General features: G+C 34.5%; 5 protein-coding genes and 1 non-coding gene across 9 annotated transcripts; 4 read left to right on the top strand and 2 right to left on the bottom strand.

Moving 5' to 3' along the window:
• Positions 1–16,261: 16,261 nt before the first annotated feature.
• On the top strand, positions 16,262–22,525 carry LOC18095665 (diacylglycerol kinase 1). 3 transcript variants are annotated; one of them, XM_024594243.2, is made up of 13 exons: positions 16,268–16,582; positions 16,674–16,905; positions 16,989–17,111; positions 17,214–17,342; positions 17,601–17,686; positions 18,331–18,454; positions 18,756–18,804; positions 19,072–19,154; positions 19,723–19,790; positions 20,215–20,292; positions 21,435–21,522; positions 21,758–21,874; positions 22,022–22,525. In XM_024594243.2, exons 1-13 carry the CDS (start codon positions 16,491–16,493, stop codon positions 22,352–22,354), a joined length of 1,602 nt encoding a protein of 533 aa, XP_024450011.1. In that variant the 5' UTR covers positions 16,268–16,490; the 3' UTR covers positions 22,355–22,525. The 3 variants fall into 3 exon arrangements, with proteins under 3 accessions (XP_024450025.1, XP_024450011.1, XP_024450022.1); XM_024594254.2 differs by having other exon boundaries at positions 16,277–16,582; positions 22,040–22,525; XM_024594257.2 differs by lacking the exons at positions 18,331–18,454; positions 19,072–19,154 and having other exon boundaries at positions 16,262–16,582.
• Positions 22,526–38,881: 16,356 nt separating this feature from the next.
• On the top strand, positions 38,882–42,053 carry LOC18095662 (vesicle-associated protein 4-1). 2 transcript variants are annotated; one of them, XM_006370289.3, is made up of 7 exons: positions 38,882–39,246; positions 39,359–39,429; positions 39,863–39,944; positions 40,070–40,188; positions 41,189–41,266; positions 41,339–41,473; positions 41,568–42,053. In XM_006370289.3, the coding sequence occupies exons 1-7, from the start codon at positions 38,976–38,978 to the stop codon at positions 41,619–41,621; spliced, it is 810 nt and encodes a 269-aa protein (XP_006370351.2). In that variant the 5' UTR covers positions 38,882–38,975; the 3' UTR covers positions 41,622–42,053. The 2 variants fall into 2 exon arrangements, with proteins under 2 accessions (XP_006370351.2, XP_006370348.1); XM_006370286.3 differs by having other exon boundaries at positions 38,884–39,246; positions 41,354–41,473.
• Positions 42,054–44,221: 2,168 nt separating this feature from the next.
• Positions 44,222–44,294, top strand: TRNAE-CUC (transfer RNA glutamic acid (anticodon CUC)). Its single transcript has one exon. It is a non-coding gene; the product is annotated as a tRNA-Glu (tRNA).
• Positions 44,295–48,862: 4,568 nt separating this feature from the next.
• LOC18095660 (uncharacterized) lies at positions 48,863–55,950 on the bottom strand. The gene is given in 2 exon segments (XM_024594275.2): positions 48,863–49,423; positions 55,079–55,950. Coding segments are annotated over 2 exon segments (813 nt in total). The 5' UTR covers positions 55,532–55,950; the 3' UTR covers positions 48,863–49,063.
• A 6,954-nt stretch (positions 55,951–62,904) lies between these two features.
• LOC18095659 (uncharacterized) lies at positions 62,905–63,843 on the top strand. Its single transcript, XM_006370282.3, has 2 exons — positions 62,905–63,369; positions 63,490–63,843. The coding sequence occupies exons 1-2, from the start codon at positions 63,232–63,234 to the stop codon at positions 63,700–63,702; spliced, it is 351 nt and encodes a 116-aa protein (XP_006370344.2). The 5' UTR covers positions 62,905–63,231; the 3' UTR covers positions 63,703–63,843.
• A 3,619-nt stretch (positions 63,844–67,462) lies between these two features.
• LOC127904431 (uncharacterized) lies at positions 67,463–71,338 on the bottom strand. The gene is made up of 8 exons (XM_052447975.1): positions 71,226–71,338; positions 71,050–71,141; positions 69,979–70,950; positions 69,708–69,769; positions 69,313–69,633; positions 68,090–69,220; positions 67,903–68,005; positions 67,463–67,773 (listed from the first exon to the last, which is right to left on the bottom strand). Exons 1-8 carry the CDS (start codon positions 71,336–71,338, stop codon positions 67,463–67,465), a joined length of 3,105 nt encoding a protein of 1,034 aa, XP_052303935.1.
• Between the last annotated feature and the right edge of the window lie 413 nt (positions 71,339–71,751).

The following is a 71,751-nucleotide window of genomic DNA, read 5'->3' as shown; positions in this document are numbered from 1 at the left end:
TTAAGATCGGTAAGCCTTGCTTTCATGCAAATATGCAAAGTGATTTCTCATTATTCATTCAAATAAAACTCAGCTTTAGAGTCACTTCATGGTGTTTTTGTTTTTGTTTTTGTTTTTCAGGTTTTCTCTAAGTATGGTTACCTTTCTAAGGAATCACTTGAATTTCCAGAACTTGTTTGTTTAAACAAACACCAATATGATTTCTGTCTCATACCCAAAACTTTGAATTCCCAAAAAATCTTTGTGAACATGTGAGATCATGCATAGTTTTGGAAGAAAAAGGAAACACACCAAAAGATTTTTGGCACAATGGTTTCATGCTTAAAGGTTATGCTCAATGTGTTATTTGCATGAAACAGCAACAAAATGAAGGTATGTCAAGAACACAGGAAAACACATGACTTTATTAACAAAAAAAGCTCATTTGACTGAGAAAGTCTTGTGGAATTTTAAGCCAAATTACCAACAAAAACTGGAACAGGTTGAAACAAAATATCACGAAGTTTTGCAGGCATGATCAAACAGAGGTAGTTATTTTGTGACAGAATAAGAACAGGCTCCATTCTGCAAATGTGGTGCAATTCCCCTTCAGTCGGCCTTCCCACAAAAGCTTTTGCAGAAATGTTGGATTGTGTTAAGGCTCTTGACCATGTTTGCCCCCAATTTCTTCAGGTTGAGTCGTTGTTGGAGTTTGAACAAAGATGATAGGTCGATTGGAAAGAACATTCCCCAAAGTTATTTTTCAGTATTTTCTCGAGTAAGCTAGAGGCAAGTCACACTTGTCTTCAGAAACTCCAACACTTCTTGAAAATGGGCGTCACAGTGAGCGCGCTCTTCATCTTCCATGTTTCTCGCTCGAAGTCGGGTGTTGTAGACTCTTTGGGGACCTATATTTCAACCTGGTGAATGTATGTATGTTATTTACAATGAATGGATGTATGTGTATGGTGCAAATGTATGTACATGCGTATGAGGGAGTTCATACTCTAAGGATAGGTTTGGGCCATTACATGATGGGTGGCTTTCTACCTGGTCTCAAAAGTGTCTCTTGTTGTCCCAGTGATCACCCTCGTGAAGGCAATATAGGGGCTCAGTAGATAATAGGATGGTATATACACCAATCATTACCAGTCTAAGCACTCAGCGAAGAGTTGGGGTTTACACAAACTTAAACCTTGACTAAAAGTCGTAAGGTAAGTTGCTAGTCCCCCACTTAACCTAAAACTTTTCATTATAAATTCTCTAAAAAATGTGAATGAGGCATGAATCAATTTTATACAGTGCATGAACAAATGTGTACAAAATTAAAGCGTATGAGCAAATGAGAACTACATATTAACAATGACAAACAAACCCAACAATAACACAAAAATCAGACAAAACAAATGCTTAGTCCACAGGGTCCCTAATGGAGTCGCCATTTTGTCGCACGTGTGCGGCGTTGCGGCGATTGTCCTCCACACTCAATGGTGTGTATCTGGAAAATATGGGGAGACAAGGAATTCTTGTCTTTTATTAGTGGAAAAAAATAGAATGGGAGTCGCCACCTAGTATTATGGTTACTAGGAACCCTAACTGGTCTCAGAGATCGGGTACAGAGACTGGTTGCGTAAATGGAAGGTATTAACACCTCAAATACGCCCTACCTAAGGTAAGCTGCGTTGTTTTATTTGTCTGATCAAAATCTAAGGTTTGGTCGTGTTTTCTAATTATTGGTCCTATCTATCTAAGATTCAAGAAAAGCCCTCCTCAATAAGGAGGTTCTAATCTTATGAGGCAAAGTCTAACCGTTCTAATGTCTATAAAAAAAACTATATTTTTAATATCGGGAGTACGTTTTACGTATAAATTCATAATCCCTTATATTAAGAAAACAAAATAAATTTTTTTTGGAATTTTTGAAATATTGGCCAAGTTCTCGTCACTTTAATAAACTGGTTATTAAAGCCAAAATGGATGCTAAAACATTTTTTTTGAAGTTTTATTTGTTGTATAAAAATATGATGTAATTTTTTCTTTGAGGGACTTGGCCGTATACATGAAAACAAAAATATATTTTTTTAAAGTTTTGACGAAAACTGGATATTTTAAGACCAGATTTGTATTTTTACGATGTAAAAATACAAACCAATATTAAGCAAAATTTAGTAAAAAAATACGGGGGGAAATCACAAATATACAAACCAATATTAAGCAAAATTTAGTAAAAAAATACGCGGGGAAATCACAAATTTTCTTAAAATATTTTTTTGGACCGGGCTGGACCCAGCCCACTCATTTTGGGCTGGTCCGGCCCAGTGAACAGTGGAGCACTCTCCACTGTTCACGCAGAACAGTGGAGAGCGACCGGAGAAGAAGCAAGAGAAGGAACTGACCGGGCAGCGCTGGTGGCTCGCGGTGCTGGTCGTGGTGGCGTTGTCGTCGCGGTGGATGGTTGTGGTGGCAGACGGTGGTTCTTCTTCTTCTCTCCTCTGCTTCGCTGCTTCTTTTTCCTCTGTTTTTCGTTCGTTCTGTCAATAATATTCTTCCCTCTCTGCGGTGGTCTCGGGCGGTGCCGCTGGTGACGGCCAAGAGGAAGAATGGCGCGGCGGCCGGTGGGTTCAGATGGTGGTTCTCCTTCTTTCTTTGTTTCTGCGTGACTTCCTCTGTCTGTCTCTGTTTTTGCTTCTTCTTCTGTTTCTCACGGTGCAGGGGTTGTTATCGATGACGGGGAGGGTGGTGGCAGCTGGCGGTGATGATGATGGTGGTGGTGCTGCGGCTGCTGCTTCCAATAGCGGAGAGAGTGATGCACAGGTTGCTGCAGTTTCTCCTTTCTATACAGATGCACAGGCTTCTCCCTTTTTTCTTCATGAGTGTTGCAGCGAAACTAGCAGGGGAAGAAGATGGGAGGAGGCTGAGGAAGAATGACGGTGGCGTTGGCAATGCTGGGGATGGTGGTGGCGCTGATGTTGCTCCTGCGGTGGACGCTATTTCAAAGCTGAGGGAGCAGAAATGGTGGCTGGTGGGGAAGGTAGTTTTCTTCTCTGTGCAGAGGCGGAAGCCTCTTTTTTTTTATCGCTCTTCCCTTTTCCAAAAATGCCCACCCTAAAAGCTGTCGTTGGTTTCCACCTCCCTCCTAAAGCTGTTCTTCCCCGCCTGTATTTATAGGCAGCTGGGGGAGAGGTTCACCATACCCTGTTCAAGTGCAGGGCATGGGTCTCCGTCTCATTTTTCTTCCATAATGCTTGCAGGGTATGGTTGTGTGGGTATGAGTCATACGGGTTTTTTAGGCAAGTGGGGTGGAGAGATAGAGAAGGAGAATAGCGGGAAACAAAGATTTAAAATCTTCTTCTTCCCTGCCTCTGCATGCGCAGGGAAGAAGGAGAACAGTGCTAAAACAACACTGTTTCGGGTTGTTTTCTTTCTTTCTTTCTTTCTTTTTTGTTTTTGAAGAGAATGAAAACAAATTTGGGAGTGACCCAAAAATGGGTTATGACAATTATTATTATCATTAATAACTTTTTTAAAAAAATACTATTATTACTATTGAAGAAAAACCAAATTGAAAAAAAAAATTGAAAAATATAAGAATTTAGACAGATAAATTAAATATTATTATTTATATTATAAATATTATTATTGGGTCTGGTGTTACAACCAAAACTCGAAACTCTTGGATCCGGTATTGTAATCAGACCCAATACTTTTAGTCTTATATTTTTTAATATTTTTTATAAAAATAAAAAATTGACCCACAACATAGCGCGTGCCACTAACTAGTAAATAATATAACTTTAATACCTTAACACTAAATAACAAATAAAAACAATTACAGAATTACAAACCACAACCCTGTGAGACAGAAATAGAGCACCTAAAGATAAGATTTGTTAAAAGAACACTTTCTTTCTTTCTTTTTATCTTTATATTATATACTAGAGGATTTGACCAATTATGTTTATTTATTTAAATGTTTTCGACCTAAAGTCTTTGTAGTGGGTTAGGCTACCAATTGTCTATTAGAATTTGTTTTTAAGTTAAAAGAGTTTATTTTTTTTGAATGGGCTAATTAAAAAATCTTTGTTCCATAAAAGTTAGGGGTGATCATTTTCGGTTCGGTTCGTTTTTATCAAAAAAATAACCAAACCGAATTTAAAAAAAAAAAAAACCGAAACCGGTTCAAACCGACCGATTTTGGTTCGGTTCGGTTTTTTAGGACAAAAACAGGTTCAAACCGGTTTGGCTCAATTTTGGCTTGATTTTTCTGGTTTGGCTCGGTTTTTTTCGGTTTGGGTTCGGTTCGGTTTGTTTTTTTGCTTATAAAACGGAACCGAACCAGCCAGTTTTTTCAAAATTTTAATCGGTTTTTTCGGTTATTTTTTTTCTGGTTTTCTCGGTTTAATTGGTTTTTTGATTTTTTTACTCACCCCAATAAAAGTTTAAAAATTAAACTAAACACTGTATTAAACTTAAATGTGTTAATGCGATTACCGTTTCTGATAAACATAAGAGTTAAAGATGCTAACAAACATGCCTCAAACTCTAAATATTTGTACTATGTGATTTATGTTGCTTGGTTTCGAAAATTCCTATCTAATTTCGTGTGTACTTGTGTCTCATTTTACAATCTTTAAAGATATTCTTCAAAAATTTCACATTAAAATATCAATATATATATATATATAAGAGAGGGTTGAAAAATATATTATAGAATTAAAAGTAATCATTACTCTTGATAATACAACAATAAAATTTTAAATTTCATATTGGGTTATGAATGGTGAATTTGAGAGGAATAAGAAAATTGTAATTTCTAGCAAATAAATTAATTTAAATAATCATCTAGGTGATGGTTACTGGAAGTTTATATAATCATTAACTTTAAGGTTCGTGGGATCAGTCGAGATGTGTGTAAATTAGTCCGAATACCTATTTTAATAAAAAAATTAATTTAAATGTATGTCAGGAAGAAAAATGAATATTATTGAAACAAAATCATATTGCAAAACGAATATAAACGGGCTAAATAATGGCTTCTTGGTATGGTTTTCTTCATTGACCACCCGTTAGATGTCATGCTAAATTTCTAACCATGTCGAATTTCTAAGAAAAACGAAAATTACAAATCTAGTGGGGGGTAAAAATGTCATGTCATATATAATAATTAGTTATTTTTAGCCCACACAAAACCCACTTAGCCCACAGCGCAAGAAATCATTCTCCTTGACTCTTGACTTAATTTAATCCTATAGCATGGGCTCAAGGTCTAAATTAATGGTAATCCTCCAGATTCTGAAGACCAAATTAGTTTGGTGCTAATCTGACTTAACCATTTATAAATTGATTTTTTTTTAATATAGTTAGGCTTAATGCTTAATTGTTTGTTTTTTTAAGTTTTAGGGATGTTTGAGAGTGTACTGGTAATTATTTTTTAAAATATTTTTTTATTTGAAAATATATTAAAATAATATTTTTTTTATTTTTAAAAAATTATTTTTAATATCATCACATTAAAATAATATAAAATTATTAAAAGTATAATTTAAATTAATAAAATAAATTCTTTTAAAATAAAAAGTTATTTAATTATCTTTTCTACCAATTAATTTACCAACTCAAAGCATAAAAAAATTATTTATTCGTATGTGATGATCACGTATGATTCAGGAAATCGATCAACGGAAAAAAGTTTCTTTTGGAAGAATAATATAGAAGCTTACTGAGGGGGTATTAAATTAAGGATAAATAGGAAGCTTCCACGTCATTTCCCTTGTTAAAATCATCACATCCCCGATCATCAACTACCCCTACAGTCAAAAAGTACAGCCGACGCACTTGAGGTTATGGCCAGAGGTCTCTATATCAGGATTCAAGCTTTACTATATTATTTTCGCGATGAGTTACATGTTTATTAGATTGGTAAGATATTCAGTGAGCTTGAAGATTAGTTATGGTATGTGTAAGCTGGCCTGAACATTCCGTGTTAATAAAAAAAAAAGATACAGCTGACGTTTCTTATTGACAAGAAACCTGTGTATTGAAAAGAAAGAAACGTGAATAAAATAACTTATCGGTTCATAAATAACCTATGGTTCATAAATAACCTATGGCACTATATATTTTTGTATTTTAAAAATAATTAAAATAATTTATTTATTTATTTTAAATTAATATTTTTTATATTTTTAAATTACTTTGATGCGCTGATATCAAAATTAATTTTTAAAAAATAAAAAATTTATTATTTTAATATATTTTCAAATAAAAAATATTTTAAAAAACAACAACAACTAAATTTCCAAACATATTTTTAGATAACTCATACAGATCTGAAAGTAACTCCTATTTAACAGTTTTAAAAACGTGGTTTATGACTAAATAATATGTTAAACAAAACAGAACGTTCCTTATCAATAGAGATTACAAACAAATCAATAACAAAAATAATATGTTAAATAATTTTATTTTATTTTTTGCTTCTAACTAATATATTTTATGTGTTTTTTGTGTTTTCAGATCATTTTGATGCGCTGATATCAAAAATAATTTTTTAAAAATAAAAAAATATTATTTTGATGCATTTCCAAGTAAAAAACACTTTGAAAAGCAACCGCAACAACACTTCTACCAAACATTTTATAGATTTTTTTTGCTACACATAAACTTCAACTATAATTTTTACCAAACATGTATTTAAATCTAACTTACCACAACTAACTGTATTTTTTTAAATTTTACTTTTTTAAAATCATAACCACAAAAGTTATTTAAAAAACAAACATATATTACTGAAAAAGAAGACTACAAGTTGTTTCTTCTTTGAACCAAGACACTGCTCTTGAGTTCAATATAAAAAAATGTTTTTCTTATTTTCTATATCCTCATTATAATCACTATTTGTATAAGCAACTAATTCTTCATTCCTTCCTTCCTGTAGAATAAATCAAAATCAATTGTGGCTTTAAATTATTTTATTATCCTCTTTGCTGCTTGCAAACGAAGTTCAACAAGGCAGTTTATGAATTTTTTTAATGAGACTCACCAAAAATATAATATTCAATTGAGTGGCAGTTAAATGCATAAGTTGATTTTACTTACTTGAAACTCAATCAAAGCTACAGATCACCCGAGTTTTAAGTCAATCCGCTGGACAAGCTAGGTTTCATGACTATATATTTTTTAATATGAATGTCCAGGTTAGTTTGCGCGCACCTCGATTAATCTTATAGACCCGGAAGTTAACGATCATGCAAGTCTTTAGTAGCTCTAATGTTTGTGGAACTCAAATTGATAACCTCTAAATAATAAATTTAAAACCTGACTAGTTAAGTTATACCCCTCCGAATTTTCATGAATATTTTTATATAGGCGAGGGAGGCTTAATGTTGAAGGTAATGATGTCTTGTGCTGAACTTTGATGACCATGGTCTCATCTTTTTGGATCCGTCACGAAATCCACCCATGGAACTTCTTACGCCACCAAATGGCTTAGGTTCTAGTAGTTTTGGCTTGGACGTGCCATCACCCGTGGGGACAGTCGTTACTGCCCTTTTTAACACCGCGATCTTTTCCTCAAGAACCTGTATTTTGCGACTTACCTCTGCCGCAAGATCAACATACTGCCCAGCAGCCCTCTCTGCCAATGCAACAGCATACACAAATCTGTCATTCACAGACTGATTTTTGTTTTCGACAACAGGACCTAGAACATTTTCGAGATGAGTAAGTCTCTCACGAATCGTCTCCATGCCAAATGGCATTAGATGTCAAACAGTAATTTCCCAAAGAGAACGAGCCAACGATCTGATACCACTTGTCATGGGGACAAAATTTTCACCGCAATCTTGATCCCAGCACGGTAGTCTAGTCCCGTTACTAGACTCAGCTTTTTTCCCAAGTCACTCGTGTTTGCCTAAGGTCTAAATGTTTCACACACCCAGAGGTTTTCCCTAGAAACTCTTACCAATTTCAGCAACCAAGAACACAAGCAATTGATCAAACACAGCACAAGAACAACACAAGCATTTTACGGGAATAAACCCAACCTTTTATTAATCTGTCAACAAATAAATACACAACAACAATGTGTGTGTGCTATACACAATCTGATCTGCATGTTACCCACGTTTAGGCCCTACGTAATACATCAATATACAATGGAAGTTATAAAAAAAACTGCCCTTAGACAGATCCACTAAAACTGAACAGCACATTCCAAAGACAGTCAACTGCCTCGTGACTACCTAGAAGCAACTTCCTTGGTCTACCACCCAACAAATCAACTGCCCAAACTGATTTACCATGTTTTGAGCCCTCACGGTCAACCCAAGATATCTTAGACGATTCATCGTCTAACCCAAGAGTGATGAGAAGCATGAACACGCTGCTTGCACGCACCCGTTATGTTCGCTGTCAAAATCTACAATACCTTAGACGGTTCATCGTCAAAGCCAAGAGTGATGAGAAGCATGAACACACTGCTTGCACGCACCCGTTATGTTCGCTGTCAAAATCTACACTGCCCACGCATGTTGCACCTGCGTGCTGCCACTGCCCAGCAGCGACTTGTTGGCGCGCCCTTGCGCCTAAAGGTGTGACAAATAGGGAGAAAACGGTCGATTCCGGTTTTGGTGGGGCATGGTTGGGTTACAGACCCCAAGCTGCATACATCTGGCACTAGGGCTGTCATGCCCTAGGCGCTAGGGTCATATAGGCGCACCTAACTGCAAACCCAAGTGAGCGGGTCTATAGCCTGCGCACCTGGGGGCGTTGCCTTTTCTATCAAAAACTGCTAGTTCTGGCTTGGTATTGGTCCTGCTTGGCAGCAGGACTCAATAGTATTGGGTGTAGCTGGTCAGCCAGATCCAAAACACTTCAAAAAGGTATTGGGTCTGGCTGCCCATCCAGGCCCATCGATCTTGGGTCCGGCTGTGCAGCCATGCCCAATGATATTGGGTCGAGCTCCGCAACCAGACCTAAGGATATTGGGTCTGGGATTTTTTGCTATTTTCTCTGATTTAAATTTATTTTTCATACAATAAAGAGAAAATAAATTAATGGGCTTTTTTTATTTTTTACAAAAATTAGGTGATGATAAGTGTTTTTTTTTTCAGGTTGGGTTGAATTTTCTTATTAAAGCATTTTTGTTTTTTATTTTCAAAAATTCTTTGAAAACAATTTGATTATTTTTTATTTTTTCTTTACTATAAATTAATATTTTTTCCTTAATTCATATTAATATGTTTTTGTATTATTTTGATGTGATTATATAAAAAATATATTTTAAAAAAATTATCTCAATATAGTTTTTAAAAAATATTTTAAGATATTTCCAATTTTATTTTTTTCCTCTTGAAATTTTTTATCTTTTCTCTTATTGATTTTTTTTCATACTGTAAATAGAAAATAAATTAATGTGACTTTTTTTGATATTATACAAAAGTTGGGTGATGATAAGTTTTTGTTCATTTCAGGTTGGGTTGAATTTCTTTATTATAGCATGTTTGTTTTTGCGTTTCAAGAATGCTTTGAAAAAAAATTCAAATTTTTTATTGTTTTCTTTACTTCAAATTAATATTTTTGATGTTTTTGTATTTTTTTAATTTTGTTTTTAAATATATTGAGATTGGGTCTGGCTGCGCAGCCAGACTCAAGGAGAATATATTAAGTTGGGTTATGTCCAGCAAGACCCATTTAAGTTGGGTCCTCCCCCATAAGGATCCAAAATAGCTTTGGGTAGCCTTGGCTCCTGTTGCGAGCAGGACCCATCATCGTTAGGTCCTATCCCTAGCAAAACCCAATACTTTCAATTTTTTTTCTTTTCTCTCATGTAATTTTTGTCCATACAATAAAGAGAAAATAAATTGATGGGAGTTTTTTTTATTTTGTTTAAAAGTTGGGTGATCATAATTTTTTTTCATTTAAGGTTGTATTGAATTTCCTTATTAAAACATGTTTGTTTTTGCGTTTTAAAAATTCTTTGAAAAACATTTTAAATTTTTTAGTTTTTTTCTCTAATATTATCATATTAAAGTTGATGGAGCTCTCAATAAATTTTTAATTCACATCATATACTTTATATATTTGTATTATATAAGAGAATTGTTAAACAATAAAATCCATTAAAAAATAATTTATAAATATTATAATACAATATTATTTTGGGTAATAGAAGATATTTTAATTTTATAACATTAGTGTATGAGATTCAAAATTTTATCAATGTTTTATTGTCTTTAGATTTTTTATTCAGTAGTTTTGAATTATATATATTATTAAATATATAAATAAATTATGTGTTGGGGGCAGGACCCAAAATAGCTTTGGGTCTGGCTGCACAACAAGACCCAATAAGTTTGGAGACCCAAAAGCACCTAGTGCGGACCCATTTTTCTTGGGTCATGCGTCAGGATCCAAGGCTAATGGGTCCTACGTCAGGACTTAACTCGCTTGGATCCTGCGTCAGGATCCAATTCTCTTGGGTCCAGCGTCAGGACCCAAGATTCTTGGGTCTTAGGTTTCTAATATTATTATTTGTGTTATAAATATTGTTATTTTTATTATAATTAAAAGTACTAATATAAAAAATATTATTATTTTTATTTATAATTAAAAGTATTATTATAAAAAATATTATTATTTTTATTATAATTAATATTATTTATAAAATAATTAATAAATTTGAAAAAAAAATATTATCAATATTGAAAAACAACCTTAGATTTGATTTGAATAGTAAAATTAAAAATTATTGTTATTATTATTATTATCATCATTAATAACAAAAATTAAAATACAATTATTACTATTGAAGAAAAACCAAATTTAAAAAAAAAGATTAAAAAATATAAGAATTTGGGTAGACAAGTTAAATATTATTGTTTGGTCTCCTGTTGCAGCTAGACTCGAAGCTCTTGGATTCGGTGTTACAATCAGACCTAACACTTTTGATTTTATATATTTTTTATGAAAATAAAAAATTAATCCATAAGGTAATGCATGCCACTAAATATTATAACTTCCCTCCCTTGACACGAAAGAACAAATAAAAACAATTACAGAATTACAAACCACAACCCTCTGAGAGAGAAATAGAGCACCTAGAGATAAGATTTGTTAAAAGAACACTTTCTTTCTTTCTTTTTATCTTTATATTATATACTAGAGGATTTGACCAATTATGTTTATTTATTTAAAATGTTTTCGACCTCAAGTCTTTGTAGTGGGTTAGGCTACCAATTGTCTATTAGAATTTGTTTTTAAGTTAAAAGAGTTTATTTTTTTGAATGGGCTAATTAAAAAATCTTTGTGCCATAAAAGTTAGGGGGATTATTTTTGGTTCGGTTTTTATAAAAAAAATAATCAAACCGAATTTTTTTTTAAACCGAAACCGGTTCAAACCGACCGATTTCGGTTCGGTTTGGTTTTTTAAGACAAAAACCGGTTCAAACCAGTTTGGATCGGTTTTTCCGGTTTTGCTCGGTTTTTTCGGTTTGGGTTCGGTTCGGTTTGTTTTTTTGCTTATAAAACCGAACCGGACGGTTTTTTCAAAATTTTAATCGGTTTTTTTTACGGTTTGATTTTTTCGGTTATTTTTTTCTGGTTTTCTCGGTTTAATTGGTTTTTTGATTTTTTGACTCACCCCTAATAAAATTTAAAAATTAAACTAAACACTGTATTAAACTTAAATGTGTTGATACAATTACCGTTTCTGATAAACATAAGAGTTAAAGATGTTAACAAACATGCCTCAAATTCTAAATATTTGTACTATGTGATTTATGTTGCTTGGTTTCGAAAATTCCTATCTAATTTCGTGTGTACTTGTGTCTCATTTTACAATCTTTAAAGATATTCTTCAAAAAATTTGCATTAAAATATATATATATATATATATATATATATATATATATATATATATATATATATTAAAGAGAGGGTTAAAAAATATTTTATAGAATTAAAAGTAATCATCACTCTTGATAATACAACAATAAAATTTTAATTTTCTTCTTGGGTTATGAATAGGTGAATTTAAGAGGAATAAGAAAATTGCAATTTCTGTTAATGGTATTCGTGGGATTAGTCGAGATGCGTACATGTTGGTCCGAACATCCATATTAATAAAAAAAATTAATTTAAATGTATCTCTTTATGTGTCAGGAAGAAAAATAAATATTATTGAAACAAAATCATATTGCAAAACGAATATAAACGGGCTAAATAATGGCTTCTTGGTATAGTTTTCTTCATTGACCACCCGTTAGATGTCATGCTAAATTTCTAACCATGTCGAATTTCTAAGAAAAACGAAAATTACAAATCTAGTGGGGGTTAAAAATGTCATGTCATATATAATAATTAGTTATTTTTAGCCCACACAAAACCCACTTAGCCCACAGCGCAAGAAATCATTCTCCTTGACTCTTGACTTAATTTAATCCTATAGCATGGGCTCAAGGTCTAAATTAATGGTAATCCTCCAGATTCTGAAGACCAAATTAGTTTGGTGCCAATCTGACCTAACCATTTATAAAAAAAAAAAAATTAATATAGTTAGGCTTAATGCTTAGTTGTTTGTTTTTTAAGTTAAGGGGTGTTTAAGAGTGTAGTAATAACTATTTTTTAAAATATTTTTTTTTAAAATACATTAAAATATTTTTTTTATTTTAAAAAAATTATTTTTAACATCAGCACATTAAAATAATATAAAAATATTAAAAAAATAATTTAAATCAATAAAAAAAATAAAAAAATACTTTTAAAATAAAAAGTTATTTAATTATCTTTTCTACCAATTAGGAAATTTACCAACTCAAAGCATAAAAAAAAATATTTATTCGTCTGTGATGATCACGTATGATTCAGGAAATCGATCAACGGAAAAAAGTTTCTTTTGGAAGAATAATATAGAAGCTTACTGAGGGGGTATTAAATTAAGGACAAATAGGAAGCTTCCACGTCATTTCCCTTGTTAAAATCATCACGTCCCCGATCATCACCTACCCCTACAGTAAAAAAGTACAGCTGACAACCATCTAGGTGGTGGGCCAATGATAAAAATTTGGGACCAAGAGGTTTGCTCCCTCTGTAGTCTCAGGTTCGAACCCTGGAGTTGCTCATATGATGGCCACTGGAGGCTTACATGGTCGTTAACTTCAGGCTCATGGGATTAGTCGAGGTGCGCGCAAGCTGGCCCGGACACCCACGTTAAACTAAAAAAAAAAAAGTACAGCTGACGCACTTGAGGTTATGGTCCAGGGATAAAAAAAACTTGTTCCCTTTCTCTATATCAGGGTTCAAGTCTTATTGTACATACTTGTCATTCCCGCAGTGTTTTATATGTTCACTAGGCTTGTAGGATGTTCAGTGGATCCGGAGATTAGTTGTGGTGCGCGTAAGCTGGCCCGGACACCCCGGGTTACCAAAAAAAAAAAAAGTACAGCTGACGTTTCTTATTGACAAGAAACCTGTGTATTGAAAAGAAAGAAACGTGAATAAAATAATGTATCAGTTCATAAAAATAACCTATGGTTGATAAATAACCTATGGCACTGTATATTTTTGTATTTTAAAAATAATTAAAATTATTTGTTTATTTTACTTTAAACTAATATTTTTAAATTATTTTGATGCACTAATATCAAAAATAATTTTTTAAAAATAAAAAATATTATTTTAATACATTTCTAAATAAAAAATACTTTAAAAAACAACCCCAACTAAATTTTCAAATATATTTTTAGATAACTTATACAGAACCGAAAGTAATTCCTATTTAACAGTTTTAAAAACGAGGATTATGACTAAATAATATGTTAAACAAAACATAACGTTATTTATCAATAGAGATTACAAACAAATCAATAACAAAAATAATATGTTAAATAATATTTTTTTTCTTCTAATTAATATATTTTTTATGTTTTCAAATCATTTTGATGCGCTGATATCAAAAATAATTTTTTTAAAAATAAAAAAAATATTATTTTGATACATTTCCAAATAAAAAGCACTTTGAAAAGCAACCGCAACAACATTTCCACCAAATATTTTATACATGTTTTTTGCTACATATAAATTTTAATTACAATTTTTACCAAACATGTATTTAAATCCAACTAACCACAGCTAACCGTATTTTTTTAAAACTTATTTTTTTAAAATCACAACTACAAAAACTACCTTAAAAATAAACACATATTACTATATTACTGGAAAAAAAGACTACACTACAAGTTGTTTCTTCTTTGAACCAAGACACTGCTCTTGAGTTCAATATAAAGAAATGTTTTTCTTATTTTCTATATCCTCATTATAATCACTATTTATATAAGCAACTAATCTTATCAAAATCAATTGTGGCTTTAAATTATTTTATTATCCTCTTTGCTGCTTGCAAACGAAGTTCAACAAGGCAGTTTATGAATTTTTTTATTGAGACTCACCAAAAATATAATATTCAATTGAGTGGCAGTTAAATGCATAAGTTGATTTTACTCAATCAAGGTTTCCGATCACCCGAGTTTTAAGTCAACCGCTAGATAGGCTGGGTTTCATAATTATTATTATTTTAATGTGGGTGTCCGGGTCAGTTTACACGTACCTCGACTCATTTCATGAGCCTTGAAATTAACGATTATGCAAGTCTCTAGTAACCCTAATATTTATAAAACTCAAATTAATAATTTTTAAAAATTAAATTTAAAATCTAACTAGTTAAGTTATATCACTTTAAATATTCATGATTTTTTTTTATATAGGCGAGGGAGGCTTAATGCTGAAGGTAATGATGTCTTGTGCTGAACTTTGATTACCATGGTCTCATCTTTTTGGACCCGTTCAGGAAATTCACCCATGGAAGCAACCAATAAAAATTATCTTATTGTTAGAATGATCCAATTAGATACACCCAATCCAGCCAAATGACCCATTTCGCCTCCTTTTGTTTTCCTTTTGGGAATAAGAACTTACGCACAATATGAATGGTTATGAAATCAGATTCTCCCAACCCCATCGCAGGGGACCCATGACTGTTTCATTTTCACAATAAAAACAAAAGCCGTTTGCCGTTGCTGCCCTGAGGTGGGGGTGCTGCAGACATTATAAACAAGGTTGTCAATTCTGTTTTGACAAGTATTTTAATTTTTTAATTGGAATATAATGTTTTAGTTTTGAAGTGTTTTGACGTGTCGTTTCGGGGTTGTACTGTTCATATATATATATATATATATATATATATATATATATATATATATATAACAAACATAATTCAAATTCAAGATAAATTAATTATAAATTATGCAATACAAATACAATGCCAAACAAATATAATTTCAAAATTTAAAATATTTCTAAATAGTAAAGATTAAATAGATCTTTAACTTAAAGTAATTCAACTTAAATAAAATATCAAAATATTATGAAAGTAAAATGTTTTAACACAAATATTTTAAATATAAAGTTAGGTCAATGTTATTAAGACTAATGGAATCTAAAGCATCCTTTGTTTTGCTCAAATTCATACAAAGTATAAACATGAAAAAAAACAACATGAATATAAACCATATATATTAGTGATAAATCTAATTTTAAAAAATTAATATCATTGTTAATGAAAATAGTAATAATAATTTTCAATATTATTATTAATATCATTGTTATAGAAAATAGTAATGAAAAAGAGCTTTTTATAATTGGGTGGTTTAATTAATTAAATTGAATAAGGTTCAATTTAATTCAATTTGATTCAATGGCTTTTCAAGAGCGGAACGGAACATATGGAATGGAACCGGAACGTTCCAGGCGGAATTTAGCCAAAAAATCCGGAACGGATCGAGATTTAAAATGAGATGAAATTTGTTCTGTTTTGTTTTGTTTTTTAAATTAATATAAAATATTTCAATCATTTCAGACGAAACAGAATAAAATTGACAACCTTGATTAGAAATCACCCCCCTCGTTCCCCTGTAAGAGCAAGAAGCCCACTATAATTTATCAAACCATTTCCTCCAATCACCATATACCACATCACCACACAATCAAAATGGACCACCGACCTGTCTTACCTGGCATCTTCTTCTTTCCCACACAGTATAACGACTCCCCCGAAGCAGAACCTCCTCGCCGCTTTCGTGCTCATAAAAACAAACAAGGAAGCAACCGAAAAGAAAACAAATCGTTGTTTCTTTCACCTGTTGAAATGGTATAGTACCAGAACCAATCAAACACATTTATGATGATTCCATTTTATTTTATTTATTGCTCTCACACTTTTATTTTCTTTTTTACTATAAAGAAGCGCGTTTTTATTATTTGAAAACTTAAGAATCTTCTTGATTTTGACGATTAACGACTCCTCCTTCTCTTTTACTTTTCAAGATTCTATATAACCCCCTCCCTTGTGACTTTAGACTTTAGCCTTTATTTTATTTTGGTGTTTTATTTTTTCTGTTTGGTTGGCGAGAAAATCAAAGAGAAAAGGAAAAGGAAATTTTCATTTGAGAGAAAAAATGGAAACAAGATTTCGTCGCGACAAGTTATCTTCTGGTTCTGGAAGTTCGAAAGAACTTAAAAACTCCTTTCGTACTTTTGTTTCAAGAAGGTTTTATTTTGTTTTTTGTCATATTGTTTTAGTAATTACTACAACTGAATTGCTAATTCTGATAGTTTTTTTTTTCTTTTGGAATTTGCAGTAAGGAGTATGCTATGAGAGATGAGAAATTGGCGAAAGTAATAAAGGAGTTTTATATTCCTGATTACATTGTTGCGCCCGAAGAATCAAATTCTAGTTCATGTTCTGGTACTTCCGATGATGAGGACGATGCACCTTCATGTCCTGTGATTGTCTTTATTAATTCAAAAAGTGGCGGTCAATTAGGAAGACAACTTTTAATTACTTATCGCTCACTTCTTAATCAAAATCAGGTGATTGTGATCGTGTGTTTTTTCAGTTAGTTTTTTTTTTAATTGTAAATTCTGTAATTAGGAATGTGTATGTTTGGCTGTAGGTTATTGATTTGGGAGAGAAAAAGCCTGATAAGGTGTTGCATGAAGTTTATGCAAGGTTGCACAAATTGAAGTGTAATGGTGATCAATTTGCTGCTGAAATTGAGAAGAGATTGAGAATTATAGTGAGTTAGTTAATTAATGATAATTAGTGATGCTGTGAACTAATTTGGTTTTGTTTTTATTGTTTGTTAATTGTCTGATTGGATACTCTTATAATATATTAGGTTGCAGGTGGGGATGGTACAGCCGGATGGTTACTTGGTGTGGTTAGTGATCTTAAACTACCGCAACCTCCGCCGATTGCTACTGTGCCATTGGGGACTGGAAACAACCTCCCTTTTGCATTTGGATGGGTAGGATTTATGGATCTTAATGAATAAAGCATCAATGCTAGTGTAGCATTGTTTTTTTTTAATCTCTACAGATAAATTTGTCACCGATGTTGAACTGAATCTGTATTCATGCAAATTAGATGTTAATCTGACTGTGAATGAATGTTGGGTGGCATTTAAGAAGTTCTGTTCTGTAGTATGTTTTTGCTCGGCATTCGAAGCAGTGGCATACTTGCAATTTTATATCATGTGGTTTTTGTTTTTGTTTTTTTTCTTCAGGGGAAGAAAAACCCTGGCACGGACCGCTTATCCGTGGAGGCATTCTTGGAACAAGTAAGGACTGCCAAAGAAATGAAAATTGACAGGTAATCCAACATTTGTTATGTTTTATTTAGGCTTCCTTTTGATACATATTCACCAGCACAATTGCAGAGACAGACATGGAAGTGAAACCTTAACTGCAGATGTTTCTGGTACTATTACAGAGTGAATACTGACACCTTTTTGGTTTCTTTCATTGTCTTGCTAGGGTTCATGTACTCTAGCTGAGCAAACCTGAAAATAGAGAGGACTGAGAGCCCAATTCTTGAGGGAAAAAAATTAGAAATCATTTGTATGCTGGCCAGAACATTTGAAAATCTTTTTAGTAGATTGCTTAATTCAGTTTGGAAATGTTATCTGAACATATGCATAAACTCTTTCTAGCAACAATGATATTGCAAAATATTTGATATGATGGTTAAAAACATCAGTGTTATACTTTTAACGTATGTTTGCCTTCCCACTTCCTGTCCCTTAAATGAATTATGCATTGGGAGTTTAAGAACAACTTCAGACAACCTCAAAATGTGGAATCTTACTGTTGATCTTTTAGCCTGGCCTTGAATTCGTAAATAGTTCCATTCTGCTTCCTTATACTTGCAGATGAGATTCATGCCTGTTTGTGTTCTCTTTTCTCTTTGTTTTAATTTTTCCCGAAAGTTTTACCAATGCTGTTTTTTCTTGTCAGTTGGCATATTATCATGAGAATGAGGATTCCAAAAGAAGGTTCTTTTGATCCTATTGCGCCCCTCGAACTACCTCATTCTTTGCATGCATTTCATCGGGTCTCTCATTCAGATTCATTGAATATGGTAAGTTTTTGGTTGCCTGCTGTGTGTGCAGAGTGTGAAAAATGAGGAGGAAACAATTCTTGATGATTGTTATCAGATACTAGAAGGCTAAGTATAAAACAAAATTAATATCAATGGTGGATTTATGTGCCACTTAACAATTGCAACACAAACATACTGGAAAGAACATAATTGGATTCTGAAATGTGAATCTCAGAACTCATATAATCTATTTCTGACTATTGCTTGATTTCTCGTGGTGTTTGTGCTTCACATTAGAAATTATTTTCTTATTTGAAAATTTTCTTTTGGCTATTGTCAGGATGGTTATCATACTTTTCGAGGGGGATTTTGGAACTACTTCAGCATGGGTAAGAACTTTAAGAATGTCTTGACGACATTCATGCAAGTGTCTTATTATTTCTATCAGTCTGTGTGGGGCAGATGAAGTTCATTTAGTCTTGAGGAGAGGTGTGGGCTGGAAAATACAAACAAACAGCAAAAGAATGTGGAGTTATTTAGGAATGCATAAGAAAATAATATGTGAAAGTGAACATTTTTACTTGTTTGTAGCAAGCGGTCTTTACTCATTTCACGTTGCTGACTTCTTTTAAAAATAACTTTTTTGTCCTGCTCAGGAATGGATGCTCAAATATCATATGCCTTTCATTCCGAGAGGAAGTTACACCCAGAAAAATTTAAAAACCAATTAGTTAATCAGGTATCATGTTGGATGTTTAAATTCTGTTTGTTTGGCAAGCATGACAATAACATATTGTGGTCTTATCTATGGCTACTTTGGTTTCCCCCCTATGTTCTAGTCAAAATTGGATTATTTATCCATGTTGTCCTTATATACGGAGTGTGATTAGTGGTTTCGCGTGAATATGATAATGCCAGATTAATGAAATATGCAAAGAACAAATGCTAGCATTGCTTATGATCACTTCAACAATGAGAGCTTTTTCATAAATTTCATAGTATATTTAAGTCATCTCATCATTAGGAAGTAGCCATGTGTATGATTGATACTGAAACATCCTAGAAAGATTATGTCTTGCAGCACCTTAAATGGGTCTATACCTCACACGGAATAACTAATAAGCATGAATATCAGTGGGGTTCTTCCTCCATCTCTAATTTATGCCCTCTTATTTAACACACACGCGCATATATATTACAGGAATAATTTCATTTTTACAATGTATACTCTGATATATTTCTATTATTAAAATCCTTGAAAAAATGGAATTACTTATTATCCCTCTTATTTTTCTTGGTTGAGTCAGAGTACTTATTTGAAGCTTGGATGCACTCAGGGATGGTTTCTTGCTTCTGTTTTTCATCCTTCTTCACGGTGAGTCTATAGATAGATTGAAAGTTTTTCCTAAAACTGTAGAGATTTCTTTACTTTTTTCCCTGTAAATATTATCAGCAACATTATGAAGAAGAATATACTCTTATTGTTCTTAGCTAGATGTTGAAGTGGAAATTTGATATTTGATGCCCATAATAGGTGGATTTATATTCTGATGGTTTAGTACCATGGACACATTGTTTAGCTGTAATATTATACACTTATCACCCCCCTACATAACTTGATATCTTAGCTTAATGTCAAAGACTTGGGCTGGGCTATATGAATCCTGTCATTACATACTGAAGTTTTAGCTTGATCTTCAATTTAGTTCTCCGTTTGCAATAACATTTTGAGATCTGTGGCGAGAAGTGTTCTTCAAATTGATGTTTCTGTTTGTAACAATGACTTAGTTTCAATGCAGGAACATAGCACAGTTAGCAAGGGTTAAGATCATGAAAGTAGGACAAAGTCAATGGGTGGACCTCGATATACCTCGCAGGTGAAATGAGATGTTCATTATCTCTTACAATCCAACCTTCTGCCCATTATCCACGATTGCAGTTAGCTTGTACAGTCCTCCCACCTATGAAGTTAATCATGAACAATATATGAGTATTCTTAACTTAACTTTGGGGACCTGGCATCTACATGCTCATTCTTTTTTCCTTTTTCAATTTAAAGAAATAGTATGGAGAAAGTCTACATATGGCTGATGTCATCAGATCTAGGTTTTTTGAAATGGTTTTCTTTTAGAACTTACTCAACTTACCTCAACTATAATGAATTGCTAAATTTAGCACTTAAGTAGCATCGATTAATTGAATGGTTTGAAAGAAGAAATACATGGTTCTTGTGCCATTGAGATCGGTTCTCTGTGATTACAAGGGAATGTTGTATGACTGCATTCTTTGCATAACCATTTGGAGCTTAACACTTTATCAAAGAGATGTAACATCATGCATGAGCTTCTGGGGTCAGTCAGCAAACTTCATGAACAATTTTCAATCGTTGCCTTTGAAACTTTAAGATTGGATCTTCAATTTTTCCCTAATCTCTTGAATGTTCTGGGATAGCTAACTGAGCATAATGGTAATTGGGATTTGGGAATATCATGGTTTTCATCTGATAATTTTAAATTATTTTCTGGAAGTTAGAATTCAAAGATTTTGGAATATTCTTTCTCTAGCTAACTGCATTTTTCGATTCTTGGATATGTCCATTTCTCTTATTTAATTTAATATTAAATCCTACTGGATTTTGAGCTCTCTTGGCAATAACTGTTCTAACCTGCATTGAAGTGCTTGGAACTATAGTATTTCTGAGATCGCCTGTAATGTTATATTTTCAGATGTGGAATCGTAGTTTATATAATATGTTCTCTTCTCAAACCTACTCCTTTTGACGTTGGGTTCCTTACATAAATGACTGTGGAGATGGACCAAGCACTATCAAAATATGAAACAAAAGATTGAATGGAATATCAGAATCTGGAAAGTAATATTTCAAGATCCTGGATGTTCTTTTTCATTCCCTTTCTAATTGTGCTGTGATATCTTATTCTTCACATAACCTGGATAAACTATTTTAATTCCAATCAGAATTTGGAGTCTCATTTATCTGATAGTTTTCTTTGATATACAGCGTCAGGTCCATTGTTTGCCTCAACTTGCCTAGCTTTTCTGGTGGACTGAATCCTTGGGGAAAGCCCAGTCACAAGAAACTGCTTGATGTTAGTTCTGACCTCTCTCTCTCTTTGTGCACCTCTGTCTCCATTGCGTGTGTGCACATTCCCATTTATAGATGTATTATGCTTATTTACATGTGAATGTATCTGTTCTGATACATGACCAGATCATGCTGAGTTTTAATCCAAGTATTTCTTAATTCTTATCTACCCTTGGTAACTCTGGATAAAAGTATTTCTCGTGTACGAATTGCTGCTAACTCTGGATAATTTTGTGTAGAGGGACTTGACACCTCCATATGTAGATGATGGATTCTTTGAGGTTGTCGGTTTCAGAAATGCTTGGCATGGGCTTGTTCTGTATGCTCCAAATGGACATGGGACTCGTCTTGCACAGGTAGCAAAATAAATTCTCCCTACCAAAAGAGTATGAATTCTTGCATTAATGAGTTTTAGCCGACTTTTCTTTTTATCTCACGTTGTTCCAATCCATCTTAACTCTCTTGTCCGTCTCTCCTTCTATGGTTTGGGTTCTATTTTTCAGTCCTCTCTTTGTGTGCAGGCACATAGAATACGCTTTGAGTTCCGTAAGGGTGCAGCTGGCCATACGTTCATGAGGATTGACGGGGAGCCTTGGAAACAGCCCCTCCCTGTTGATGATGACAAGGTGGTTGTGGAAATTTCTCATCGTGGCCAAGTGACCATGCTCGCCACTCCATCATGCCGATCCAGAAGTGTGTGTGACCCATCTTCACCTACCTGTTACCAAGAAGATGACAGCGATGAAGAAGATGAAGATTGGGAAGAAAGGAGGAAATTTGGAGCTGCAGACACTTTCAAATTTCCTGATGGGTTTGATATTGCTCAACTTAGTTAATTTATCAACACGCTCATTGTCCCTTTTTCAAGCGAGTCACTCACCATTTCTTCCCTTGCTGCAGCTACAGCTGAATTGTTTTTCTTCTAGGCTTATAGATAAAATGACTCCCGACGACAGTCCATGACCTTGTAAAAATCCATTTTCAAATAAGACGAGATTTTTTCTTAATGTTTCTGGAAAGGACAACTAAGATTTAGGAAGGTTCCCGTGAACCACAAACTTGTGATGCATAAATCAAGAACCAGAAAACCTAATCCATGATATTTTATGACCACAAAATCCTTAACGGTAGCTCTGTTAGCAGTCTCTGTATTGCTGACACCACTCTTCCCCATCCGTTAACAGAGTTCAAATTTCAGTTAGAGATGCATAAATTTTTTCATAAATCCTCTAGAGTCTTGGCATAGAGTGTGATCGTAAACATTTAGAGCACAGACAATTTATAATTTAGTATTGTTTCTTATTCGCTTATTTTGTTCTTATTCCCCTCTTGGCCGAATTCCGGGGCATAGAGACAACTCAAAGCGTGTCAAGCTTAGCACAATGATTTGGTATTGTTAGTTATTTACTAAGCTTATTGGTGAGCCTGCCTATGCTTTTTCGTTAACCTCATGGAAAAATAGTAAAATACCGACAGCCTATATTCATATAAGAAAGAAGACCCTTTGCACCCATTTCTCTACTTAGCTGCCAGGAATCCTTCGCGTTCAGTTCTGTAAATCCAAAGCAAGATCAGGAAGCAAAGGGTGATGAGCGCAGCAGGTGGAGCCTGGATTGTGGCAGCTGCTATTGCTACTGTTGAAGCATTGAAAGACCAATTAGGAATTTGCAGATGGAACTATACTATAAGGTCATTGGAAGAACAAGCCAAGAAGAGCTTGAGATCATCTTCCCAGGTAAAGACACACTCTTCTTCTAATTCTTCTTTCACATCGACGATGATTGATCAGGTTGGAAATGTTGAGATGAAGAAATCAGAGCTATATGCAGACAAAATTATGCATCTGGGCTGTTGGGGTCCCAATACAGTAAGGTTTTAAATGCAATGACATAGTGTGGAAAAAAATAATCGAAGGACGCATCGACCGTTGCGCTAGCCAGAAAACAAATATTATATGGCTCTGGTGGATGTAATGTCGATGAGATTTTTGGCTCTATAAATGATTGTCAGTATCTGTAATGTTAATTCTTCAGCCAAGACTATGTGTCTCTATGTTCCAATCCCACCTGTCGAATACAAAATAGTCTAAGCTAGTTCAAATTGAAATAATGATTGATCTTTGTTTTTTCCCAGTCTGTTGACAAGCATGCGCTCAAAGAATTGAAAGAAAAAAAGGGCACATGACGGTGGACAGGTACGAAGATAGTAAAAGCATTTATGCTCCTTTTATATTTATTCAACCAACAATTCATCCATGTATTTTACTAAAATTATTTTTTTATATTTTTTAAAAATTATTTTAAATATTAATATATTAAAATTAAAAATATTAAAAATATTTTCAAAATATTAAAACAATCATTAACTTATTCATAATAATTTCAAACGCTGGAATGGGTCCGTTTCAAGGGATGCTATTTACTAGAGAATTGATCGTTGAAAATTATCTTCCTAAACCACCCTTCTTCCTTCCCTTCTCCTCGGTCCTGTCCTTTTCTCTCTCAAGCGAGTTGCTGGTGTTGATTTTGACAACTCGGTTGATTTTGCTGGATTGCACTTTTAATCCCTTTTCATCCATGTATTTTATCGAGATTTTTTTGTTATTTTTAAATTATTTTTTATTTAAAAATATATTAAAATAATATTTTTTATTTTTTAAATTTTATTTTTAATAATCGTACATTAAAATATTAAAACATCAAAAAAAGTATTTTTTTCACTATGAAAACAAACTAAGTAGGTAGGTAGGTATTGATCTTCAATTCTTATATTATGAGGATTTAATCTTCTAAGGAGGTTGTCGTGTGGCAACCTATGTGGGTGTCGTGTGAAATAAAAATTATGTGAGCTGTGTGTGGTAGTTTGGTTTTGTGAGTCATTAATTAAACTATAAGTAATGATTTATATTTCATAAAATTAGTGTTTGTGTTTGGTAATTTTTTTTTTGGACATTTTTAGAGAATCATAAATTGAGTTAGATGGTTTTGATGAACCAGAATGGTTTTCATTACCGACATCTCGAACTATATAACTTTCATTTAATAGTATTTTTTGTTCTTGAGAAAACTATATTTATTTAGGTTGGAAATTTATCTAGGGTCAAAATTAAATGGAAATAGGGCCAGAAAAGAAATTTGAATCTATTTTCCCATTTTAATGGAATCTTATAATGTAAAATTTCATTCCAAACATAATAATTCAGGCTACTTAGAAAGGTTAGAGGTGATCATTTTCGGTTCGATTTGGTTTTTATAAAAAAATTAACCAAACCAAATTTTTAAAAAAAAACCGAAACCGGTCGAAACCGACCGGTTTCGGTTCAGTTCGGTTTTTTAGATAAAAACCGGTTCAAACAGGTTTGGCTAGGTTTTTTTCCGGTTTGGGTTCGGTTTGGTTTGGTTTTTTTGATTTCAAGCTTATAAAACCAAAATCGAACCAGTCGGTTATTTCAAAATTTTAATCGGTTTTTTCGATTATTTTTTTCCAGTTTTCTCGGTTTAATCGGTTCTTCAGTTTTTTTTTCTTACATTTAAGAGAGGTGTTGGGGAGTGTGATAGCAGTTACTTTTTTTTATTTTTTAAAAATTATTTTTGATATCAGCACATCAAAATCAAAATGATCTGAAAATATCAAAAATATATTAATTTGAAGTAAAAAATAAAAAAATTTTAAATTTTTTTAAAATGCTTTCAAAACGTAATGCTAAGCACTGTTTAATTTATGAAAAAGAAAAGAAAAAGGAAGAAGCGATTTGCTAAAATATTAACAGGAGGAAAAGTTGAAGAAAAGGGATCGAGTTGTTTGAGAACATCTGCTGTTCAATCCAAGATATTATGCGTGCATTGATGATCTATTTCTCCTCCAAGGCAAGAAAGGCCAGTAAATTTGATCACAAAGGGTAGATTCTCACGTTACCTTTTCTTATTTTCAATAAATTAAATCTTTAATTATTATGTTTAAAATAATAATAATAATTTAACTATTCGTTTTTTTTCTCTCTTTTCTAATCTAATTTTGTTGAATTCGAATTGGTGTGGGGATTTGGAACATGTTAATCATCTCTCTTCCGAAGGGTCTACATCGAGTAACCTTCTTTAAGATTTTAGCATGGTAGATATGGAAATTTTATAAAATTTAGCTCTAATATTCTATTAAATAATTTTAAAAAATAAAAAATATAAAAAATAAACTACATAATACAATTAAAATAATCAAAGAAACAGGTTTAACATAAATATAAAGAGACTATATATATATAAAACTAAAAATAAAGAAATTGACAAGAGTTATCAATTAAAAATCACGATATGAATTATCATAATTGTTAAACTAGTCTGTTTAATAAGTTGATTATAAAAATTCATTGATAAAATTTAAATCTAATAAAAATATGTTGAATTTGTGAAAACAAGTTGATTAAGCAATATTCTTAATAATTTATTAACCTAATCAAACTTGATCTAAATTCAATTAGACCAACACAAAAAAAATAAAAATAAAAACAAATATAAACACATTGTGGTCATCTCCAAATGCAGGCAGGTTAAAAATTTTGTGCTACTACAGGTCCTAGGGATGGGACTTTCAGGCCAAGTGCGGATTCGTCGAAATCGAAAGTGTACCAACTGATTGTTACTGCCTGTAAAGCAATCTCCACGTCCCCGGGCTTCGTGCCAGTGGAGGAACGATGGAAGACTGTGCTTGAAAGCATGAAATTCAGCCTTGGTTTTCCATTCAGGAAGCTTTCGAGCCCCTTGCTCCCATGGCTTTCTTGGTCGGACCAACCCAACCATCTGCAACATCTGATGTCTCCAGTGAAAGTTCTTCCTCCATTCCGGCTAGGGTGGGGAGGGGATTCCCGCTGCTACAGTTAGAGTTGACGGTCCTAGTTCTGTTACAGTAAGAGATCGCCTATGTCTTTCTATAGAACACGATCCCCTAGCCTAAATAGAAAGAGGTCTGGCTATGGTCGAGAATGAGGTCACACTAAGCAGGAATCTTGCCCTATGTTGACCTGCCCCTGAGATCTCTTGCTAGAGTCTAAGCTGATGATAGGGAGTCATGGATTCCTTCTAAATCTGTGTAAAAGAATTCGATTTGAAGATCCCAAGTTGCATAGATTGAGCAGCTCTTGATGGAATATGCACTGCTAGTGCTAGCCACTTTCCTGTGCTATCAAGAAAGGGAGGGACGAACTATCTAGGTGGTGGCCTAGTGGTAAGAGCTTGGGGCTAAGGGGTTTGCTCCCTCTTAGGTCTCAGGTTCGAACCCTGTGGTCGCTCATATGATGGCCACTGGAGGCTTACATGGTCGTTAACTTCAGGGCCCGTGGGATTAGTCGAGGTGCGCGCAAGCTGGCCCGGACACCCACGATAATCAAAAAAAAAAAAAAGAAAGGGAGGGACGGGAAGGAGCAGCAAGCCCTATCTATGTGTCACGAGCAGGGTAGCTCGCCTTCGGGTTCTTTATTAAGAAAGGCTGCTTTTCTTAAGTCATGATAGAGGTGAATGCCCTACTTTCTCTTCGGGGAGGAAGGGCTACTATCAGCCTAGAAAGAAAAGAAAGAGGAGATTCGTCCTTTTTCTTAGGCACGGAAAAGTCTTTGTGCTTGTATGAATGAATGCTTATCTCGGGACATCCGGAGCGAAAGCCTTGAGAGTGAGGGCCAGGTCAGTCTTGACTTTTTTTGGATTCCTGAGGGAAGAGGTAGCGAAGGATAAAATCTCGGACACTTGCGTATGGGACTTCTCGTTTGCGACAGTGGTTGGTCACTTGCGGCACAAGAATTTGGTTCAGCTTCGACGGGTGATGCTGTGAGGGATCCGCAAGCCAGGCTTTCCCATTCCATTTCATTCATTAGTGATCTCTGGACCATGCCCGGGAAAGAAGAGTAGGACCCAAAGATCTCCACGTTAAGCCGGGGCTTTCTTTTTCTTTTCTTTTTTGGCTCTCAAGATTTTAAGAACTAACGATTTTCATTCCAGAACCGGTACAGAAATGGGTGCTTTTTTTACTTTAAAAACACAATATTTTATATTTAGTGTATATTGTCTTAAAAAAATATAGTCTTCGATCATATTTTTGTTGCAAGTTTGAAATAAAAAGTAGGTTGGATTGTTCTTCTATTATCCTTGAAGTTAACCATTTTTATTTGAATCAAAATTTGTGATAGACAACACGTTAGGCAACGTGTTTGTAAATGCTACGTAGAAATTGTTTGGAAAAGCGGTGAAACTATATTTTTTAAAAAATAAATTTATTTTTGTTAAAAGTTAATTTTTTATATACTTTAGATCGTTTTGATGTGTTGATATTAAAAATAATTTTTTTAAAAATATAATTTTAATATATAAAAGGTATTTTTAAACACAGCTACGTGGCAAGTTGTACATGAAACGGAAATGTTTGATTGCCATCCCTTATTAGCACGTGGAGGGATCTAACAGGACCACATCGGATTATAAAAGTTTAGCTTAGTCCCCTCTGTTTTAGATCAGTCCTTATTAACTCATTGCATGTGTATTTGAATCTCATTTATTTTAAGCACTTTAATTTAATTCCAAATTTATTTATCCCGAAGTGTATTCTAAAAATTAAATTTTGGAGGAGAGATAGAATCATTAGAGTTTTGAAGTAAAAAAAAATCATTAGGTGATGCTAATTCCAATCATCAAAATAATCAATTTTAATGTTAATTAGTTATATTAAGCGTGAAGAGTTTTATTTAGGTGTTTTTTCACTTTTAAATTGCATAAAAAAGTAGATTTAACATAGAAAAGGTTTTTGAGATTGATTTTTGGATTATTTAAAATTATATATAAATTTATCAATGTGTTTAGAGTTTTTTCTAAGTATTTTGAGTCAAAAGCAAATTGAAAATAAAATTTTAAACAAAAAAACTCTAAAACTTGATTTTTCAATGATTATTGATAGCTAGAAAATGGGCCAACATATGACAACATCAATAGACATAAAAGACATTATTTATATTATTATTTTTTAAAATTAAAAAGTGAATAACATATCATCCGCCCCTTTAATATTATATAGATAAAAAAGAGGCTTAGCTTGCAAATCAAGCCTTTTTCACGAGCATGGTGCGGTGTGTGAGGCATGCATATTTATGTGTCATGTGTCTTTTTATTTTAAAAACAATTATTTGTTGGGTTGTTGCCATTGCATGTGCAGCAAATGGTTGGCACCAACCATTGACTATTGGCAGCCACAATTTTCAATGGTTAGGCAACCTACCATGCCTAACCTTGCAGCCATGTTTGACAGTAGAACAAGTGGAACAGCTGCCATGAAATGCCTATAAATAGAGGCATTATGTGAGAGCAAAATGTGAGAGAGAACGTGAGTGTGTGCAAGAGAGTGCAAGAGAAAGAGAGAGCTGCAATGGCAGCAGCCTTGCTGCCATTGCAGCAGCTACAAGTGCAGCAAAAGAGCTGAGAGTTGAGTTTGAGTGAAGTGATCCTCCTCCTCCATGTATGTTGTAATCCTTTCTCTATATATCTCTAATAATATGGACTCTCTCCCGTGGATGTAGGCGGTTTTGCCGAACCACGTAAAATATTGTAGCAGTGTGCTTCTAGCCTCCTATGAGCAACTATCAGTACACCCCCGGTCCGCGCATGGGGGAGCCGGAATCCCCAACAATTGGTATCAGAGCATATGGTTTGAAGTGGTGTTTGATTTTTGCTCAAAAATTAAAGTTGTCAAAATTGTGTTTTGACCATACCACCGTGTAGAGGAGGAAGAGACGAAGCCACTGATGAAAACGGCGTCAAAATCGGACGTCGGACATGGCCGCACTCTCCATCACTCTCCGGCAAGGCGTCTGCCTACGCGCGCAGACGCGCCCCACGCGTCTTCTTCGCCCGGATGGGCTGACCCGACCCGAATACCAGTTGACCCGACCCACATGGCTGACCCGGATATTAATGACGTCAGCATGACATAATTGTGATGTCAGCATGCACAGTAGGCATGCCAGGGATGACATCAGCCTGATGTAAGTGTGATGTCAGCATGCACAGTAGGCATGCCATGTCAGCAGCCACATCATCGACCAGTCAGCAGACACGTCAGCAAAGTGGGACCCACCTGCCACATCATTAGCTGCGAGCCGAGCCAAGTCGAGCCGAGTTGAGCCGAGCCGTTGTGAAGCCGAGCCGAGCCGCGAGCCGATGGATAAGATTCTGTGCAGCAGAGTCTATGTGCAACCGGATCTGAGATTGAATCTGGGCCGTTCATCAGGCCAGAATTGTTTTGATCAAATCGTAGCCGTCTGAAATGTGATTTGGACGATTTCAGACTTGTTTCCAGCTAATTTGATCGTTCCGGATGCAATGGTACGGTCCGATCGTTGAGATTTGAGACCGAAAGTGGTGGTGGTGAATTAACAAAAGAGATTGCCCGATCAGGAGGCATCTGAAGGTCATCATGGTGGTCGATGGAGATGAAGAAGAAGAAGGTGCACATGTTTACCCAATTACATGTGTTGAACTGCTAAGTGGGGAGATTTGAATTGCCTTGAGGGAAGGTAAAATTGGGACACTCTAGACACCCAATCAAGTGGACGATTTGAGGTGAAGAGTGGAAATTGATGAAGACCAATCTTGACGAATCTAAGCACTGGTAGTCTCGCCAGATGTTGAGAAATGATGTATTAAACCAGTATATTCCAGATCACTTGTAAAGAAAAGCCGCAACAAAGCTAGCAAATGGTTGTATATACGGAAAGACAGTACGATGGATAGATATGGCCTAAGAAGTTCTGTCTAGGAGGTTGGGTTTTAAGCGGGACCAGTGTGACCCCTCCAATCTTTCCTGGGAACTTGCTTAGTGGAAGGATTATCCATACGGTACTATTTTCGTATATATAGCAGTTTGTAATGAAACAGTTGAAGACTAGCAGGATGGCGGCATAAGGGAACAGTTGGGTTCCGTATGATCAAGGATCTGATGAAGTGGTGATTTCTCCAAAGAAGTTAGATTCGGTGACTGTGATTTCTCGAAGGGAGAATTGATGAAGACCCTGATAATGGAAGAGAAATACAGCAAGGGGATAAAGATTGGCACCCTATTTTTGACTTGGACAGGTGTTGTGACAGGATGAGCTGCTGTCAAACATAAGCAAGGAATAGGGAGAAATCTGGAGAGCAAAAATTGCACGAGGGCACACGGAGATTGTGCAGAGGTACCTGTAAGATCCAACGAGGTACTGTAATGAGACAACAGGTGCAAGGAGAAGAAGTGTTCCCAGATGAAGCTCAGAGCAGAGACTGTTAAAGTTTGTACAACAGGAAGTCTCTTGTGCTCTTAATGAAGACAACAGGCGAAAACCTTTCCAATGCATGCAAGGATGGAAAGAGAGCTGTTGCAGAGGCACCTAATTGAGGGGGTGCTAACGCCTGTGATAAAAGGCGACCGCCTATGATAAAAGGCGAAGACACCAAAGAGAGTTGGTGTAGGTGGAGCTGTCAAGCAGAAAGGCGTAGAAGCTCCAAACATAGAAATCGAGGTGGAGGATTGCGAGGAGTATACCGCAAGTTTCTTTTTCTATGTAATCAGTGGCAGTTATCTCTCCCATAGTGCACATGGTGGTAGAGAACTTTTTTTGGAGCCACTTTGAAGCATCTCAGCTGAAGGAGGATGCGACCGCCTATGAAAGGCGAAGACACCTTAAAGAAGGTGTAAGGGCCATGATAGGAGCCCTAGTTCAGACCGCCCCATGACAACGGGCGAAGACACCTTAGAGAAGGTGTATGGGCCACGATAGGAGCCCAAGTTCAGAACAACCCCAGAGCCAATGTGATGGCTGGATATGAGTGGACAGATGGATAGCCAATGAAGTGGCTATGATGAGTATGGAGACAAATGCAGGATTGACTTTCATGGATATTGCCCCCATGCTAAAGATCAATGAGCTAGAAGACATTTGCCTTGGACAATAAGTGGATGACTTGTGGAGCATTAAGACGCGGCTGCTATGAAGGAGCAGAGGGCATGCGCAGGTTCCGGGAACGAGTTGACTCTTGTCAAGGTGGTGAGCTCAGTGAAGGCATTGTAATACTCAAAGTATCAAGACATATATGGATCAACCTTTAATGGGCTGCCCCCATAGGTAAAGGTGGAGAGCTACCTAGACTCTTACGACTAAGAGCGAGAGACTCACGGAGAAGTAAGGCGTGGTTCCTAGGGTGGAACAGAGGGCAGGCGCAACTCCTGGATGAGTAGACTCTTGGAAGAGTGGTGAGCTCGTGATCATATTGAGATACTCAGATAATGACTGTCGCACTTGGAAATGGTAATTTCCGTTTGAGGGGGTGTTGTAAGCCTTGGTGTGAGGCTTGATGAATCATTCCGGACCGAGCATGGTTGATACGCTCGAAGGGGAATGCAGTGTGTCCCAGAGACAAGCGTTAACACTCTTCAGATGTGAAGTGGCAGACCATCTGGTTGTAGTGATCCTTTTGTGTGAGAAAAGGTGTGCTTTGGTGACTCTGGTGATTGAAAGGTTTGGCGAGTACCATGTAAACTTAGCCGAAGATGCTCTCAGAATGGTAAGCTTGGAAGAGCTGCAAGATGCAAGCCTGTGCTGAAGAAGCAAGAGGACAGTTGCCCCACATGAATGGCAAAGGGGGTGATTGTTGGGTTGTTGCCATTGCATGTGCAGCAAATGGTTGGCACCAACCATTGACTATTGGCAGCCACAATTTTCAATGGTTAGGCAACCTACCATGCCTAACCTTGCAGCCATGTTTGACAGTAGAACAAGTGGAACAGCTGCCATGAAATGCCTATAAATAGAGGCATTATGTGAGAGCAAAATGTGAGAGAGAACGTGAGTGTGTGCAAGAGAGTGCAAGAGAAAGAGAGAGCTGCAATGGCAGCAGCCTTGCTGCCATTGCAGCAGCTACAAGTGCAGCAAAAGAGCTGAGAGTTGAGTTTGAGTGAAGTGATCCTCCTCCTCCATGTATGTTGTAATCCTTTCTCTATATATCTCTAATAATATGGACTCTCTCCCGTGGATGTAGGCGGTTTTGCCGAACCACGTAAAATATTGTAGCAGTGTGCTTCTAGCCTCCTATGAGCAACTATCAGTACACCCCCGGTCCGCGCATGGGGGAGCCGGAATCCCCAACATTATTTAATGTATTCTAACCCCTTTAAACTTAATAAAAATATAAATTATTTTATTTTTTAATTATATTTTTTGTTGCATTTATTATTGCAAAATAATTATTAATTTATTTAATTAAATGTATGTATAATATTTATTATTTTCTTCTCTCTTTTTTTTGCCAAAAAAACATATTCTTAACATAAGCATATTTATTTTTGAGGCTAGAAATAAAATTATCTGCCCCGGAATGAAGTGCATGCCATGTAGCTAGTACATAGATATAACTATATACACTGTGAATCTCTAAGAAGTCGTATTAATTTGATAAACAGATTACCTTTCAAAGACTGCAGAAGAATTATAGGATCATTACTAATATGAAAAGCGTTACTAATATTAAAAGCCATTATCTCAAATATAGATATAGATATGTGCATTTTATAATGGAAAATCTACACTCAAATGCAAAATATAGAGAAGGATAGATTACCCTTTTATTATTATAATAATATGATCTTTAAAAATATTCCTAATTTTTTCAAGGCATCTCAAATTTACTGTTTTTTCATAAATATTTTATAGAGAACGTTTGTATAGCTATCGTTTTAAAACCTAGTCCGGCCTGACGGGTCGATCCGAAACCCGGCTGATTTGAGACTAGAACCGGACCGGGTTGAAAAAAACAGGAAAAGAAAAAACCTGATATGACCCGGCGGGTTAACCCGGTCATAAATATTTTTTCTGTTTTCAAAGTAACAATACTTATTGAATCTAATCATGCTAAACCATTCATAAGCAGCATAATTAATTAATGACTAATTAATTAACTTACAAAGCGCTGAAATATTTTTTTATAGCTTGTCCTATAATTACAATTTCTTCCAATAACCATAGAAAAATAGTACTTATCTTTCACTTTTATTTCAATTTATATAATTGAAACTTTGAATTTTTATAACGTTATCTTATAAGAGAATGAATATGAAAGCTAGGTATAAGATTTTATTTTAAATTTATACTCTTTGCTCTAATTATGAATTTAATTACATATTTTAATAAATCAAGGCACCAAAACATACTTAAAAGATATATGATCTCAAAGGGGAAAAAGAAAAGGAATAAAAAGAGTGAAAGTCTCAGGACATGCTTGAGACTTTATAAAAGCTGGGGACCATAATGTTTTTTTTCCTTTTCCGTGTGTCTTATGAAACGTGGTTTGAGTTGCCGTCAGTGTATATTTTCCGGTTTTACTGTCCAAAAAAACTATGGGTAGTCTTCCCAACTCTTGGTTTTCCGCCTCTGGTTTTTGGCTTTTTCCCAAAAACCACGCCCAGCTCTCACAATATATATAGCAGTTAGCACTCCGCTGTCGCTTCCCCACACCAACACGCTAGAACTTGGCAATCCTCGCCCTTTCAATCCGCAACTCTCTCTTAAGAAAAACCTTCTTTACACCACCAGCAGCCCAAGAAACCAAAACCTTTAAACAAGAAGAAAATGTGTTCTTCAGCAAGCAAAGCATGGATTGTTGCAGCTAGCATTGGTGCAGTGGAGGCGCTAAAGGACCAAGGTATTTGTAGGTGGAATTACACTATAAGGTTACTACAACAGCATGCCAAGAGCAATATCAGATCATTTACTCAATCCAAGATCATGGCCTCTTCTTCTTATTCTAGTTCTTCATCAGCAGCAGCAGCAGTGTCTAATGAGATAAGAAAAGCCGGTATGAAGAGGAAGATTTCCTTGGAGAGAAGTATGAATCTGAGCTGCTGGGGTCCCAGTACTACTAGATTTTAGATATTCGAAGTGTAATAGTCATGCCATTATTTTTGCTATGAGTATGTCTAATGTTTGATGAAGTTCAGAGATTCGAAGCTTGCTAATTAGCAATGTCATTGCAGACCGATTGATCCAAGTTAATCCATGATGGAATGAATTGTTACAGTATAATTTCTTAGACCCAAAATTGTAGCTCTCTTTTTCCATGTCTTGCCCCTTCTAATCATCGCAATGGAGCATGCTTTTGCAGCTCATGGGACATAACAGGGACGGAACAGAGAAAATAAACATGAAAGAGAGTAAACTAGTTCCATCCAAAATTTAGAAATTCGTAGAATTTGTTGTAACTAGAACTGAAAATTTGTTAAATCTAAAATAACTACAGCATTGTTATATTTTTATTGGGAAATTAATGTTCATTTAGGGGAAGGAAATTAAAGTCCGATGGCTGGAAAGTAGATTGGTTAGATCAACAATTCTATCCAAGTAGAAGTGAGACGATTTAATTTGATTTGATTTCAAAATCATCTTGATATTTGAATATTATTAGAACAAAAATTTATGATGAATTGCGTATATCTATAATTTCGTCAAGATAAAATGATTTTCAGACTCCTGGAAGTTATTTGAAAATGATTTAAAGGTACAAGGAATGGGATTGATTTGTAAATTCTTTCATGAAATTATAAAGGTATGGCTAGGACAAGTCGACCAGCCACCCCGCCTCCTAGCTCGGGAAAGTTGATTCCTTTCAACTTGGCTGATCAATTTATAACCAGACAAAACTTTTTATTTTTTTCAAATTTGCTGATCTATTTATAAGCAGACAAAACTAATTGATTTTTTTTTTCAAAACTATATTATTTTGATTTTTTAAAAAAATTAAATCAATATAAGTTAACCCAATATAAAAAAACCTAAGTTGGGAGGTGTTTTTCTCGAAGATTTTACATTATGCATATTTTATCTATGGATTAAAATATTGATTTTTAAAAAAATTTAAATAAAAAATACTTTAAAAAACAACTACTGTTATAATAATTAAAATAATACGGCAAAAGTGGTTTTAACCCCTTTTTTTTCATATATATATATATATATATATATGTTAGTAGTATTAAATGAGATTTAATCATGATTTTAAAAGAAATTTATGTAACATTAGAACATTCATTGATTAATTAAATATTTTTAAATTTATAGTTAGAATAAAAAAACTTAGCCATTGAGCGAACCACAATAATAAAAATTATTACAACGTGAACTAGAAACTAACAGTTACTTCAGCACGTGCTACCTTATAAATTATACGAAACGAAATGAAGAGACCAATGAAGAAACTTTTCAACCGAAAGCAAAAATGAGCCACCCGCAGTCCCTCACCCCTTGGAATCTTAAAACCACTACCCACAAACTGGGAGCTGAAAGCCTTAAAAGCCCACAGTTAAATCCCAGTCTTCTCAAAACCATCACACTTTCTCAAAGCTGGAAAAATCATCAAATTTTCCCTTCATTGAGTTGTGTAGAATTGAAATAGCGATTATAATTTAAAATATTTTTTATTTAAAAATATATTAAAATAATATTTTTTTTTATATTTTAAAAATTATTTTTGAGATCATATATTAAAATAATTTAAAAATATATATAAAAATAATTTTTAACAATAAAAAATTTAAAATTTTATAAAACATGATTTACTGTATTTCCAAACAACCCCTCGTCGATTAGTGGCCGACAGCAATTTTAGCTTCTGCTAAAAAAAGAAAGAAAGTTTTAGCTTTGGCGTTATGCCGACTATCAATCTTATGTTTCTTTATGATTTGATTTGAAGTAGGTGGTTCGTACATCATTTGTTGAATTTTTTTATCAATCAAAAGCTATGGGATTAATCGAGTTCTTTTTTGGATTTAGCACAACAAAAAAAAAAGGAAAAATAAAACAAATTGGGTTGAAAGTACTATAGAATTTACTTTTTTACAGAATCTTAAATTAGAAGGATGAAAAATTATTTCAAACAGATTGGATGGGTGTCTTTTACATGTGTTTTAATGTCTTGTTATTTTACACAAATCTAAAAAAATTTATAAATTTGTTAAATTAGGAGATTTCACCGAATTAGATAAAAATATGTTAATTATCAATAAGATACATCAATTTAGATAATTGATGATAATCTCATTATTTTATAGAGAAGATTGATGAATTTAGATTATTTTTTTCCAATTATGCTATGATTAGGGTTTCATTGAATAAACTTTTGTCAAAATTATATATGTTGATTAATTTGAGATATTGATAAATTAAACTTGGATTTTATTATTTTGTTTGACAAAATATCTCTTAGTATTGAAACGCTATACTTTTATTGTTGTATTATCATCAATATCAACAATGGTATCACTTACAATGAAGGAATTAATGAGTTTCTAATTTCCACTTTAGATATATTTCTTACCAAGCTATCTAGAATGTTATCCGATCAAATCGACTAGAATCTATTTGAAATTGAAGTTGAATTTACTTGAAGGATGCAAACTAGGATAAGTCTAACTTGTTATGTTAGTGTACCTATTTGTTGTGATGAAAGTGTGAATTCAATGTTTGGGTTTGCCAACAATAATAGATTACATATTCCAGAGCTATACTTAAAACAGTAGACCTAAACGAGAAAACCCCTCTAGTATAAAGTTTAATCGGGTGTTAAGTCACAGTCAAAAGACCACACAAACATTATATATAATCGGTCCCTCTGATTTAGGTGGAAATGCAAGGAACCTAACATCATAGCAATACATTATAGATATGTAAGCTCTGTTGTGTATGCCATATGCTCCATATTTTCTATGAAGAAAAGTCTAACTCGTTATGTTAGTGTATGAATTTGTAGTGATGAAAGTGTGAATTCAATGTTTGGATTTGCCAATAATAATGGGTTGCATATTCTAGAGGTATAATTGAATTATAGACCTAGACATGAAAACTTTCCTAGTATGAAGTTTACTCGGGTACCAAGTTACACTAAAAAAACCACACAAGCATCATATATAATTAGTTACTCTGGTTTAGGTGATAATGCAATGAACTTAACATCAAAGTAAAACATTGTAGATATGTAAGCTTGGTTGTGTATAACATCTGCTTTGTATTTTCTATAGAGAATCCAAATCAAATAATAACAAAAATGATCATCATATTAATAGGGTTGAGAAAGATAAGAATGTTGAGTTAGTTGAGCCATTAAACCAATTCTTTGAATAATAGAAATCCAGGCTTATCAAGTGATGAATTGAATGTTGGACAAAAACTCAGACAAAAATTTAAATGTATTATCACAATTAAGTAGTCGTATATCAAGAACTCATTTTAATACAAGGTCTAAAACTTATGTCCAGTTATAATACAACTAGCATGTTGATAATTATGAATTCTTGATATTTATTGTATTTATGTGGAGGGTATTACTAAATGCTGATTTATTTGAAATTTCAAAATTAAAAAGGACATACACATGTTAAAATCTATTGGTTTTGCAACAGCACCATTAGATTGACTCCAATCTCATTATCAAGACGATGTTGATAATTATAAAAACCAATATAAATATATAAGCGTTACAAATATTTGAATTATGATATATAAGGATCATAAATCATCTATTGTTGTTAAATCTGTCATATACAATCTTTGAAACAACCCAATAAATTATAATAGTGACATTTAAATCTATCTTGTAAATTTTGCAATTCGAACATAAGCCTCCATTTTTTTCATTAACCTCGTAATATCCAAATTCCAAACAATTTTGATACAAAATAAATGACTAAATCATCAAAACCGGAACCTTAGACATCTAAACCACACGTTTCCTTACAAAATAGAGAAGAAAGCAAAAGCTACTCTTTATGGACACATCTAAAGTCGTAGTTGACTTTATTGTTATAGAAAACGGCAGAGTATTAAGTTAAACTCTTTTACTTTTGACCTAAGCCACAAATCACCCATGACAATTCTTTCAAGTCTAGACAAATCTCATCCTATCATCAGGATAATATTCCTTTTTTATAGAATAAAGTTCTGCAATAAATAAATTATAATATCATTTTTAACTGTACAAGCCATAAAATATTTAAAATTACATATATACACAAAAGAAGAATGTCGTTAACTCATTATTCAACAATTAATTGCCCAATTAATTCCCAACTAACCTTTCTACACACCAACAAACTTAGCCGACAGCTGTAAATGCCGTGACATTAACCCTTACGTACAATATAGTTTTCCCTTATTATCAAGTCTCATCACCTAGTATTTTCTGTACCAAAATACCCTTCATCTTTATTTTATCCCAGATTTACCCTTAAGTACAGCCCTGCCAAGCACGGACTCCAAAACTAATATATGAAATCCACAAAACCATTTCAAATCCGACAACCATATTTAAATCTCGTGACCAGACGTGTTTTCTTCTTTTACAAAGCAACAACATAACTAACTGATGCTAATCTTTTTACTTACCGGCAACGTGGAATTCCCGGTAAGAGATGGCAATATCTGACCGACATAAAACCAACGGCGACCACAGCATGAAGCTGTTTAGGCTCTGTCCTTTCTGGCAAGCGGCAACTAACTCTTCCTCTTCGTCGTCTACACAAAACCTCAACCACAGTCATAACGGTGGCAGCAACAGTAGCCGAAGCGCGGCGGTTAATAGTAGCGGTTTGAAGTCAACGACAGTTTCTTCTGTTGCACGATCGCTTTTACCCACTCGGCGAAGGCTCCGGCTTGATCCTTCTAATAATCTCTACTTCCCTTGTACGCTGTCGTTTTTAATTTTCTCCCCGTTGACTCTTCACTTTGGTCAACTCCTTTTTTTAGCTATTATTATTGTCGTTTTAATTTTTTCTTAGTATAATTTTTTTTTTAGACGAACCCGGGAAGCAAGTAAAAAGCGCAGTAAGGTTAAAAAACACAAGCAAGTCTCATGTTGCTTTTAAGGTATAATTATTTGTTTAATTTCTATTTTATACCTTTTGTTTAGAATTCGTAATAACACAGAGGCTAATTACATTATTTAATAATATGAACGGCATTTATGTTAGTGGTTTGCATTTTAGGTGTAAAGGGGATTGTTATTTTAATGTTAATATAACACCAGTTATGTTTTTTTTTATTTTTTTCCTGTTTTAAATATTTAGTAAGTACACTGGATGATGCCTTTTCTGTTGGTGTCCTACCTGTACTAATTTGTTGATATGAGTTGTTTTTCTAGTATTTGTTATAAAATAATTGTGGGTTTCTTCTTTTTTTTTTTTTTTATCTGATTGTTAAAAAAAAAACCCTGAATTTATGCTTGTTACTGTTGTGACTTGTGATCATTGAAAGCAATCTTATCGAACCACCTGACTGGTTTCTTTATGTGATGTTATAGTTTCAAACAACTGCACCGAAGAGCTGTTATATGCGTCCGCCCGGTGGTATTCTTGCTCCAGGAGAGAGCCTTATTGCGACGGGTAATTTAGTCATGATGATTCTGTCTTTTTTTTAGGGGTGATGTATTTGTTAGCTCGTGGTTGTATTAATTGTGTGACTTGTGTTTTTTATTTGTTGTTTTGACTTTTTATATTTTGATCGACAGTTTTCAAGTTTGTGGATCCACCGGAGAACAATGAAAAACAATTGGACCAGAAAAGCAAGGCTAAATTCAAGATTGTGAGTTTGAAAGTGAAGGGAGGATTGGAGTATGTGCCTGAACTGGTAAGTCATTTTGACTTGTGCTTTTCATATCACTCTCCTTCTCTACATTATAGCTGGTGTTGAGGAATAGTTGTTCGCATGGATAGTTTTTGTTTCACTTTTGAATTTTGAAATAAATTGAAATTGAAAAATCTGATGATTTTGTTTTTTTGTGTTTTTTTTGAGAAATGTTAATCTTTGGTTGTTGCTGTAATGTCCATGGATAAACATTTTCAGGGTTCATTTTGGAAGTTTAGCATCGAGAAACTTTGTTTATTGGATTTGTGGCACTTAATAGGTTTTCAGATATGCTCATGAGCTTGTGGGATTCAAAGATGTTGAGTGAACTTTAATTCCATGGTATCGGGTTATATTAATGATTTGATTTTTTTTCCATTCATGGAAATGAAACTAACAACAGAGAGATAGAAGCAGCACATTAAGGTTCTATATTCCATTTCATACTTGAATATGCCAAATGATTGTGGCAAAGATCAAGGAACATTATTCCAAAAAGAAAGAAAGAAAGAAAGGTTTTAGCTATGAGCATGGTAGTCAAGTAGTCATACTTTGATGTTGAATCAAGGTCCTGCATAAGCCTTATTTGTTAGGTTTGTTATGGTGGTTGGGTGAAAACTATGTAGTTGTTGTGCAGTATTGTCATGGATGGATTTTAAAGAACTCCGTAAATGAATGCATCAAAAAGAGATGACTTGTTAAGTTTCTAGTTTTTCCCCTAGTTTTCTGAAAAGATGTTAATTGTTTCTTATCGTATTTCACATGGAAAATGTGATTGCAATTGTCTACTTTTGCATTAAGTGTAATTAAACATGATAATTCTGGAGATGCCGGAGACTGATCATATATTTTCTTGCTTGTACTTATTTTATGCTCAACTTCCATTTCTTAACGCCATTTGTAACTAAGGTTATTCAACTTCTCATGACAATAACAGTTTCTACAGTTTTTTATGTCAAGAGGATAAACCAATTTGAACCAAAATTGACCTTGTTTTCTGTAGTTTGATGAACAAAAGGATCAAGTAACAGTTGAGCGAGTATTGCGGGTTGTGTTTTTAGATGCAGAGCGTCCTAGTCCTGTAAGTAAATTTGATTCGTCTGTGTTCAGTTGTTGATTATGTGCACAATAAACAGCTAAAAATAAGATTTAGATTGTTTCTCTGAAGGCAATGGAGAAATTGAAGCGTCAATTGGCTGAAGCAGAAGCTGCTCTTGAAGTACGCAAGAAACCTCCACCAGACACAGGCCCCCCTGTTGTTGGGGAAGGTCTTGTTATTGATGAATGGGTATAAATATTCCGTCTGATCTCCCTGAACGTTCAGTTCTTATAATATCTGTATCAGAATATAACTCTTCTCCTTCATTGCTATTATTCTTCAGAAAGAGCGGCGAGAAAAGTACCTGGCTCGACAACAGGTTGAAGCAGTACAGTAATTGTGAGATGTGGTTTTGATCTTGCTGCAAGTTGTATTGATTCAGCCCCTTGACTTGTGGGCAAGGGTAGGTGGAGTTGAGTTGGCAGTCAGGCGCGCACCAGGAGGAGAAGATTCTGTTACCATGCTGATATTTGTTTGATGGATGGTATGGAGGTCAGTTCAGGGTGCTAGGGATGGGCTTGACCTCCTGCATGTAGATAGTGGATTTGTTTTGCAATGAAAATAAAGTAGGCATATTTTTGTATTCCTTAGGGATGGGTGCTCAGATTTGTGCCGGCTTTTTAAGGCTGGTGTATTGGAAGTTGTCTTTGATCAATAAGGTGGTAGCTCATTTGTTTATTACATGTATATTACTTCTCGTGCATTTCTTGGGACATCATGATTCATCATGGACTTGCATAGTAAAATAATCTATATTTTTTTCCCGTCATGAATCTTGAAGTTTGGCTCTTGCTTTTGCCGCAACAGCAAATGTCAGAGGGATCATTGACTGCTGTATCCTGGGCCATTAGATTATCTTGTCACGGCGTGGCAATAACTTTGGACAAACTTTCTGGCCAAGAGATGGTAAGGATCGTCACTACAGCCAAGGGCCCTGGGCTATTAAGCAGATATACATAAATTATTTTTCAAAATTATTTTTCAAGAGTAATCATTGACTTATATATATAAATTTATCGAGGAAAAAATAAAGTTTTAATTCAAATTTAAAGTATATAAAATAAAAAAAATACAAATAAATTACAATATCAAAGTTGTATTCTTCTATGTCCTGTGGAATAAAATTCATCAATGATTGAATCCAAATCAATACTTTCGGCAAGCTTTCGTTCAATGTAAATCATCAGAAAATATGCTAAAAACTCATTTTTTATTTTATTGCGAAACATAGTTTTAATATGTTTTATTGTTGAAAATGCTCGTTTTGTGGTAGCAATGAAAATAGACAGTCAAAATAAGACGAATCAACTTGTCAATCAAATGATAGTGTTGCGACTTATTTATTTTAATTAATCCTCGACATAATTCAGAAATGGTAGACATATTCTAAAAGTTCTTATGATGAATCACATCAATCTAATAATGCTCTATCTGAGATCTCAAATAATACATCTCTTGTTCATTGAAATCTTCATGATAAAATTTCTTAATAAGCTTGCAAATAGCATCAATTTTAAATGATTTAAAGTTGTTTTTAGGTTCTAAAGCAGAGCTAAATACAAAGAGTTTCATTATCCCATCACTGAATCTAGAATTTAATTATTCCAACTAAAAATCTATTATTGAGTTAAATATATTATAATGATAATGTTGGTAAACTGTTACTGATTTTTGTTATTGACATAAATCACCTGTAATTTTTTTATACAAAACATTCATATGTGGTATGTCAATCTCATATTGTGTGCAAACATATTGCACATATATAAGAAGAAAATCAAATCTGGCATCTCTCAAATTCGAAGTAATGCTTTATTAGTTGGTAAAAAATAAGATATAATTAAATTAATTTTCAAGTTCACAAGTAGGAATTCTCCATTTTTTTCAAGAAGACAATATTTTTTGTTTATCTAATAAAAGATAGACTATTCATATCTAAACTTAATGAAAAATATTCAATTTTCTTAATTAGCACTACTATCTTATTTAGGTTATTTACTAATAATAATTTTATCTTCCCAATTAATATTTATCTTTCCTATTTTGTAAGAGAATTTATTATAAAAGCTCATAAATTACTGTATAAAATAATTAAATTTTAATAAATATATTAACAAGATTTAGTTAATGGATGTCACAAGAAAACTGGTTAGTTTTTTAAATTTTAACAGAACCAAAATTAATATATTTAATAACATCTTGCTTTTAATACAATAATATATATCGACTAAAATCTTTTAATTTATGTATGTGAAATCCAAAATGAATTTATATTTTTTAAAATATTAAAGATAAAAAAAATATAATTTAATTATTTTTGCATGAAGATATTCTTATTAATTTGTTAGATAAAAAATAAACTATTTATATAAAAACTTAATAAAAAAATTCAATATTTCAACTAGGTTTTTACTGAAATATGCGTTTTGGTTGTTTGTTAAGAATCATTTTGCATTCCTAAATACTATTAGATGAGAATACTAATGTCAAAATCGGGGTTTTTTTTTTTATGAGAATACATTTGAGAAAATTTAATTTAGATTCATTAGAGCATTAAAAAATCTTTTTTCAGAACTTATTCAAACTATTAATTGCTGCATTTATATGCATGTCTGTGTGAATTAGAGTTTTGTATATTGAAGGTTAAGATTTATTTTTTTCCCTGGGCTACAGCCCACCTCAGCCTTGCACACCCTCCGCCCTTGACAACAGCACCTGCTTAACCTACCATTCTCATTTCCATCTTATGCCTACGCCTTTTCTGCTCTCTGAACAGGGTGGATACGTTCTCCATGTTTTTCATGGTTTCCTGGACCTTCCTGATTCCTTGATTATGGATGCTAGCCGTTTTCGTTTATCCATCATGCTAGGTGGCAGCTCCAAAAATCTTAGCTCTAACATATTAGATATATTATTATTCTCAACACCTCACAGCAATCCGTTGTAGTCTAGTTGGTTAGGATACTCGGCTCTCACCCGAGAGACCCGGGTTCAAGTCCCGGCAACGGAAAGTTTTAGTTGTTTTTATATCTTGAGACAGCTTTTTAGGCCATGAATTTTACATTAAAACGAATATTGGGACCTTCTAGTTTTTTTTTTTTTTTTTTTATATATAAATATTTTCAAATGGCAAGAAACAAGTGACAACTGCAATTTGGTAGAAAACCAAATAGAAATCTTCTTTCTATTTCAACTTATTCTGTCCTTACATGACGAATTAGGTAGGAAAGTTCCATTTAAAGGGAATTTAACTGCTAAGCGAAGGGAATATTACAAGGACCTTTTTTTTTTGGGTAGAAACACAAGGCACAGTGAGAAATGCGCACGAGTACTTATGACTAGTTGAATCCAAACTGGAAAGAAGAAAAAAAGAATAAGACAAGACAACATGGGAAGGAAGATACTGATGCAGTAGTCCATGTACACAGAATAGCATATGTTCCTATCCAAATGGATAGGAACCTTTCCCCCTCCTACTTGAGCCTCAACTATGCCATTCCAGGTCTATATAATTTCATTTTTCTCAGTCACAGAAGAACCCTACACTAAAGCCTCAAACTTCTTAATCTAGAGCTTAACTCTGACAATGAGGTTTACAAACAAAGCTTGCATTGTTTTCACTCTAGGAGCTGCATTTGGGCTCAAAGATCATATGATCATACCCAAATCACCAGCTCTTCTAGAGAAATGGAGCTCTGCAGCAGGATCATCGGTTATGCAAGTTAAACCCGTCTCCAGTTCTTTTGATCCAAGAAGGGAAAGTGGCAAAACATGTAATGAGAAGTATCAGGCAGCAGAGAAATCAATGAGGATGATTTTTTATTTGAGTTGTTGGGGCCCTAATTGACTGTACTAAATATTCAATTATAAATTCCTATAAACCATAGGAGACGGACTTCTATGTAAATTTAAGCCCTTTAAGGGAACATCCAAATTCAGACAAGCACTGAACAATCTCTCTGTAAAGAAACTAGTGATCTTGATGATGTTCAAGAACCTGAAAATAAAAATTGTATCGAGTTCATTGCATGTATATTTCTAGCCCTGCAATTCAAGGCCGTTACACGCGTCCTATGGGTGATTCCTACCAAGAAACAACAAGCTTGTGATGCTATTATCCATATGTTACTACTTGAAAGTAATCAAATAACAAGGAATATATATATATATATATATATATATATATATATATATATATATATATATATATATATTTGTTTAAAGTCATGTTTAAAAGGGTCAAAGATGGTGACAATCCAATGGACCTATGCTTGTCAAAAGATCAAGTCTAGATGATATGAGTCTGATTTATTTTCACTTTTCAGGTCTAATATTCGTGGGTTTAGCTATGTGCTGAGTCTAAATGCATGTGGATTTGACAAGCTGTCACATCCAATATCATTAGATTTAACCATGTCAAGTCCAAATGCATATAAGTTCGATAAGCTGTCACACCCAATATCATTAGATTTAACTATGTGCTAAATCCAAGTACATATGGGTCTAGCGAGGTGCCAGACCCAATATTCTTGGGTTCAGCTACATGCCGAACCCAAACAGACATGATTCTAGCTGCTTTCTTAGGCTCAGCCACGTTATGAGCCCAAATACATATGAGTTTGGTGAGTTGCCAAACTCAATATCCTTAGGTTCAGCTACATGCTGAGCTCGAATACAAATGAGTCTGACGAGTTGCCATATCCAATATTATTGAGATCAATTACATGTTGAGCCCAAATACATATGAGTTTGGCGAATTGCCAGCCTAACATTCTTGGGTTCAACCATGCACTGAGTATAAACAGACGTGGGTCTAGCAAGTTGTCAGGCTCAATGTCATTGGGTTCAACCACGTGCTGAGCCCAAACTGATGTGAGTCTGACAACTTTTCAGACCCGAGATCTTTTAGTTTAGCCACATGCGGAGCCCAAATCCATATGAGTTTGGCGAATTGCCAGCCTAACATTCTTGGGTTCAACCATACACTGAGTATAAACAGACGTGGGTCTAGCAAGTTGTCAGGCTCAATGTCATTGGTTCAACCACATGCTGAGCCCAAACTGATGTGAGTCTGACAACTTTTCAGACCCGAGATCTTTTAGTTTAGCCACATGCGGAGCCCAAATCGATGTAGGATTGCAAAGTTGCTAGATCTAACGTTTTTGAGTTCAACCAAGTGCTGAGCCAAAGCTGACGTGGGTTTGCAAAGTTGCTAGACCCAACGTCTTTGGGTTCAGCAACATGCTGATGCCCAAACTAATATAGGTTTGGCAAGTTGTCATACTTAATATTCTTGGATTCAACTACATACTTAGCCTAAACAGACATGAGTCTAATGATCTGCTAGACCCAACACCCTTCGGTTTGGCATTATTCAAAGTCCAAGTGGGTATGAGCGTCATGTTAGGTGACACAGCTTTGTTTGTTCATTTTGATGGCTTTTAATGTAAAATGTTAAAAGTCAAGAATAATTATTCTTCTGCACTCGTAAGTGTATAGAAATCTTCTAAAGAGCCCATCATATTTCTATCAACATTAATATTGTGTAAAAGAATCTATCCCTTATTAATATTATATAAAAGATATTTATCTCTCATTAATGCTATGGTAAATAGAAAGTAAGAGGAAATGACACTCCAACCCATCCATTCAAGCAACATGACAAGGTTCAGGGGCTATATATACCCCCCCTAACCACTTAGGTAAATGATTCATAATTTCTATTCTCTTAAGTATTCATACTCTTATTTTCATAGCATTCACCATACCACAATAAAAAAAAAACATACTTTTTCTTAGAATTTAAAGATCATTCTAGCATTCATTATAATCTCTTATTAAAAGTCATTGACTTTATCATCGGAGGGTCCATAAACCTCACAAAAAGGGACTGTTTTGCAGGTATTAGGCATTTTACCACCAACTATCTATTTTATGAGCTTTGAAGAAGAGAATATTGACCTGAACATATGATTAATCACTATACAAACACCAAAAAACCTTATTCATATGCATATTAGATTTGGGGCATCATCAATTAGCATTGTCTATGAGAACCTAATAAAAAAACCATCAATTGTTCTTCCTAAACTGGTTTTTGAAAACTCTAATCACTATGAATGACAAAAAATCAATATAGGTGGAAAAGTTTGTCTTCCCTAATTGCTTGGTCCAACATTTGTATTTTGATTTTTTTTTAAAAAGAACAACATCAACGTTGGCTCAATGAAAAAAATCAATAATTTTGAAAATGACGCGTTAAAAACTGAACGTGTTGAAAAGACATTTGAAATTTGAATCCTTTTGAGACGACGCTAAAAATGACGCAAATACATCAAGAACATATTGTTTTTGGGTTTTTGTTGTTTTTTGCTATTTTTTGGTTTATTTCTCGAAAATACTTAAAAAATAGGGTAAAAAATTGGGTAGCAACAAACCCAAATACATATGGGTTTGGTAAGTTGTCAAACCCAATATTCTTGGGTTCAACCACACATTGAGCCCAAATAGACATGAGTCTAGTAAGTTGTTAGGCCTAACATCTTTGGGTTTAGCCATGCATTAAGCCTAAACTATTCTAGCAAGTGGGCAGATCCAACGTCCCTAGGTTCAACCACATGCTGAACCTAAATAGTCGTGGGTTTAGAGATCTGCTAGACTCAATGTCCTTGGGCTCAACCACACGCTGAGCCAAAACAAATATGGGTCTAGAGATCTGTCAGACCCAATATCCTTGGGCTCAGCCACACGCTGAGCCCAAACAGATATATGTCTTGCGATCTGTCAGACCCAACGTCCTTAGGCTTAGCTATGCGCTGAGCTCAAACATACATGAGTCTGTACGTGGATTTGGCAAACTGCTAGACCCATCACCCTTGGGCTTAACATCATTCCAAGTCCAAGTGGGTATGAGCCTTATGTTGGGTGATGGGGTTTTGTTTGTTCATTCTTGTGGCTTTTAACATAAACTATTGAAAGTTAAGAATAATTATTCCTCTACACCCGTGAGTGTATAAAAGTCTTCTAAAGAGCTTAATATATTTCCATCAACATTAATATTGTGTAAGAGATATATATCTCTCATTAATGCTATAAGGAGAAAATGACACTTCAACTCATTCATTCAAGCAACATGACAAGGTTCACGGGGTATATATACCCCTTTAACCATTTAAGTAAGGGTTTACAATTTTTATTCTCTTGAGTATTTGTACTCTTATTTTCAAAACATTTACCATACCAAAACAAGAACAAACATACTTCTTTTTAGAATTTAAAGTTCATTCTAGCATTTATTATAATTCCTTACTAAAAGTCACTGACTTTATCATCCGAGGATCCATAAACCCCATAAAAAAAAGCTGTTTTGTAAGCGTTGAGCCTTCTACCACTAGCCATCTACTTCATGAGCTCTGAAAAAAAAAATATTGACCTGAATGTATGATTAATCTCTATCCAAACACTAAATAATCTCTTTCCTAAATATATTGAATTTTGAAACATCATCAAAAAACAATCAACTTGTTTCAAATTTCCAATTCCATTTCCCCGCACAAATTAACAAAGATATCAAGAAAGTGAAATCCAAATCTCTAAACTCAATTTATGCCATCAAACCACGAAAATGTCTCTAGTTATCTTCTTTATAAAAACTGAACAAAAATAATCAGAAATTAAGACCAAAAAATGAAGGAAAAAAAATTATTATCCAGCACATCCTGTACACAAGTGTCATATCGATCGTAGCCAATATTTAGTCTTTGTTTCAATCTGAATGTCTCATATAGTAACCGGGAACTGAATGCTCTGCGACCCAAAAATTTGATGGGAGCTGTCTTCAACAAAGACAGCAAGACCACATTTGCTGCCATTGAAGCCTTCCCATAAAGCAAAATTAACAGTTCCTGAAACTGTCTTCTTGGCAGAGATGTCTTTGACAGTGCAGAGTTTTTCAAGCTTTCTAACAACATAGTCATTTGATAGGACACGCCCTTTGTTCTCTCCCCTAGGACAATCAGTCACTAATCCACTGTCATAGAGAGCTACCATGACGTTGACACCATCATTGTCAGCTTTAGTTCTCAAGGCTCCTGATAAAGAGACTTGTAAGCAATCTGGAGTCGGCCTCTGAAATGTTGCCTGTTACAACAGAATTGAAGGATTCATGCTTTTTTTAAATTTATTTTTTTTATCAAAATTATTTTTCAAACTTTTTTATATTTATTTAACATTAAAAAAAATTAGTTAACAAAAAAAACTTTTTAATCAAAAAAAAATTTAATTTAATTTTTAAAAAAGTATTTTTCTGGATAATTTGAGTGGAAAACACTTTCCAGAAATTGTGAAAAATTTAGAAATGTCATATTATTTGCTGATTATATTAAATTTCATCCTCAAACTTTTGATTGCTATATATATATATATATTGTTTTGAATATTTATTTTTCAATTTTATCTTTTAAAATTTAAATTTTATATTAACTTTGGTTATCATTTTTATAATTGTTATTTGCTTTTTTCTTATCATTTTTTTATTGAAATTTTTTATCTATCAAATTTAGTCCTCATTCTTTTGATTATTATTATTTTTTTGAAATAATTTATGAAATGTTAATTATTATTATTTTAATTTCTTCATCTTTCATATTTTTTTATTTTTTAGATTTGATCTCTATTATTTTGATTATTATTTATTTTATTTGAGATAATTTATGAAATTATATTTTTTTTCAATTTTATTCTCATTCAACTTTTTAATTTGTAAGATTTTTTCCTCATTATTTTAATAAACTTCAGAAAAATAAAACATTAATAAGTTATTTTCCAGCTCATTTTTCATGATATAACCAAACACTGGAAAGTATTTTTCAACTTATTTTCCATTACACTACCAAATATCAAAAAATAATTTACTTTTCCGAAATTCACTTTAAAAAAATAATCATTTTTCAGCAAACAAACAGGACCAAACTGTGATCGGTGTTTAAGGTTACAGGTTACAAAGATTTGTAGTTCCAACTTTTTTCTATTTGAGGTTTTATTTACGTTTTGCCCTTAATTTGTTTAAGGCTTTATTTACTTAATGAAACATGTCAACATTCATTGATTATATTTACACGGGTTTATGTTTTAAAGGAAAGATGACTCTGACATTTCCTCCTTTGTCGTCACTAAATTAGTTTTAAAATCCTTTTTTTTTTAGTTTAATGTGCGTGTTCGGGCCAGCTTGCGCGTACCTCGATTAATCCCACGGGCCCTAAAGTTAACGACCATGTAATCCTCCAGTGGCTATCATATGAGCAACCACAGGGCTCGAATCTGAGACCACAGAGAAGCAAACCTATGACGTTAAAATCTTGATTAACATGTAAGCTGGTTTAGAATACTTTTTATTGCTAAATCACCAAAAAACAAGCCCACTTATCTTGAATGAGGTTTAAACGTTTAGTTGGCCATTGACGTGTGCTCGCGCTACAATTATTATTTTTCAAGTGTATTTTAAAGAAAGAAAGAAAAAAAAAATCTAAGATTCAAGTTGTATAACTTATTAGTTAAATAAACTGGTTTTATTCTAATTAGATGATAAAAAATAGATAAGGATAGTAAACAAAGTAAAAAAAAAAATCATAATAACTTAGAAAAAAATATTTTTTTAAAAGGAGAAAAACAATATAGCTTAATTTTCAGCTAATTAAATATGAAAAGATAAAATTAAGTAAAAAATGGACAAAACAAACCAGTCTCAGTCAACCCGTGTTAGCATGATAGACATGTAACCTAAGTAATAAGAGGCAAGCCAACTCGGCTTAAACTACCATACCTAGACTTAAGTCATGAAATCGGGATAGCCCGATAGAAAAAAATCAAAGAAAACCACAAAAAAAAAAAACTAATGCCAAATGATGAAATCAGAAAATAAAATAAGTAAAAAAAAAAAGAATGCCAAATTATGTTAACTCTTCAAACCTGTGACTTGTATTATTAGACCGGAAACACCATACATGGAAAAACAATGAAGCCTAATCCCCAACAAATCAAATGTTGAAGGATAAAATTGAAAAAAACAACCAATTATACAAAAGGATCCAAAACAAAAAATAGCAATTAAATGAATGAGGATAAACTAGAATAAAAAATAAATTATAGAAAAACTATAAATTTTTGATTGAAGGGTGAAATTGAAAAGAAAAATAACTTTAACAAAAGAAGAAATAAATCAAAAGAACAAGGATCAAATTAACAAAAATAATATAGCATAAATTTGAATTGAAGAAAGAAATTGAAAACAAATAAAACTTTTACAATAGGACCAAGAAATTAAAGAATTAAAAATAAAAAAAATAAGGACCGAATTGAAAAAAATAATATATGATAAATTAGGATTGAAGGATGAAATTGAAAACAAATAAAACTTTTACAAAAGAGATAAGAACAAAAATTAGAAATCAAAAGAATAAGGACAAAAGTTGTAATATCAATAACAAAGAGGACCATTCTGAAATTTTTAGGGTGAGAAGAGAGGAAAAAAAGATAAAAAAGAAAGCCCTGTTAACGGGAAACCGCCCACCACAACTAACATGTGTCACCTTAACAGAAAGAGGATGTGATTACGAATCAAACAACACAATAAAAGGATTTTTTGGCCACGAGAAGTGGTGCATACACCACTTGAAGTGTCCAATTAGCTCCTATGCATCACTTGAAGTGTGAGGGTGGCTTGCACCACAACCTTTTCAATTTAAATAATATTCAATGTCTATTAAAAGACAGAATTGTCCTTGATTTACTTGGTAATAACATAAAAAAAAATGAAAAGATGAAAAAGGCTTTAGACACAAGGTTTATTTTTTTCTTTAAAGGGTAAAGTTGTAATTTTATTGTATTTCTAAAAATAAAAAGAAAAAAGAAAATCTTTATTTTCCAGATCTAAATTTTTTGGCATAAAGTATAATTATTTATTTTATTTTGATTAAAAAAAAGAAAACCCTACACGCGATCAATTCTTTAATGATCAATGAGTTTGTGAAAAGATCTAATTAAATACCCCAACACCAAGGCGATTGATTTTTAAAAAAAGAGAAAAATAATAATTATATTATGATGAATAGTAATATAAGTTTATGTGTACAGTGATTTTCTATTCCACTTTATTTTTTTTATAAGCAAGTATAATGGGTTGCTAAACAAGGCTACTTTACTCATAAAAAAAGGGTAAGATTCACCTGGCAATTTTAAACAAGATTCATAATTCATAAAAGAGAAAATTAACCTAACATTCTTAATTTGGTAGAAGTTTCACTTGTTTATTGAGTTTGGAAAACTATAGCCTTTTTCAAATATAATAAAATGATTAAATTACTTTTATATATATTAAATTAAAAAATCAACGGAACAACACGTCTCATCTTATCTCTCTTTCTAAACACAAATCATAAAATCAAATATAAAATTGAACACAAAATCAAGAGAGCCAAATAAGGTAATGTACCACCATCTAATAAAATTACTCTTTGTTGGTTGATGTTTTATTAACAAAGAGAGAATATCAAGGTTGTTTTTTCATATGAGTATGCTTCTAGGTTATTAATATATCTGGATCAAGGGAGACATCAAGGTTTTTTTTTCATATAGGTATGCTTACGGGTTATTAATAGATCATCTGGTATGCTTAAATTGAATCTACCAAGCTCGAGTTTTTTTTTTTTTTTTAATGTTTGTTTCTTGACTAATTGTCTGCAACATTTCAATTTTAAGAAAAAGGAAGGAAGAGGCTAAGTCAACATGGTAGAGCCATTGGGGGTGTTAGTAATTGTGGATTTGATTTTTTTAATGTTTGTTTCTTGACTAGTTGTCTACAACTTTTCAATTTCTGAACTTTGTTTTGACTAGTTGTCTAAAACTTTTCAATTATTGGACTTTGTTTCTAAGTCTAAACATAAGAAACAATGGGCACGGACCAAATCTAGTTATAATTCTATGTTTTATATTTTATATTTTTTGTTTCTTGACTAATTGTTGCTATATATCTTGTCACCATCTGGATTCCAGCAATGAGAAAATGATGAAGGTGGTGGCTAAGTTTTTATTTTTTTTAATTTAATGGAAAAGTTGTAATTAATTTAGTTCTTAAACTTTGTTTTTGCATAATTGGGCTTTTTTTATCCCAAATTAGTACCAAATTACTTTTTTGTTTTTTAAGAAAGGGTTGAATTGAAAAACAGAGGACCAAAGTGAAAAAAATAGGAAAAATAGGTGGCAACTTCGATTTTCATACGAAAAGTTCATTTTAATTCCTTTTTTTTCTTCGGTTAATAGGCAATCAATCCCTTTAGTTGTTGGAAATTTAATTTTAGAACAACTTTATTTTTCTCATTTTTTAGTTCATGGTTCGTTTGAGAAAAGAGAGTTTTCAGATTTTGATACTATAGAGAGAGAAAGTCGTCGTTTATACCTATTTTGACCACCAAAATGATTAAAATTGGTGTTAACAGATTCCATTCGGTGATGAAAGTTTTATAGTGATTGTTTTAAACATCAATATTGTCTAAAAAATATATCTAAGTCGAGGATGATAAATTTTGTTTGGTTTGATTTTATGATTTCGATCATTTTTCTGAGTTTTTTTTTGTCGACAAGTTAGTTTCTAGATGTACTAATAGTGTTTGTAGGATGTTTTGGGTTAAAATGAGTTTTTTTGGATAAAAACCCCACTGTCCCTATTTTTTAGCCATCATAGTAGTGGCTAGAATTTAAACCAGTAAATGACATGTTGTTTGGCATAGCGAGCAATGTGCCAGTTATCTTTTTTTTTTTAAATAAAGGTATCCACCCCTTTAAAAAGAAAACAATATTAGGCCCACACACGGGGGCTTGGGCTCTTCCTTTCTATAGCCTAAAAGCGATTAGCTTATTTTTAATGTTTTTTATTTATTTTTTATTTAGGTTAAATATAGATCTATAAAAAAAATTATTAAACCTGATTGAGTATATGACCTGGATCGCAGGTTCTTGACAGGTTAATTAAGCCATAACATCCTAGTTGTTGTTGTTGTTATTTATGCATTTCTTATCCCTCAATTATTTTTGTAAAAAATCAAATTTCATCATTTTTATTGATTATCTATTTTTTAATTTAACTTAAAACTAAAAAAAAAAATACAATTTTATTTTTTGTTATCAATTATCTATTTTTGCTATCTTAGTTACGTGTGCTTGTGATGTATTTTTTTAAAAAAAAATTACTTCATATAATTTTTTTTTCATGAGATTTATTGTTATATAAATCTATTAAATGAAAAATAATCTCTAGGATTAAAAATTTATTGAATCTTATCATGTGCAGGATTGACGTGTTTATTGACTTAAGTTTACTTGAGTGTTATTTTACTTGGGTGTTTATTTATTTTTAGTATTTTCTTTTAACATTAAGTTAATTGGAGATTTAATTTTCTATATATTTTTTTAAGATTATCCCTATAAATTTTATATTTTAATTTAAATTGACTCATGTATATTTAATATGTTTCTATTTTAATATTAGATAAAATCATCATTTAATATGCAACTTATTTTACATTTATAATTAAAATCTATTTTTGTTTTTTAGTATACATGTTAGCAATACCATTTTTTTGTTTTCTCCGACTCACGACGTCTAGTTTATGTCTCTGTAAAGCAAGAGCAATCAGTTTACCCCATTGCATCGAAATTACAGGATCCATCCCTACAGGCCTAAATAATAATAATAATAATAATAATAAAAAGCAAAGAGAGGAAAAGAGTTAAAAATCTAACCTGAAAAGTGGGAGCAGGAAACCTTGGTGCATTGACAATGGAAGACAACAAAGCCTCCTCTTCATTTCCCACGCATTGAGTTCTCCCTTGAACAACAATCTGTGGTGTAAACATAGTATCAAGCTTCAAAGACTCAACATAAGCCTTTTGTCTAACTGTCCACTGACTACCCCCATAAGGATCTTTCCAACCCATTTAATCCCAGTAATCAACATGAAAAGCCAAAACAATAACAGGCATTTCAAGCTGAAAGTCACCCCTCCCTAGCCTTGAAACCAACAACTCAGCTTCCGGGGATGTTTTACATCCCTGTGAAGAGAACAACTCCACCAAAACAGCCCCACCACGGTGTTGCTCCTCCGCAGATACATCAACGGTTACATTTGCATGGTTTTGGTTTCTTGCAGAAGAATCGTTTCCTTTGGCAAAGCAAGATAAGAGACGTGGTGCCATCTTGTTATAATGCGGCACAACAATCCCTTGCCCCTCCGGTTTGCCTTAACAAAAAGAAAGAAAGAAAGAAATGTAAGAGAAGCGCTGCAGAGAAGAGAAAGGGAAGAAATTAGATGTACTGAAAGAAATCAAAGGGAGGTTGAGAAAGTTTGGTGGTCAAGAGAGAAGGTAGGCAACAAAGAAGCTCTTCTATTCTTGAATGGTTTAATTTTACTTTTGCATTTTCTTTCAATAAAAAAGGACAGTTGGCATGATCTTGGTTGATGATTGTAGCGTCGCCGACACCGTTGGGCATGTCGGTGACGTGCTGGGATTTGTCAGAAGTGGGTTGGGTGTCGGTTTTGAGAGAGTTGAACAAGAAATAGCTACAGCATTGCCACATTCATTTTTATTAGCTAGAGAGGAGAAGACAGGGAAGGTTGTTTTTTACGAGGAATCCTAGATGTCAAGAAATGTGGAAAAGGGGGAAGGCACAACAATAACTCAACCTTTTGGCTACGTTTTGTTGGTGGGAGAAACCACTGGTGGTGGTTTTAAAACACTTAAACGGGATAAAACACACTAAGCTTAAGCTTCCTACTAAGCTTTTGAAGTAAGTTGGATCAACATTTCCAACTTTACTCTTCCTCAATTCTACTCCATTCTCAACTGGAGTTGATACCGGATTGCAGCTTTCCATCTTGAACCTTTCAAGAATATCTTTGGCATAACTCCTTTGGGATACAAAAATCCCTCCTTCTTTCTCCACCACTTCTAAGCCAAGAAAATGTGCCATCAGACCAATGTCTGTCATCTCAAACTCCTGTACCATGCTTTTCTTAAAGGCTTCAAACATGGTAGGGTTGTTGCCGGTGAACAGCAAATCATCAACATATAGGCACGCAAATAATATGCTGCCATCTGCTTCTTTGTTCACATATATTGCGTGTTCATATGGACATTTTTCAAATCCATTTTCTTGAAAATACCTGTCAATTTTGGTATTCCAAGCACGCGAAGCTTGCTTCAAACCGTAGAGGGCTTTCTTCAACTTATATACTTTGCCGTCATTTTCAGCTTCGATGTATCCAAGTGGTTGTTCAACATAGATCTCTTCTTCTAGGAAGCCATTCAGAAATGCTGACTTCACATCGAGTTGATAGATCTTCCATCTATGTTGTGCAGCTAGTGAGATCATTAGTCTGATTGTCTCTAGCCGGGCTACTGGAGCAAATACTTCTCCATAGTCAATGCCTTCTCTTTGTTTGTAGCCTTTTGCCACTAATCTTGCTTTGTATCTTTGCACTTCTCCTTTTGCATTCTTCTTTGTCTTATAGACCCATTTAACACCTATTGCTTTTTTGTTTTCTGGTAGATTAGTCAGCTTCTAGGTATCATTCTTCTCAATGAGATGTATTTCTTCATCCATTGCTTCTATCAACTTCTCTTCTGTCACAGCTTCATTGAAGCTAAGTAGGTCATTATCTGCAAAGAAACAAAATAGAGTTGTATCTTTCATGACTTGAGTGGCATCGTACAACTCTTCTAGATTTCTCATCCTTCTTGGTCCTTCTGATGAGGATGATTCTGGTGGTGTTGATGATGATTCTGGTGTGTTTCTCCTGTTGAATACAGGGAATCTGTGTACCGGACTTTGTGGCTCTGCTGGTAATATTGGACCTTCTGCAAGTATTGTTGGTACTTCCACTTCGTCTTCAAGGATCAAATCAGTGCTGATCCATTTAACTGCTTCTTGATAATCATTCCATCACCAAGTTTTATCTTCTTCAAAGATAACATCTCTACTCATAATTACCTTCTTTGTGATGGGATTATACAGCTTGTATCCCATCATTCTATCACCATATCCGACAATGATGCATTTCTCGCTTTTATCATCGAGTTTGGTCCTTCTTGCATCTGGGATCTTTGCATATGCCACACAACCAAAGACTCGTAGATGAGTAACACTTGGTTTGTGACCACTCCATGCTTCTTCTGGAGTGACAGCTTGCAAACTTCTGGTTGGGCAGCGATTCAGTAGATACACTGCACATGATACAACTTCAGCCCAGTATTGTTTGGGCAGCTTCTTTGCTTTGAGTGGACTTCTTACCATGTCAAGAATCATTAGATTCTTTCTCTCAGCTACACCATTCAGCTGTGGTGTATAAGCTGGTGTTGTCTGATGTCTGATGCCTTGTTGTGTACAAAAGACTTCAAAATCATTTGCTGTATATTCTCCACCTTGATCAGATCTCACTGTTATGATCTTATAGCCACTTTGCTTCTCAACAATTGCTTTAAAATCTTTAAAATAATTGAACACTTCTGACTTCCTCTTCAGAAAGTATATCTATGTCTTTCTGCTAAAATCATCAATGAAAGTAAGGAAGTACCTATTTTGTCCAGTCGACATAGGTTTTATGGGACCACACACATCTGTGTGCACTAACTCCAGTGGCTTGTTTGCTTTCTAGTTGACTTATTTGGCAAAACTGGATTTGTGATGTTTGCTGAGGACACAACTCTCATAGACTTCATCTGGATGATCAATGTGGGGCATACCTTTGACCATCTTTTTGCTTGTTAGCATCTTCAGACTTGTGAAATTCAGATGTCCAAGCCTTAGGTGCCAAAGCCACTCTTCACTGTTGGTGATGACACTCAAACACTTTGCTGCATCATATTGGATGTTTAAAGGAAACATCCTATTCTTGGACATTTTCACATAGGCAATTAATCTCCCATTGTAGTCTATAATTGTCAGATGACAATTCTTCATGTAAAGAGTATAACCTTTCTCCATAAGTTGACCTATACTCACCAAGTTCTGCTTTATGGCCAGGACATAGTAAACATCTGCGATGTAGCTATGATTGCCATTTTTCAACTTGCTTGGGATGTTGCCTTTACCTTTGAATGGAACTTTTGAGGTATCTCCAAATGTGACTAGACCTTGTATGGTCTCATCTAGATAATCAAATAGATCTCGTTGGCCACACATGTGATTGCTGGCTCTAGTATCTAGATACCAAATATTCTTTTGATTCTCGCCAAGTCCTTGTTGGACAAATAATGCAGCCGCTCCTCTGCTGTTGGCATCCTCCTCTGCATAGTTGGCTTGTTCACGTACCTCTAATGGAGCTTTCCTTTGACATTCAGTGCTATAGTGCCCAAATTAATTGCAATTATAACACTGGATATTCCTCTTGTCACGATTATTGTAACCGCCTCCTCTTCCTCTAGGAGTGAATGATTGTTGTCCTCGACCTCCTCTGGTGGTGTTTCTACCACCTCTTCCTCTGAAACCTGTATTCCAAGATCCTCTTCCTTGAAATCGCTGAAATCCTCCTCGTGTTTGTTGACTTTTTCCTTGAGTGGTATATCCACTTGTTGAAGTCTCCCCTTGCTCATATCTGTCTTTGAGAGACAACTTTGCTTGTAAGGCATGCTCAATTACCTTATCTCCATTTCGTTTCACTATCTTTTGCTCATGAGCTTGCAAAGAACTCATAAGCTCATCCACCATCAACTTGTCCACTTCTTTGGACTCTTCAATAGCAACAACAACAAAATCAAATTTTGGATCTAGGGATCTCAAAATTTTCTCAGTAATCTGAGCATCTGTGAGGACTTCTCCATTTCTTCTCATCTGATTGACTGTCACCATAATTCTTATGTGATAGTCAGAAATAGACAACTTTGCTTGTAAGGCATGCTCAATTACCTTATCTCCATTTCGTTTCACTATCTTTTGCTCATGAGCTTGCAAAGAACTCATAAGCTCATCCACCATCAACTTGTCCACTTTTTTGGACTCTTCAATAGCAACAACAACAAAATCAAATTTTGGATCTAGGGATCTCAAAATTTTCTCAGTAATCTGAGCATCTGTGAGGACTTCTCCATTTCTTCTCATCTGATTGACTATCACCATAATTCTTATGTGATAGTCAGAAATAGATTCCAAGGCCTTCATTTGCAATAATTCAAATTCACCTCGCAAAGATTGGAGACGAATCTTCTTGATTCTGTCAGCACCTTTGTATTTTTGTTGGAGCGCTTCCCATATCTCTTTTGATGTTTCTGCGGAAGCAATGATCTCAAATATTGCTTCATCAAGACCTTGATAGATGATGGTCTTTACTTTATTGTCTTTCTTTCTATTGGCTTTGAGGACTTGTTTTTCTGCCTCTTGTAGAGTATCTTCTACTTCTTTGGACTCTGGTTCATCATAACCATATTGCACAATCTCTATACACTCTTGTGAACCAAGAAATGCCTTCAATCTGATACACCAACTATCATAGTTGTCTTTGGTCAACTTCGGGATGAGTGTTTGTGCATTTTCTATAATCATTTTGCTCTTTGAATGACTATATCACCTTTTGGGAGTTGAATTTGGCAAAACGGACACCGTAGATAGATTCAGAATGCTAAAAATAGTAGGGAATCGGTCTGACTTTGTTGAAAATGGGCTGAACCGGTCAGGAAACCGATTCTGGATGTCGGGCGGTTAGCTGGGGTTGAACCGGGAATATTCTGGGGAATATTCTTCAGCGTGGCTAGTGGCGCGACTTACGACTCGGCTTTAAAGGTGGCTTAGGCGGTTCGGCTCGGCTCGAATATGGCGCGTGTGGACTCCAGTCATCTTCTTCCTCGGGGCGCGTCGTCCGCGTGTGGGCTACAGTGGCAGAATGTTCAGGCGGCGCGTGTGGGCTACCTCTTGATCCGATGAAGCTAATTTTTGCACCAGTGAGTTCGTATGGATGAAACCTACACTGTGGAATGATCAAAATGTGTTTTTGACAACTTTGAAAATTCAGATATATCCCAAAAACGCTTTTGTTTTCTGACGAACGGGGCTCTGATACCAATTGTTGGTGGGAGAAACCACTGGTGGTGGCTTTGAAACACTCAGAGGGGATAAAACACACTGTTTTATTTCAACAATAAGAAGCTTACAATAACTAAACAAAAGCTCAATACACGCCATCTCTTTCTCTCTAGTGTTTCTCTCTAATCTCTCCACACATAATAGCATAAACTTAGCTGCCTATTTATACACAAATTGAAAGTAAGAAAAATCAAACTTCAAGTGTGAAGGCGGTTGGCGGCTGCAAGTGGTGGTTAGGCGGTGACAGCTGGTGGCTGCAAGTGGTGATTGCCTTCTTTGACCTTCTAGATTGAGTTTAATGCAACACGTTTAACTACGTAGATATTTTCAGGCCTTGTTTTGTTTTTGAGTTTAGTCATAATTCTAGTTGTGACCTGCATTTTCATTGGATTGAATTGTTTTTAAATTGTTTTTATATAATTTTAAATTATTTTGATGTTCTTAATTTTACAATAATTTTTAAAAAATAAAAAAAATATTATTTTAATATATTTTCTAATAAAAATAATTTTTAAAAATAATCGCAATCACTGTTTTAATTACCATCTTAACACCTTAATCTTTGTTTGATTCAAGATTCAGTATTGGTACCTTTCTTTTGTCTTTTGATTTGGTAGATATTGCTTGAGAATCTTACTAACTGGCATATGTTTATAAATAAAATAAGCTCTAATTTTTATAATAAGTTTTTGTTGCCCCAATGACAAGTCTCGCATGGTGTTCCCTATATTTGGATGCACACTGCTTTTGCGATGCTCTTTGCCATCACTTGGAAAATTTAATTATGTAGCCAAATGCCAAGTTTTCGGGCTAATTATGATGGGCTGTAGCTGTTGGGATTGAATTTCTTCTCGAACAAAGTGCAGTAACCAATTGAACTGTCCAGTTTAGCTGGAACAACTTGAAACTGGCCACCAACCACTGCCGTCTATAATAACTTGTTTAAAGTTGTTAAACAACTAGACATGGCGACATATGAAGAAGTCAAATGTTGCCAACTCTAAAGCACTGTTATTAAACCCGGCCTGGCCCGGCGGGTCGACCCGGGACCCGGTCGACCCGGTGACTGGACCGGTCCGGGTTTAATAAAAGACCGGTTGTGGCAACAGCCTAGCCAAACTCGGGCGACCCGGAACCCGGAACCCGGGTGACTCGGGCGAACCCGGACGAGACCCGATTTTTTTTTTTTTAAAATGTGGGATTTAAAACCCATTAGTATATATACTCTATGTTCCCATGAAAAAAACCATGTTTTTTCAATGTGGGATAAAAAACCTTTTGGTTTAAATACTTCAACTTCAAAGGATAACATGGTATCTTTTCAATGTGGGATTTGAAGCCCTTTCATATATATACTCTATGTTCCCATGAAAAAAACCATGTTTTTTCAATGTGGGATTTGAAACCCATTAGTATATATACTCTATGTTCCCAAGAAAAAAATCATGTTTTTTCAATGTGGGATAAAAAACCTTTTGGTTTAAATATTTCACCTTAAAATGATAATATATTATCTTTTCAATGTGGGATTTGAAACCCTTTCATATATATACTCTATGTTTCCATGAAAAAAGTTATGTTTTTTCAATGTGGGATTTGAAACCCATTAGTATATATACTCTATGTTTCTAAGAAAAAAGTTGTGTTTTTTCAATGTGGGATAAAAAACTTTTTTAGTTTAAATACTTTAACTTAAAAGCTTAACATAATATCTTTTTAATGTGGGATAAAAAACTTTTTAAAATATTCTTTTAAACTTCATAATATATATAATCTATATTTACATGGATTTTTTCATATGAAATATTAAAATTTTAATTTTTTTTAATTTTTCCGAGTTGACCCGAGTTGATTCGGGTTGACCCATGAAACCCGGGACCCGGCTCCTTGACCGGGTCAACCCCAGGCCGGGTTTAATAAGTATGCTCTAAAGTGACAGAACTTGCTGTAAGTTTGATTGTTTAATTTCATGTGTGGCATGATTCATCACATTGCTTATTGATTCTTTTGAATATTGCTCACCTCATGACAAGACTTGAGGGCACCAGGATCATTGGGCCTGGATATTTTTCTTACCCAACCATAACTAACACTCTTCACTTGACATTTGGTCTGTTACTAGCAACCTATACTGCTTCAGCGAATTCTACGTTGCCTTCTTGTTGTATTTCCTTTTCCCAAAATTTTGTGTTTTCCGCAAGTTTTCTCACTAGAAAAACACTCATTGCATTATGCATTTTAGGGGGGGAGGAGGTTTAGAAGCCGTGGTTCTGTTTTTCATAGCTTTATATATAGTCCAGTTCCACGTATGTACCAGACAAAAATCACCATGAGCTAACATCTTGTCGGAAGACACGTTGCAAAATCCCATTGACAGGCCACAAACAACCGGCCACCTGTCAGAGATAGAAAGGGGCCTAAAAATTTTGTAACCTTGCATGAATTCCGTCTTTTATCAACCCCCTGCATCTCCAGAACTCCATTTCCTCTCCACATAGTAGCAGAATCTAGTTTGAGCCATTTGCCAAAATTAAAGGGTCCATTAAGCTCATCAGGATGATATGCACCAATAGCATAATTCCACAGCATTACTTACTGACCACAAAGAAAGGATCCTATACGTGGCTGACCCATTAGCACCACCCCTTTATTCCTCAACTCAACATAAATCCCCATCATCACCACCTCTAGTACTTCATCCAGAACTTGGTCCCAAATCCAAAATTAGTCCATTTTGCTTCAATTCCTAGTTACCAACATCTCTAGCTCTCACAGTCTTCTTCTCAGGAAAGCCTTGTATTGAACTACAATCATATCAGCCATGCTAGAAGGCAAGGCAGTTATTGGTGAGACCGATATGCTTCCAACAATGCAACAAGATGCACTTGATCTTGCAGCCAAAGCCCTCGACTTCTTTGATGTCACTGACTCCACTGACATAGCTCGTCTTATTAAGAAGGTGAGCTATATATATGCATGCAAGGGCCAATAATACTTTAAATGTCCAAGTTCTGCAATTAGAATGTCAAAGTTGAATTCCAGGCATATTGAAATGGTTTTGTATTTGTGTTTAATGCAGGAATTTGATAGGATGTATGGACCAGGGTGGCAATGCATTGTGGGAAGCGATTTTGGCTCATTTGTGACTCACTGCTTTGGATGTTTCATATATTTTCAGATTGGAAGCCTTTCAATTTTGCTCTTCAGGGGCTCTGCTGGTTATCCAGAACCAGAGGAAAACCAGTTTGAAGCCTTAGAATCCTTAGAGACCTTGGGAACAATGAAAAACTAAATATCTCATTTCAAGTTCTACTTTTCTTGTAACCTGCCTTGTGTGGTAAAGAAAATGAAAAAAAAGGATCCATTGCTTTTAGGGATTCTGTAAATGTTTTTAGGGATTCTGTAAATGTAATTGCGGTTGCTTATTCTCTTATGTTTGGTTCTGCTTAATTTGGTTTGCCTGCACAAGATTTCAGGTTTACATAGAGAGTTGTAATAGGTACTAATTATAAAATAAATTTATTTTATAGTTATAATCATAGTCATAATCTCGGATAATTTTTTTTAAAAGGAAAAATCTTGTGCAACAATTTTTTTTTTTTTTTTTGGGTAAAAACCATTGTGGAGGGTAGTAAAAAAAACAAGACCAATGTTATAAAATTTCACAAAAAGAGACCAAACAATATTTGATAAAAAAAAAATTCAATAATCAAATAAAACCTAAAACAAATTATGAAGGGCTGTACAAAAAGACCACTCACTAATAAAAAGAGGTTATGATTTCATAAAAAAAAAATGGAATTTGAATGGTATTCAATAAAAAAAAAATTCAAGTTATTTTATAGTTAATCTATTTGAATGGACAAAAGTATAGAATATAGGTAAAATAAAAAAATAGACAAAAAATATGGGCAAGTTGCATGATCCATTCTAAAAAAGTCTGGCCTTGTGCTAAGTGTGTGTGTATTGTTTTCCCTTAATTTTTTTTAAAAAACAAAGCAAATGACACATACTCTATTGCCTTAAAATCTGATGATTGGAGAGTCGCTGGAAAATCAATCAAGAGTATTTTATGCCTAAAAACTCAGTTTTCAACTCATTTTTTTATCCAAAACACCTAAAAAACATGATAGAGACATTGATAAACTCATTTATAGAATCAAACAACCCCAAAATTAGTCCAAAAGCCCAAGATCAATTTGAATTTTAAAAACTTATCTAGTTCAGATTTACCATCTTAGGCGATGACAAGGGAAATGAACACCTCAATGGAGCTCCTCTAATCGAATAAAACTTGTTGACACTAAGATCGATCTTTTTCATGAATATAATTAGTGTCAATTGAGACTTTCTCTTTCTTCAATTGGAAATTAGTGAATCCGTTCTCAAACCAAGGATCAAAAAATAAAGTTTTGTATCAAAATTAAATTTTCAAAAACTAAAAAGGACCAAAAATCTATAACTTGAAAAGTAGAAGGATCAAAGTGAACTTTTCATGCCAATTTCAAAACTACCACTTATTTTCCTTGCCTTTATTACTTTGATCATCTAGCTTTGAATCTTGTCAACAAATTCACTTAAATTGACCATTAATTTGGTCTTATAAAAAAGAAAAAAAAATAAAGCATTCTCGCAATCCACAATACTTTCTATCTTCGATATAGGCAACGGTTAAAAATCCCATGCCTTTTAGTTTTTTCTATATTAAGCAAACAAGCTTCTACATTATTGTTGATTCGTTCGAAAAAAACCTGTTTTAACTCATTAAGTTGTAATGAATAAAATTAAACTAACAAGTAGATTATTTGAATAAAAAGAGATAAATGCATTATACATTGAATTGATAAATCCTAACCACACAAGTAGAAGAACTAGGTTTTTTCCTTGGTTACTTCACTGTTTTTTTTTTTTTTTTTTTATCAAATGTAAGAATATATTATAGATCAAAAGTTACAAAGCTGAAAACAACAAACACATGGAAAAATAAATACAGATAGATCAGAGAAAAGAGACAAGCTCTCTAGGAAACAAATAGGAAGACAACTGGAAAGCATTACAATCCTCCACCAAATAAAATAATGGACTAAAGCCAAGGAACAACCAGACAAAAAATCATTACCAGCCAAGGAGCAGCAGCAATCGTTGACTCTTCCATGCAATCGTTGACTCCTTGGTTACTTCACTGTTTTTTTTTTTTTTTTATCAAATGTAAGAATATATTATAGATCAAAAGTTACAAAGCTGAAAACAACAAACACATGGAAAAATAAATACAGATAGATCAGAGAAAAGAGACAAGCTCTCTAGGAAACAAATAGGAAGACAACTGGAAAGCATTACAATCCTCCACCAAATAAAATAATGGACTAAAGCCAAGGAACAACCAGACAAAAAATCATTACCAGCCAAGGAGCAGCAGCAATCGTTGACTCTTCCATGCAGAGACAAAACTTATCCATGCAGAAACAGAGATAACCCAGTTACCAGCCAACCAAGCCAAGACAAACGAAACAGCCGTAAGTCAACAGCTTTTTCATGCAGAAACGAAGGAACCATGCAGACACAACTCATCCATGCAGAGATAAACATCAACCATCCATTCAAAGACACAAACTACAATTCATCCATGCAGAGAGGAGGACCATCCAAATAACAACCAAAACAAATTAACACACTAACAACCAAGAACAGTGGACAACAACTCACCCATGCAGAAACAAGGAACCATGCACGTCCAACCCACATTGAAGAATCAAGGGAGCTAATAACAACATAAAGGCCAAAACATCCTATCAGCTCACCCAAACAACAACCAAGACTCCATGCAGCCACTAGCAACCCCTGAACACTTCCATGCAGCGACATATGAGCCTTCAACTAACCATGCAGAGAAGAAAGAGACACTGCCAATAAAACAACCAAAACGAATAAATACACTACCAGTCAGAAATAGGAGACAGAGGTTCATTAATGTGGGGACGACAAAACCATGCAGAACCATGCACGTTCAAGTTACCCCGAAAAGCGAGGAGGATCAATTCAGCTAGCAACATTGTAGGCTAGGTGATTTTTTTCATGGAAATACAAAATAGTGTAGAACAATAGCTGGAATTTCCTGAAGATAGTCCCAACTGATTTTGCAGTGTTATTAAAAATGCGCCTGTTTCTTTCTTCCCAAATCAAATACACAAGAATATCAAGAGATACTCTTCTCATTCTCGGCTGCAACCCTTTTTGTTGTTGTGTAAGACCCGAATGACTTTGTTTAAGGAAGGCATATTACTATGAAGCTTGAGCCATAATCTAGCCTTGCTTCAAAGAGAAGACGACCAATCACAATTGAAGAAGAGATGAGCATGAGATTCATTAACATTCTGACAAAAGGGGCATGTAGAATCAGAGGAGAGAAACTGGAGTCAGTCTCTTGTTCGCAACTTGCCCAACATTGCCAGCCATAGGGAGAAGCTATGTCTTGGGAGAGACCATTGCTCCCAAACTACACTAGTCCACTGGACAAGATCGGTTTTATATCTGAAGAAATCATATGCACTGGCTATAAAAGACCCCAATCCAGAGTGCCAACTTAAGAGTAATTGTTGCACTGGAGCAACCCCACCACATAGATTAATCATTTTGTTACGCAGAGAGAAGATTGACTTCCATAGAGGAGAGTCGGTTTTCTTAGCATCCAAAGACCAAATAGAGGCATGCGAAATGTAGTAATGATCCACCCATCGAATCCAAAGGGAATCAGACTTCAAGTGAATGTTCTAGAGATGCTTGGTAAAGAAATTGTCATTTCTAGCCTTGATATCAAGAATCGCCAGACCCCCTTCATCTTTTGGTAAACATACATGCTTCCAAGCAACAAGAGTAGATTTACTTCTAAGCACATCCCTAGTCCATAAGAAATTTCTGCACATACTAGTAATCTTGTTGATAACAACAGCTAGAATAGGAAAGATACTAATCCAAAACTGCACTATACCTTGCAGGACCGATTTGATTAACCCAAGCCAACCAGCATAAGAGAGATGATTTCCCATCCAACTCTAAATAGCCAATTCTAACTTGTGAATGAGAGGAGAGAATTGACTGGCGAGAAGCTTGTGAGGGCTGAGAGGGACACCTAGGTACTTGAAGGGAAAACTCCCTTCGGTGAACTGAGAGAGGCCGAGAATGGCCTGCTTCATATCCCCCAAAACACCAGCAAAGAATATAGAGGATTTGGCTGCATTAATTACCAGGCCAGATATCTCCCAAAAAACATGAAGCTGATGAAGAATAATGCTAACAGAGACCATGTCACAACGGCAGAGCAGGAGAATATCCTCAGCGAAACCAAAATGGCTGATTCCCAAAGCTTGGCATTTGGGATGAAAGTGAAAACCAGAATGCTGAGTATTTATTTTCAGTAATCTAGAGAAGTACTCCATGCAAATAATGAAGAGATAGGGGGATAATGGATCTCCTTGCCGAACACCACACTTACCTTGGAAGAAACCGAAGAGATTACCATTGATGCAGACAGAAAATGAGGTAGTCTCAACACATTTCATAACAAGATGAACAAACCTAGCAGGGAACCCCAAGAGCTGAAGGAGATCGCGAAGAAAGGACTATTGGACCTAATCAAATGCTTTCCTGAAGTCAATCTTGGTGGTGCAGCGAGGGGATACACCTTTTCGCCCATATCGCCTCAGAAGCTCTTGCATGAGGTTAATATTATCTGCCATGAATCTCACTCCAAGAAAAGCGTTCTGAGAAGGGCTGATAATATCATTGAGCACATGAGCCAGCCTCCCTGCTAAAATCTTGGAAATCACTTTGTAAGTGACGTTACAACAAGAAATAAGTCTGTAATCTGCAGCAGAGTTTGCATTTACTGATTTTGGAATAAGGGCTATGATAGAATGGTTAAGCTGCTTGAGAATCTCTCCTGAGGCAAAGAAATCTTGAACGGCTGAACAAAAGTCATCACCAACAATGTTCCAAGCTTTTTTGAAGAAGGCAGAGGTATATCCATCCGGGCCTGGAGCTTTGTCATCATCCATACTGAAGAGAACTTGCTTGATATCATCAGCAGATACTGGAGCAAGAAGATAGTCATGAGAGTCGGCATTAATGCAGGCGCCACAATGAACTACCTCAACTCTTGGCAGGATAGTAGGCTTGGAAGTCCACAAGAGCTCTTTATAGTATGAGACAAACTCTCTACTAACCTCTTCAGTCGAAGAAGTGAGCATACCATCACTACAAATAATAGCAAGAATATGGTGTCTCCTATGACGCTGGCTCATCAAAGAGTGAAAAAATCTGGTTCCCTTGTCACAATCTTTAAAGAAAGCACATTTCAACTTTTGGCCAAATAACATTTTCTCAGCAGATTTAAGATTTACAAGGTTCAGCCTCTGCTGCTTTTTAAGTGCTAAGAGATGACCATTGTCCCTGTCATTCTGCAGAAGAAGCTGAGTATCATCCAGGTCCTTTTCTGCTCTAGCTACCTTCTCCGAAATGTGGCTGAAATGAAGATTGTTCAGAGTCTTCAGGGTTCCTTTCAATTGCTTGAGCTTTTTATAGAGAATATACATATGCGACCTATAGATATCCAAATACCAATGCTGAAAGATGATTTCCAAGAACTGAGGATGAGCAACCCACATGTTGAAGAATTTAAAATTCTGTTTGCCATGGAATTCCCATAATCCCAGCTGGATAGTAGTTGGAGAATGGTCCGAGAAAGCTCCTGGGTACCAAAGTGGACATGGGCCATTTGCTGCAATGTGAACCAATGAGCGTTTACCATAACCCTATCAATTTTTATCCAGACTGTGCCATTTATCCATGTAAAATGACAACCCGTAGAGTTCAAGTCAGCTATCCCAAGATTAGAACAACACACCCTGAAATCTGAAGTTTCATAGTTAGAGACTGGCTCCCTATTATGCTTATCATCTTGAGAGAGAATAGAGTTAAAATCCCCAAGAAGAATCCATGGTGATTTCGTGCCCCATCTTCTTAAATCCTTCCACAAAGCTCTTCTGGCAGTAATGATGTTGAAACCGTATATGAAGGGGGCTGTAAAACTATATTGGTGAACCAAGCTTGTAATCCGAACATGTATCCCTTGGGTAGAGAAGTGAAGCATCTCAACCTTTACTGTGTCAGGGTTCCAAAAAACAACTATCCGAGCATATATTGCAGCTTCAACATTGTTTATAAACTACCAAGACTTCAAACTTAACTTATGCATGCAACTTTTGCCAATGACAACTTAGTCTCTAGGAGACCACAAACATCAATCTTTTTACCCTTCATGAGGCCAGTAACCTCATGCTGTTTGAGAGGACTATTAAGCCCTTTCACGTTCCAGCAGTAGACAATCATAAATGAGGAAGGGTGAAAGATACCCCACCACTGCCAGAAACTCTATTGGAATTCCTTTGGACCGAGCTCCTGGTGAGCATACCTGATATTGGTCGATGGGGAGCCTCGGTGCCAGTTATGTCTACTGAGATTGCAGGAGCTTTCCCCTAGGCAGAGACATACTGTTGTGGAGGCTGGTTACTTTCAGCAGGTAAAGATTTTGATGGGTGCTGCTTGTTACCATTGTTATTTCTCCTTTTCCGAACAGTTTGCCACTCTTCAAAACCAGCAGTTGTGGCTTGAGAACAATGTTGCTCATCCTGAGCTACACAAGTCTCTATAGGGACAATGTGAGCATCAAGTTTAGGAGCATCAGTAGGAGGAGTATCAACAGGGGAGACTTCAACCGGGGGAGCAATAACAGGCGGGGCATCAACAAGGGAATCATCAACAGAGGGGCTGAGTCGAGTAAAGACACTACCTTTGACATTTTTCTTGGTAGCAACAACAACATTAGCTGAACCTGCCTTCCCTACTGTTCTGGCCTCTTCTTTGCCTTTAGAACATGCTCCAGTGGAATGGCCTAGCACTTTGCAATGCTTGCAAAATTTAGGCAGCGTCTCATAGATAACCCTTTGAATGAGGGGGTTTCTATTAGGCAGGATAACATTGATGGAGGATCTAAGATCAGCAAGGAGATCCATTTCCACAAGCACCCGAGCACATGATAATCTCTCATTGGTGGAAGTTAACTTATCACATTGTATTGGCTTACCAAGAACACTTGCAAGCTTTGATAAACACCTCGGTGTCCAGCATTTCAATGGCAGGTTTGGGAACTTAATCCAAACAGAGACTTGAGTCATTTCAGAGCATGAGAAATCAAAATATTCAGACATGGGACGCAAGATGAGAAGCCTGTCATATACTAAATAAGGCCCTCCATATAATACAGAGAACTTGTCTTCTTCATTTTGGAATTTATAAACTAACCAGCCCGATTCATGTATGGTAAGGGTTACTTCACATTTCCAGATGTTCCCAATGATGCTATTCAAGGCTCTATAACCAGGAAATTTTCCAAAAACATAACCAATGGCACACAGTTTCCAGTCATCACAAGAATGATCTAAGTCTTCAGTTAAAAGAGGGCAGGACTGAATATCATTGAAAGCTGAAAAATGCATGAGTTTCGGGCAAGAGGAGATGCTATGGTTGAAAGAGAACAGATCTCTCCATCTACCACTAACAGGGGGAGAAGAGGGAGATTTACCTGCTTGAACATTGTTGGATGGGTTAAAGCTGGCACCTTTGGGACTTGCTGGTATCTCTGGAGAGACAGGAGCCGGAGAAGATGGTGAAGACCTTTCATATTCTTCCTCAGAGAAAGTGAAGTCTAACTGCTATTCTTCTAGGTCTTCATCGTCAGAACAGTTTTCTACAATAAACCCATCAAGAGGTGGAGAGTTGTTAGCCACTGGAAACCCATCTGCCTCTCTAACCGTGCTTGTACCTGCGCCGCTGGATAGGATGATAGTAGGGGGGTAGATCTGTACTGGCATATGGGAAATAGAACCAGAGAGAGTTCCAAGAGCCGACTCATATGATGAGTGAAGCAACTCCCTAATTCATTTAGGACCTGATTGTTTTTGCGTTTCAAAAGTGTTTTTGAAAAAAATTTATTTTTATTTTATTTTTTTGCTTCAAATTATTTTTTTATATATTTTTAGATTATTTAATGTGTTGATGTCAAAAAAAAAAATTTTAAAATTTTTTTTCTAATGCATTTTCAAATAAAACATACTTTGAAAAACAACACCTATCATATTACCAAACACCCCTTTAATATTTCCACCGCCACTCTTTGCAAGAACAATCCAGTCCACTACCACCTCTAGGAGAAAAAAAAAAAAAGCCTAGCTTTCATCCCTAGCCTCCCCCTCATTCTTTAAAAGGAAAGCCCTAATTTCCTGAT

The sequence above is a fragment of the Populus trichocarpa genome, chromosome 1 (assembly GCF_000002775.5).
Source record: "Populus trichocarpa isolate Nisqually-1 chromosome 1, P.trichocarpa_v4.1, whole genome shotgun sequence".
Classification (NCBI taxonomy): Eukaryota; Viridiplantae; Streptophyta; class Magnoliopsida; order Malpighiales; family Salicaceae; genus Populus; species Populus trichocarpa.
Note: the sequence above shows the minus strand (reverse complement) of the source record. Positions and strands in the feature narration are given on the sequence as shown.

Excerpts from the sequence above, each read along its gene's own strand:
- LOC18095665 (XM_024594243.2), top strand. The coding sequence starts at position 16,491 with ATGGAAACAAGATTTCGTCGCGACAAGTTATCTTCTGGTTCTGGAAGT. Across the intron at positions 17,343-17,600 it reads TCCCTTTTGCATTTGGATGG|GGGAAGAAAAACCCTGGCAC; the intron begins GTAGGATTTATG and ends TTTTTTCTTCAG. Across the intron at positions 19,155-19,722 it reads AAAACCAATTAGTTAATCAG|AGTACTTATTTGAAGCTTGG; the intron begins GTATCATGTTGG and ends TGGTTGAGTCAG.
- LOC18095662 (XM_006370289.3), top strand. The coding sequence starts at position 38,976 with ATGGCAATATCTGACCGACATAAAACCAACGGCGACCACAGCATGAAG. Across the intron at positions 39,430-39,862 it reads AGTCTCATGTTGCTTTTAAG|TTTCAAACAACTGCACCGAA; the intron begins GTATAATTATTT and ends GTGATGTTATAG. Across the intron at positions 41,474-41,567 it reads GTCTTGTTATTGATGAATGG|AAAGAGCGGCGAGAAAAGTA; the intron begins GTATAAATATTC and ends ATTATTCTTCAG.
- LOC18095659 (XM_006370282.3), top strand. The coding sequence starts at position 63,232 with ATGCTAGAAGGCAAGGCAGTTATTGGTGAGACCGATATGCTTCCAACA. Across the intron at positions 63,370-63,489 it reads TAGCTCGTCTTATTAAGAAG|GAATTTGATAGGATGTATGG; the intron begins GTGAGCTATATA and ends TGTTTAATGCAG.
- LOC127904431 (XM_052447975.1), bottom strand. The coding sequence starts at position 71,338 with ATGCCAGTACAGATCTACCCCCCTACTATCATCCTATCCAGCGGCGCA. Across the intron at positions 70,951-71,049 it reads ATCCAACAATGTTCAAGCAG|CTTTCAATGATATTCAGTCC; the intron begins GTAAATCTCCCT and ends TGCATTTTTCAG. Across the intron at positions 68,006-68,089 it reads GGCGATATGGGCGAAAAGGT|CTCTTGGGGTTCCCTGCTAG; the intron begins GTATCCCCTCGC and ends GATCTCCTTCAG.